This window comes from Phocoena phocoena, chromosome 1 (genome assembly GCF_963924675.1).
Source record: "Phocoena phocoena chromosome 1, mPhoPho1.1, whole genome shotgun sequence".
Lineage (NCBI taxonomy): Eukaryota > Metazoa > Chordata > Mammalia > Artiodactyla > Phocoenidae > Phocoena > Phocoena phocoena.
In genome coordinates, this window is record NC_089219.1 from 109,517,249 (window position 1) to 109,570,945 (window position 53,697).

Sequence of the window (53,697 nt, forward strand, 5' to 3'; positions counted from 1 at the left end):
GAGACAGAAGGCGCCGGGCTCGCACCGGCGGCAGCTAAAGTCTGCCTGGTAACAGAATCTGATTGGTCAATAGGGGAGGGAAAATCCAAAGTTGGTCTTATTTGAGTCAAGAGGGGGAAGTCCGGGTTAGGTTTCGGTTAAAACTGGGGTCGGTTGGGACTGCCGGTCCCAAGAGGTTCTTCTCTTAAAGGGACCGCAGGACGAAAGACCGGGTGCTCGCCTCCTTCTGGAGCTTTCTTTGCTTTTGCTTTCTCTTTCCGTGTTTCAGTTTTGCCTTCGGTCGTCAGAGCTACAGGAAGAAAAGATTCAATGGATGATAAAATAACTAGAAAATTATAGGTAGTAGTGATGGAAGTTCGCTGTAAGCTCACATTATCCCCTTTTGATGAAAAACAAGTTGAACCATTCCCCCCAGCCCTCACCAGCCAACACGCATGAAGATACTCACAAGAAACCTGCAAACACGGGCTCACATTCCTCATTGATGGAGGCCGCCAAACCTCAGTAGCCGTACCACGTTAAGCTAAAGTGCCCGTAGTGTTCCTAGGTTTCCCGAGTGTACTTTATCTCCTTCCAAAGAGTTGCTAATGCCTTTGCATCCCCAAAGTTCTGCAGTCAGTGAACATTGGAATTCTGACTAACTTCCCCAGGGGGGTGCTGGATGCCCACATGAATTTTTTCTCCTCAGAGAACATTGTACTGAAAGGTCAAGGGTTCTTCACTCTCTTAGTTAAGGCTTTTTAAGGTCATGAATCAGATGAAAGCAATGAACCCTCTGCCATGAAAAATGCAGGAACAGACCAAGCGGTGCATCTAATTTCAGAGGTCACAGGCTCAAGGGTAACCACCCTTTGAATGGAGTACAGTATTTTGTTTTGCACAGCAGATATGTTACACCCAAAACTATCAGTATATTTATAGTCCTGACTTATAGTTCTCCAGTCTCATCGTCATTGTGCTTTTGTAAAGAGGACAGCAGTGTTGCCTGATTTCATGACCATCGCCCTTTGCAGCTTCCATTTCCCTACTACCAGCTTCTGTGGGTAGCGGGGGAACCCAGAGCATTGCAGAGTTGGGGAAATAAGGATATACTGGCAGGAAGGTTTTCTAATAACAGCTAAAATTTATTTGTTAACTGTGTGCCAGATACCAGACCAAATGTTAAACACCTCGGTTTGAAGTAGGAACTATTATTGCCTCCATTTTATAGACAAGGAAACAGATTTGGAGAGGTGAAGGGACTTGTCCACAGTTACATTGTTAATTAGTGCTGGAATCAGGATCCAAAGTCAGACAGTCTGCCTTCGGAGCTCATTCTCTCTCTCTTTTTTTAAAATAAATTTATTTACTTTATTTATTTATTTTTGGCTGCGTTGGGTCTTCTTTGCTGCCAGCTGCTGTGCGCGGGCTTTCTCTAGTTGCGTTGAGTCGGGGCTACTCTTTGTTGTGGTGCGCGGGCTTCTTATTGTGGTGGCTTCTCTTGTTGCAGAGCACGGGCTTTAGGGGCACGGGCTTCAGTAATTGCAGCACGTGGGCTCAGTAGTTGTGGCTCGTGGGCTCTAGAGCGCAGGCTCAGTAGTTGTGGCACATGGGCTTAGTTGTTCCATGGCATGTGGGATCTCCCCAGACCAGGGCTCGAACCCGTGTCCCCTGCATTGGCAGGTGGATTCTTAACTGCTGCACCACAAGGGAAGTCCCAGAGCCCATTCTCTTGAACACTGCTCTAGACTGCATAGATTTGCAGGTGCTCAGATACAAATATGGGTATAGACTGATGGAAAGATACCCCAAACACCACTGTTTGGTATGAAGGGGAATATAGAGCACTTTAACTGGAAAAAGAATTTGGGGTAAATTATGCTGGCTTAGGAATTTGCAGGTGGCAGAGAATAAGTGGAAGCTTTAGCAAAGGGAGAAAAAGTATCACAGCTATGTAAGGGAGATTATTTTGACAGCACTGTAGAAAGGTGAGGTTGAGTGGGGAGGCTGGGGAGGTTAGAGATGGGAAAAACAGGCAACTGACTATTCATTTATGCCAGGTGTTATGCTAAGAGCTGGGGATACAAAGCTGAATAACGTACAATGGTCCTTGCCCTGAGAAGTAACAATAAAAATTGTCTGATAAGCATCATCATAAGAGCAAATATTTATATAGAGCTTAACATGTGCTGAGGATTGTTCTAAGGGCCTCACATATGTTACATTTTTATCTTGTAGCAACTCTATCAGACAGGATAATCATCTGATAGATTATCCCCATTTTACAGATAAGGAGACTGAGGCATTGAGAGATTAATAATTTGCCCAAGTTTACACAGTTAGGGATGGAGTTAGGATCTGAACTGGGCTGCCTGGATTCAGAATTTGTTCTTAGGTGCTATTATACATTGCCTACTAATATATATTTTTAAAATTTATTTATTTATTTGTTTTTGACTGCATTGGGTCTTTGTTGCTGTGCATAGGCTTTCTCTAGCTGCGACGAGTGGGGGCTACTCTTCTGTCGATATGTTCAAATCAGTATCAGCAAGGTCCACACATTGCATTGCATTTGGTTTTGGTTGATGTTTCTTAAATCTTTCTAATCTATACGCTCTCTCTCTCTCTCTCTCAATTTATTTGTTGAGGAAACTGGTCATTTGCTCTATAGAATTTCCCACATTCTGCATTTTTATGATTTCACCTTTATAGTGTTTTTAGGTTTTTAAAACTTGTTCTTCTGTCTCCTGTATTTCCTGTAAACTGATTGTGAGCTCTGCAGGCTTCATCAGATTAATTTTGGCTTTTTGGCAAGAATACTTCATAGGTGGTGCTGTGTACTTCCTATTGCGTCACAGGAGGAACTCTTTTCGTGACGTAAAGATTGAATAGTGTATTCAGGTTTGGTCGCCTGATCTATCCATTATGAAGCACCATTTCAGTCTTTCATTGAATGGTTTTAGCAGCCACTGATGATCATTGCCTGGATCCAATTGTCATTAGAGGTTACAAATTGGTACTATACAAATTCTGTCACTCCTTCTGAATTTACTAGCTGAAATTCTTTGTTGTTGTTGTTTGGTTGGTTGGTTGTTTTTTTCGTTTTGTGTTTGCGTCAGGTTGGGGGGGCTTTGGGGTTGTGGGCATCGATTTAGGGGCAGTGGTTGATGTCCCGGGGAGTGACAGGACATGGAATCCAGCTCCCACAGGCTCTCACACATTGGGGGAGCTAATGCCTACCCCTCCACACAGGGCCGGATCCCCGGGGCCTAACCACCTGGGGTGCTGGCGTGGTGACTCACCAGAACCATGCATTCCTGTCTACTAGCTGAAATTTTGTAAAGGACGTTTCCTCATCAACTATTTGCTTGTCCCAAGGCAAATTCTTTCTGAAGAAGTTTGGTTATTGAAAAGGACAGGGTAGAAACCTAGGACAGACTTCTGTTAAGACCCAGTAAATCCCAAGGCTCCCTGTAACTTAATCATCTGTTATAGTCACTTATTCATTAAGGCACACTATGTGCTACTATCCAAGCTGGGTATTGGGAGGAAGCAGGGATTTTCAATATAATGTGACATATGTTCATGCTGAGGTAAAGTGTAGGAGGCCCCTAACCTGGAGCTGTCAGGGAAGAAGGGCTTTCCCAGGGAAATGGCAACCTGGCCCAGATGGCAGGTAAAGCAGTGGGAGGGAATTGGACTCAAGTTGAGGTAGATGTTTCAGGGAGCATGTTTAAAGGCCTCAAAGGGAAAGAAAGTGTAATACATTCTTGGGGGAGGCCTGGCCATCTCGGGGGTCTTAGACTACTCCAGTGTTTAAAACAAAGACACCTTTGCGGAAGACTGAAAAGAATGTAGATTAATACCTGAATGTTACTTGGTACTGTCTTGGGTAGAAGTCAATAGAATTACTGCTTGGGGGCTTCCCTGGTGGTGCAGTGGTTAAGAATCTGCCTGCCAATGCAGGGGACATGGGTTCAAGCCCTGGTCCGGGAAGATCCCACATGCCATGGAGCAACTAAGCCTGTGCTCCACAACTACGGAGCCTGTGTTCTAAGGCCCACGAGCCACAACTACTGAGCCCACGTGCCACAACTACTGGAGCCCGCGCGCCTAGAGCCCACGCTCCGAAACAAGAGAAGCCACCGCAATGAGAAGTCTGCGCACCGCAGCGAAGAGTAGCCCCTGCTCACCGCAACTAGAGGAAAGCCCGCGTGCAGCAACGAAGACCCAACGCAGCCAAAAATAAATAAATAAAAATTAAAAAAGAATTATCTTAGAATCACTGCTTGGCTGCTGTCTCTTAGGTTCCTGAAACTTCCATCCCATTCCTCTTATAAACAACTAAAGGCTTACTGCAGAGAAAGGAGGCATCTCTGATTTGGGCAAGGTTCTAAAACACTGTCCAGGTGAGGAAACAAGAATGCCAGGGCCTAGTGTGTTGGGGTGGCTACCTTGATGTTCCCAGCCCTCCTGCCCCGTCGTGTTCCTGTCTTCCAGGTAGGAGGTGACACACCTAACCTCCTCAGAGCAGTGTGTTCAACTGATGGCACCATCTACGTCAGGGGCCTAAGGTATCTCCTGTGTGTGAGGGGGCGCATTACATTCTCCTGGGGGAGGTGGGTGAGATTTTAGGTTCATTAAAAGAGAGCACGAATTAAAAAACAGAAAAAAGTTTAGGAACACTGATTGACAGCTTCCTTCCTGTCAACTTTCCTTGTGACGACCACCTCCACAATCTTCAGGTTCTGTCTGGCCATAAAAGTGAGATTCTGGCACCCTTAGCATCGTGCTGTGATCCCTGGTATGAGCTAGTCATCAAAACCATCCCACACCCTGGTCCTCTTCAGGACTTTCCCGTGCAAGATACAGAGGGCCGGCAGAGGAGGAGTCATAGGCCCGGTGCCCCCAAAGACAAGGGGATCTCAGGAAAAGGTTCACCAGTTTATTTCTTAGTGAAATAATTTCCAAGAGCTCAGTGAGCAGCTCGCAGCAGTGGTGGGTAGCTAGAGACACGGCTCATTTCGTTTCAACGGCCTGAGTTTGGCTTTGGGAGGACAAGCTGCCGCGGGTCGGTGACTGAGAGAGCAGAGCGAAGCCGGGTCCCTCCAGAAGTGAGGGCGCAGGATGTGGAGTGGGGCTTTAGAAGGAGTGGACTTCAGAGCCAGATGTCAGAGCTGCAGTCGCCCCCAGGGTAGCGGAGCTCATGGGCCAGGGCTGGGCCGAGGGGCTCCTTCCCAAAGTCTACCAGGAAGTTGGGGTTCAACTCCAGCCCTCCCTTTACTGTGTCTACATCGATCTGCAGCATCACAGAGCCTTCCCTGGTAGAAACAGGAGGGAGAAGAAAGAGGTCAGAGGGGGCCCGTCCCCTTCCCCCAAGAATTAGGTAAGTGTGAGGGCGGGGAGAGGGGTTCCTGAGGAGGGCGCAGAGTCTGGAAGCGGAGCCAAGGAGTCTTCAGAAAGCCAAACCCCTCTGGGAGGGGAGGGCTGGGAGGGGAGCCCAGGCTGTCCACTTCTCACCTGATGAGATCAGGGTAAAACTGCTTGTCCCAGGCACTGTACAGCGACGTGGTGACGTACAGACGCTTCCCATCCAGGCTAAGCTGGATCATCTGAGGGCCTCCGGCCACTTGTTTCCCCTTGGGAAAACCAGGGGTCAGACCCCAGGGTTACATACAGATACTAGGCGGGAATCAGTGGCACCACCCAAACCCCAAGGACATGCTCAGCCGCTGCCCAGCCCCCTCCCCCATACTTCTCCAGCACAGATCTGAGGGGCCCATGAGCACGCAGAGAGATCCTCACCTTGACCACCAGGGGCTCTGGCTGGGATTTTAGCTCCTGGTCCTCCAGCACCTGCACGGGGCCTCCCTTAACAATGCTGCCCCCGAGGAAGAGCTGGGTGGGGAGGTGCACAGCATAAAGGAGGACAGTGGTGGGAGGTTAGGACATTGCAGGAAGAGAGCCTCACTCCCTCACGTTCCCCGCGTCTAGCCACAATTCCCCGTGGTCCTGGCCTGAACCATCCCTCAGCCCCCATCTTTGCTTTTCCTGCACCTCCCTTATCATGCCCCAGCCAGTTCATACCCTCCACCTCATGCCCAGACTTCTACCTCCTCCCTCCTTTCCTCTCCATCCTGCTAGGACCCACCTGTCCCGTGAGGCGGGGCCTCTGCGGGTCAGAGATGTCATACTGCCGCAGATCCCCGTGCAGCCAGTTGCTGAAGTAGAGGAAGCGGTCGTCCAGGGACAGCAGGATGTCAGTGATCAGGCCTGGGTGGGGGGTTGCAGTTCAGAGGCACCTTAAGATTCTTGTTCCCCAGCCTGAGAATCAACCTTCCGATTCCCACACTCCCCTGAGCACTCACCTGGCATTTCAGGCAGCATCCAGCCCTTCACTTTCTTGGGGGGCACCTGGATCACCTTCTCCACTGACCAAGTACCTCCCTGCGTTGGGGTCAAGAGGCAGAGAGGTGAGCCTGTCAGAGCTGGGCAATGAGTGTCAGATCTGGGTCTCCCCAGGGCATACTGTCTACAGGGAGAGAGTAGATGCAGGGCCTTCTTGCCACTAGGGTCTAACCCCCATGCAGACCCCTTAAGGCAGGGATCATGCCTGCTTCACCACTGTATTCCCAGCACCTAACACAGTGCCTGACTCACTAAATATTTTTTGAATGAATGAATAAATAAATATAGCCAGTTAGGGCTCAGGGAGAAATTAGCCTAGGACTGAGAGGAGACAGGCAGGGCAGGTGGCCTTGTTTTTTATTCCTGGGAAGTCTGGGTTGGTGGAGCCAGGCAGAGGAGGCCTGGGTCACTCCTAGGGAGAAGGGAGCGTCACGGCTATGGAAGCTGGGCAGAGCGCTGACAGGACTGCCAGGAGGAGAGGGCTAGGGTGCACGTCACCTCATTCTTATAGAAGCGCTGTATGTTGGAGCTGAGGGCACAGCCCACGAAGCCCTGATCAGCGGCCGGGTTGTGCAGGAAGCGGACCTCCAGGGGGATGAGGCCGTCCTGTAGAGTCAGGGTCTGCACCATCTCATGGCGCTGCCAGTCCCACACATGTAAGTGGTTCCCATACAGCCCTGGGGTGGGGATGCGGCCGGAAGATGGAATCAGGATCAGGGCGGGAGGGCATGGGCCAAGGCTGGGGCACAGCACAGGGGAGAAGGTTGAAACATGGGTTGGATTGTCAGAAGGACACTTGAGTAGTCAGAGCACTCAGCACATCCTGTATCATCACCCCAAGAGTCTGGGGTCCACAAGAGGGAAGTAAGAGGGCTGGAGAGTAGGGGTGTGGAATAGAGAGCAGGGGTTCGTGTGACCAGGCTCCTGCCAGCCCACGGGGAGTGGGGGATTCTCACCCGCCTCAACATCAGCGGGGTTGAAGCCATCTCGTAAGACGTTGGGAGCTGCCCATTCAGTGCTGACCATGACATTGTGTCGAGGCTGGTACCAGAAGTCATAGCCCATAGGCGCGGCACCTCCAGGCCGCTCCCACGTGCCCTTCACCTCAAACGTCTCTCCATCCAGCAGCACAAAACCCCCTGAGCAGGGAAGGAAGTAGGGTGGTAGGTAGAGTTGGTGGAGGTGCGACCCGCACCCAGCCCTCACCCCCAAGGCCTGTCCAAGAGGCTCCAAGCCCATTGCCTGGTGCCCCTCCTCCCACTGAGTTTGCCTGATCCTTAAATTCAGGAGCTGAATTTGGATACCTGTCCAAAGGGTCCCACCCAGAGGGCAGGGTAAGAAGTGGGGACTTACTCTGGTGCCCCTACCTCCCATCAAGTTCATCTCTCTCCCAGACCACAGGGTAAATTTTTCCTCCCTTGAGCCAAGATCTTCTGGGACTCTATACCCTGTGCTTCCTTTGCCTAGCCTCCTACTTTCAGGGTAGGGTTCCTGCCAGAGTCTAGACTCCATTCTGCTCACTCACTCCATTTTTTTTTAGAGAGAAAATTATATTTATCTGTAATTCCACATGAATGCCCACTATGTTTTTCCCCAGCTGAACATGTCATGACACCTTGCCACTTCTCTGCAAATGTAAATAGATGTCTACTCCTAAGTGTTCTTAAATCTAGGAATGTCATGCATCCCATCTCCTGGAAAAAGCACTTAAATAGAGTCTAACGCAGTAACCTTAACTGGATGACCTTAACTGATATCTCACTCCAAGCCCTTGGATGGGGAGTTCTGGTGAAATATGTAAGGCTGGGAGAGAAGCAGCACAGCATGGTGATTAGGACGTAGATTCTGGAGCCATGTTGCTGGGTTTGAGTTCCAGCTCTGTGACTTAACAGCTGGCTGACTTTGGGTAAATTACTTAGCCAGTCTGTGCCCCGGCTTCCTAATCTGTAACACAGGGATCACAGTAGCATCTATCTCATAGGTTGTGTCTGGCACATAGTAGACATTTTATGTGAAAGCTCTGATCATACCATAAATGAGAAAGTAGCTGTGACAATTAAGGATCTCAAGGACTGTGAGATTTGCTCATGAACTCAAGAAGGCCAATATTAAATGCACGTGTTTTCTGGGGCCATGTCTGTACTTGCTCACATTTCCCATGGCAGACAGTTCTGACTATAACTTGTAAGTGAATTCATCATTTAAGGTTCACCTTCATAAAAATAATGGAAACAACTGACGTTACTTGACTATAGTTTAAATATTGGATGAGATCCTGCCCTCTGGTTCTCCCTGGAAGGTCATTCCATCCCTCCCTCAGTTTGGGATCTGCTTCCCTCACAGATGTGCCTACAGTGCTGGCAGGTACCTTTGCCATTGCCCTTGGGGTCTCCCAAGGAACTGATCATCACGTCCCCACTGGCCAGGCAGTGGGTGGTGTGGAGGTAGCCCAGGTCACACTTGGCATGGATGTCCTTGGGCTCAACAACCTGGAGAGGGTAAGGAAAGGCATCAGAATCTTACAGGGCCAGGAGTCCCCACTCCTCACTCCTCCCCTCCCACACTTCTATCTACTGACCCTACCCTCTTTTCCTCTGAAACACAGACACAATTTTCCCCGCAGGAATATGGCAAAGACTGAGTCTGCAGCGCAGCAGGGGCGTCACAGAGACTGATAACTCCCCAGCAGAAAACATGGACTTCTCTCACCTTGCCTGTCTTGAGGGCACTCACAGCCCTTTGAGACCATAAGCTCCTCCCAGGCTGGGAGGATGCCAGTGTCAACTTTGTATCACCAGCGTCCAGCAGTGAGCGCCTGGCACAAAGAAGGCACTCAACAAAGTGTTGAAAGGAAGGATCAGAGGCTCCCGCCTAAGGAAAGCCCTGGGCTCCTAACTGGCTGGGGCAGAAATGGCTCCTTCTCCAGCTCGGAGTGAAAAACGAGAGCCTCCTTCCTCCCCTGTGGTGCCCCTGGGTGATGATGACCCAGCACACCTGGTAACTCTCCTCCAAAGTCTAGCCCCACTCGCTGCTGTTGAGCCCCAACCCTGCACAAGAGCTGGAGGGAGCTGCTTTAGGGGCGGCTTCCTTGCCCACAGGCTGCCCTGGGTGGTGGGCACATTAGGGGCCCAGAGCCGGCTAGGGCAGAAGACGTGCCTTGTGCAGCCTCGGAGCGTGGGGCTCGGTGCCCACGTCCACCACATAAATTCGGGAGGAGATGAGACTGGGCAGCAGCAGCTTGGTGCGCGACTTGGTGCTGTCCCCGAAGCAGCTGCTGCAGGTGTTCCATCCTGAGTGATGCAGCTCGTCCTTCAGGTGGGGCATGGGCAGCCGGTGGATGACCTAGGATAGGAGAGTGGGCAGGGGTGGTGCTCACCCAGACCACACCTCTGCGCGCTTACGGAGAAGGGGCCCTCTGGACCCATTTCATCCTGGTAGCACAGCACAGACTTCATTTTCAGCACTGCCCTTGCCCATGGGTGGGGGGGTGCCCTTGTGTAGTGAACAGCCTGAACAACCATACCCAGGGAGGGTGAAGAAAGATGGAGCAGGGAAAGGGCACTGCCAGGGCCAGGGCTAGAGGAGGGGTCTGAGGGTCCTCTGGTGCCCAAGCCCCACCTCACCTGGCAGTACTGGGGAGACTTGGGGTCAACGTCCACAGTGGCCAGATAATCCGGGGCCTCAGTGTTCGTGTTTCGGTAGATACAGGGCAGGTAGACAATCTCCTCCCTGGGTCCTAGAGGGTAGAAAGCAGGTGGTGGGGTGGGCAGGGTGGAGACGAGGGCCGGGGCAAGGCAGGGTGTGTGTCAGCAGTGGAATCGGTAGCAGGCACTGGCTTGCCTACTCCTGGGGGTGCTGGCTCTCAGTCTTCCCACACTTACCTTTCATGGCCTCCAGAGGTGAAGGGTAGCCAGGTCCACATTTCCCACATTTCGTAGCTGTGGAAACAATGGGGCATGCTGGCTGCACCGCGCTCTGGAGGATGAAGGCTCCCTCCTCACATGCTGCAACCCGAGCCCCCCAAACCCCCGGCTGCCACTGGCCAAGGCAGAGGCACTGTCTCAGGTCCCCTCCAGACCCTCAAAACCCTGATGAGTACGTGGGTATGGCGGGAAGAGCTGCAGAGCTATGACCTGAAGGTGCACAGACCCTTGAGCAGGACCCAGGGGAGGCAGGAGAAGGGTGAGTGCAGGGGAGGCAGTGTGGTGCAGTGGTTATGACATTGACTTGGGTCCCAATCCCAGCTGGTCACTGACTAGCCACGGGAGCTTAGGCAAATCACCTAACCCCCCTGGCCTCAGTTTCCACATCATCTGTAAGAAGAAGGTAATAAGAAGACCACAAAGGGCTTTTATGAGAAAGAAACAAGAAGCTGCAGACAAGTGTACAGCTTTGTACTTGCCTGGTAGGAGCCCGTAAACCCTGGCTGCTCTTAAGGAATAGCCATCAGGGAGTGACGGTGGTGCCTGTTCAGCTCCTTTCACTGAAAGGTATCTAAATCAGGAGCTGGAACACTTCCTGCTTCCCTCCCCTCTGGGTCCTGACCCCAGGCTGCTGGCCAGAGCCTGGGTTATATAACCAAGGGTCTGGTAAGGGATAGGAGGCTGAAGTTCAAGGCTGCAGGACGGATACTAACTGAATGTCCTTAGACCAGTTTCTACCCGTGGGTGGGCCCCATCCACTTACTTTATCTGTAAAGCAAGTTGTTTGGCCCAACCCTGGAAAGCTCAGAGGCCCACCCACCAGAGCTGTAGGAAGTGGCCCTCCTTGTCCCCTGAAGTCTGGCAAGAGAAGCCAGTACGTGGATGTACGGGACCAAAGTCAGGAACCATAGTCAGTCGCTGAGAAGGAGGGCTGCCACCAGGCATTAAGCATCAGGATTTGGGGCCTAACCGGGAGGAAAGGCTGAGGAATAAACAGAGGGAGCTGTAGGCCAAAAGAAATCCTGGAGTGGAGTTCACAGGACTTGACACTGCCTCCCTGCCTGGTCCCATGGCCAGTCCGGCTACTGCCCCAGAATCGAGCCTCCACTGGTGTCTGGGCTCAGGCACTCAGCCAGGGAGCCAGGTCCCCCTACTTGCAGCAGCCAAGTGACTTAGGAGGCTGAGAGGCAGCAACAGCATTTTTGAGTCCAGAAGCGTGGTGTCAAGGTCCAGGTGTGACATCTACTCTCTCTATTTTCTCCCCTTTGTTCACCTAAAAGGGGTAATAATATCTTACCTTCTTCTCTAAGTGGCTATGAAGGCCAAATAAGACAAAGTATTCAGAAGTACTTTTATTAAGTGAGAGGTGTTGTATAAATATGGGTAGCGCTGTGCCAGAAATCCCAGGCAGTGCCTGCTGCCCAGAGAGGGCTGGGGCTGGGATGGGACACGGTGAGGTCCAGTCCAAAGGAATTAAGGAGACTTGTCCTGCTATACAACCAAGCTGTGTCAGGGCTTGGTACAGGAGGTGAGGCGGAGGGGAAGGAGATTCAAAACTCCGAGACATCAAGACAGAGATGCAAAATCTGCAAAACCAGAGACTGAGAGAGAAGTAAAGGTATGAAAGAGGTGTGTGAAGGAGGTACTGCCCCTCAGCACCATCTCCCCGTCCCAGACCCTAACTGCCGTATCCCGCACAGCATTTCTGAGAGTCAGGGTCAGGCCCTGCGTGCCACTCGGGCCACACTGAGCAACAGTCCTCTTTCTGGGGGAACATTCCCCCTGTCTTAAGCATCTCAAGCAAGATCTCTGAACACCTTTGGGTTTGAGATGAGCCCAGGGAAAGCTCATTGGGTTTTCCCAAGGCCAGGCTGGTTTGTTGGGCATTCTGCCAGAAAAGACCCAGATCCACAGGGGGCAAGGACCTCAGTACTCCCAGCCAGACCCAGACTCTTCCTCAGCCTGACATCCAGGAGTCCATGGATGGGGGAGTTGGAGAACTTGGCGGACTGAGAGGGTGGGACGCACTGAAACAGCCCCTCTCCCACCTCGAGAGAGGGAGGCTCCCTGATTTCCCTCCCAAAGTGATTGGTGGGGCAGGGTAGCTAAAGAGCAACCTGGTCACAGAGGCCTGGGTTCCCTACTCCCTGCAGTAAGAAGTTGGCTTAGGGCTGAAATCAGGGCTGTCTGTCTCCTATGGTAACAGACAGAGAGATAGAGCTCCTCCTAAGTACCCCTATCCTTATTTTCTCAGCTGCAGAAAGGCTCCCTGGCCGCAGGCTGCAGCTGGGGAGCGGCGGGGTGGGGGGAAGTCCAAAGTCACCCTTCCCAGCAGTCCCTCTGCCTTTCTTCCCAGACGCCTCCAGCACTTCGGCTAAGCTGGGAAATGCATGGGTGGGGGTGGGGCGGGGCCGGTGGAGCGGAGCCTGGCGCTCCCTCTCCTAACCAGCTCCCCCTCCAGGTTTTCTGTCACTTTCTGCGGGGCGGGCCATTGGTGGTCAGCGACGGTTGTCAGAAGCCCCCCTCCTTACCCATACTGCTTGCTGGTGCGCTTTGCTCCCGACGGGTCTGCCAGGAGTGGGCAGAGACGGAGGGCTGTGCTGGTGTCCGAGGCAGGCTATGCGGGGAAGGGGCAAAGGGACGGAATTTATACCACCAACTGGGGGTGGGCGGGGAAGGGGGAGGGCCCGGCCGCCGCCCGGAGTGGATGATGGATAGCTCCCGGGCAGGGCGCTCTCAAATGGCTTGGGCGGCCGTGTTTGAGTTATTGGCTGTGTGCTTGTATGTGTGTACAAGTGTGTGTACGCAGGCGCCTGTGCATGTGCAGATATATGCTGTGCCTGCGCACGTTTCTCTTCAGTGGAGTGGGTGCCTGGGTATGTGCGTTTGTGTGTGCTTGCTCCTGTGTACCTGGGTGTTTCCTGTGTGTGTACTTTTATGCATGTGCCTGCATGAGTGTGTATCTGTGTCTGTGTGAGGGTGCTTGTGTGTAAAAACCTGTGCTTGTGTATGTATGTGTGCCTGTGCAAGTCGGTGTGTTCCTGAGTGCATGCCTGCCAGAATATTTATGCCTGTGAGGGCATGTGCATGTGTGCCTGTGTGCGTGTGTGTGTGTGTGTGTGTGTGTGTGTGTGTTTGCGTGAGCGTGTATGTGCCAAGTTCCTGGGTCTCTAAATGCTCATCTCTGTACTTGGACCTGTCTCTTGGCATTTAGGGGCACCAAGGGCTGTGGGCTCATTTGCTCCTGCATCCACAGCCAGGGTCAGCCCTCTCCTAAGACTGCCTTCTTATTCCAGACAACCATGTTCCCCAAGGACTGCTCACCCATGTCTTCCTGCCAGGGCAGGGTCATGTGTCCAGGTTCCACTTTCTCCAGACCCATCCTTTTGAGCTTTGAAGTGGAAGGAAAGTTGGCAGTGCCATTATTACCCTCTACTACCCTTATAAACCTCAGAAGGTGAAAGTGCAGTGCCTCCCCCTCTTCTCCCAGCCTGGTGCCTCAGTCCCTAGCTGACCCTGACAAGCCATAAAACTCAGGTTCTCCATCTATCCAGGAAAGAGTCCTCCACCTGGAGGATTCCATGACTGCTGAGCCTGCTCATATAGTGTCCCAGCCTCTCAGGCAAATGACAGCTACTTGCTGAAGAGCTGAGTCAGGGTTGAGGCCTGATCCCTTTAACTTTCTCTGGGGCTGCCGTCATCCAGGGAGCGAGGGTTTAGAGAGCTGGACAAGGGGACCCACACAAATTGCTCTCCATCTTGAAGCCGAGGGTCCCCTTTTTCCTCAAAGTTGGCCACCTGACCAGGGTAACCCCTGCCCCACTCTTCTAGGAGCCTGCTGGCTCTGGTCCACAGAAGCCACTTTCATCTCCTTGGATGAAAGCTCTGGGGTGGAGTTTTTATTGGATAGTGAAAGGAACAAACTTTGAGCTTGAGATCGCCTGTAGAAAAGAGCCACGAGGTTTCCAAACCAGAGTGGAGGGTAGGAGAGCAAACCTGGGCTTCAGTGTGATGGGTTTCTGTCCTCCTGGTCCCCATGAATGAGGGATCATTTGCCCACAAAGGAAGATGCCCTGTGGCTGCCCAGGGCAGGGGTCCTCCCTTATCCCCTCATCCCCAGTGTCACTCAACCCCTCCTGGCTCTTTCCTTCTTCTACACCCTCGCCATTGTACTGTCAGCCAGGCAGCTATCAGAGTGAGCCTCGTGGGTGCAGCTGCCCCACAGGGGTGGCCCCTGAGGGCTGCTTCTTTGCCTGTCTCCAATCACCCTACCTAATCCCTCTGGCCCTCCTCCTCCTGAGGTCTCCATCCTACCTCCTCTCTACTCTTCTGCTTTTTGGCTTCAGGTAGCCCAACATGCAAGATCTGAAAGAGAAAGAAACCCCATCCCCACCGTCTTATCAAAAGTTCTTAAGTCCAGGGCTTCCCTGTTGGTGCAGCGGTTGGGAATCCGCCTGCCAATGCGGGGGACACGGGTTCGATCCCTGGTCCGGGAAGATCCCACATGCTGCAGAGCAACTAAGCCTGGGCGCTACAGCTGCTGAGCCTGCGCTCTGGGGCCCGCAGGCCACAGCTACTGAGCCTATGCACCACAGCTGCTGAAGCCTGCGCGCCTGGAGCCCATGCTCCGCGGCAGGAGAGGCCAGCGCAATGAGAAGCCCATCGGCACAACTAGAGAAAGCCTGCACGCAGCAACAAAGACCCAATGCAGCCAAAAATAAATTAAAAAAAAAAAAAAAAAAGTTCTTAAGTCCAAAGAAGTTGTTATTTCAGAGCTGTTCCAGACTCTGTCACTGACTGCAAGTTCTTTCATGCCCTGTGGCTCTGATCTGGCAGGTCTCTGCAGCTCCTCTTTGGCACCCCTAACCTCCTGCTGTGGCTTTCTTCCAGAATTCTTACTCCAGAGCCTGCAGGGTGCTTGGGGAAAGCTGTCCCAATCCAGGCTGCAGGTGGAGGGAGTCCAGGGTCAGGGTTCAGGCTGATGACTGAGAAGCGTCCATGGTATACTTGCTTCTTTTGACATGAACAGGGCTTGGGCTTCCACCGTGAATGGCACCCCCATCAGCATGGGGTCTCCTGAGCATCCCTAATGCTGCTTCTCAGGAATTTCAGGGCTGCCCTTCCCTAGCCAGAGGCCAACTAGAGTTGGGCGAGTTGGACTTCAGCTCAGATCTGCTAACCAGGGAGGCCCTGCATGGTGCCCCGACGCCGGGCATCCCCCAGCCTGAAGCAAGGTGCTTGGGAAGGCTGGCGGGGTGGGTGTGGCCCACGTTCCTTCTGTTCCTTTCAAGCCCTAGAGAAACACAGTAACTATTAGAGGCAATAGGCTATCGAGTTGACAGTTGGACAGCCAGGCGATTATGTAACTGCTGCCTGAACTTTGGCTGGGCCTTCGCAAACAGGAAATGGGTTCTCATGGCCACGGTGGGTCCTGGAGCGTCAGCTGCACAGGGAGGGCGCAGGGCGCTTACGGTTCTCCCCTTTTCTTCCACCCTCAGCCTCTTTAAACAGGCCCTGAGATCACTGATGGGGAAATGGGGAAGTGAGGGAAACCCAGCAAAGGGAAAGTAGAGGAGATGATGAAGTCAGAGTCTCTAAGAATAACTTGATGTGTCAAAAAAAAAAAAAAAAGAAAGAGAGAAAGAAAAAAAAAACCTTGGTGTTCTTCATCTCTAGCAAAACAAAAATGATAGGGAAGCAGTAAGTCCGCTCCAGAGTGATAATGGGGAGAAAGGAAAATTAACTTGTGAAACCACCTCCCGTGCACTAGCCCTTGCCTGCAGCACCCAGTCTTGTAAGTAAAGCAGCCTCCTTTCACTCACGAAGAAACTGAGGCTCAGAGAGGCCCAAGGCTTCTGACAGATGGCAGAGTAGGATTTCTACCCAGGTCCGCCTGACTCTGGAGCTCACAGCTTTTCTAATCAATCCTTGGCGTTTTTGCGTTTTGTTTTGCTTAGTTTGGTTTCAGGAGGAGGAGGGTGGGGAGCAGAAGAACAGAAGGAATGTGGAAAGCTCTGATGTTTTGTTTCTTGGAAACCTCAGAACAGAGAGACTTTTTCTCGGAAAGGGGGAGAGGAGTGAGGAAGCAGATGTCTACAGCTTGGAGCTGTGCGGTCTTGGTAGGGGGAGTGGTGGAGACCCCTCCTGTGCTCTGGGAAAGACTGGGAGCATATACATCTAAGTAGCAGCCGTGGTTACCTCTGGAGAGATGTGATGGAAGGAAGGTGATGATTTTCCATTTTTTCATTATATGCTTCTGGATTTTAAAAGATAAAAAGCATGGGGAGTTCCCTGGTGGTCCAGTGGTTAGGACTCTGTGCTTTCACTGTGGTGGCCCAGGGTTCAAGCCCTGATCAGGGAACTAAGGTCCCACAAGTTGTGTGGTATGGCCAAAAAAAAAAAAAAAAAAAAAAAAGCATATATTACTTCTGTAACCAAACCCCAAATAAAGGTATTAAAACAAAACAAAACATATATATATTGAGAGAGAGAGAGAGAGAGAGGGAAAGAAAGAAAGGAAGGAAGGAAAGAAAGAAGGAAGGAAGGGAGGAAGGAAGAGAGGAAGAAAAGAAAACAGGATGGAAGATCAGTGCAGTGCAGTCAGGGCCACAGTGGGAGCCCAGGCTAGGGAGAAGGACTGGCCCTGGGCCCTTCACCCAGCAGCTGTCCCACCAACCTCTCTGCCCTCTCCTTTGAAGACACACATGTGCATGGTCATTCATTCATTCAATCTCCACAAACATTTCTGGAGCCCTGTTTTGGTAGACAAAATGGTGAACAAGACAAAGTTTCTGCCATCAAAGAGATGACATTCTAAGGGAGACAGCCAATAATCAAGTAAATGTATAAATAAATAAGATTGTTTCATATAAGTGCTATTAGAAGGAAGGAAGATAGTGCAGGGGTGACCGAGAGTACAACATTCGAAAGGGTTGTCTGGTATATACAGGTACAGGTTTGTGTGCAAACGAACAGCATAAACAAACTAAGAACCCAGGAACACACAAACGTATACAAAAACGCCCATAGCACATAAGGTAGCAGCCTGTGGCGGCCTGAAGCAGAACTGGCTGGACAAATTGAAGTTTTGGCCTGCTCAGGATTTCTGAGCCCTGGGCTGCTCATTTCTCCTTGTTTTAATAGACCAACTCCATGCCCTCAGAGGAAGAGAGTAGCGTTTACTGAGAACCAGTTACCAGGCGTCACTGGTGTCAGGCTGGGCACTGCACTCTAGCAAGCAAATGGCTCAGGCACGGCCCACAGTACACCTGGAGAGGCAAGTAGCTTTTTTCTTCATCTCACCTTAAGGAAACAAAGTTTTACTAATTCATCCAGCTGCCCACGCTCATCTCACAGCACCTCCCCATCTCTGAACAGTGCTGAATTCAGAGCCTGTTGCTCAGAGCAGCAACGAAGTTCAGAGAAGAGAAATAAAGAAAAAACAACAATGCCCTCTGCCAGGGCTTTCCACAAAGGGTATAATTTGAGAGAGCTTCCTCCCCACCTCGAATCCACTCAGAAATATCCTCCCTTCTGGCCTGCTGCTGATGCCTGAAACTTCACCACCAGCAGTTTATGTCTTTCTGTTATGTGATGGCCTCTTCTCACCTCTGAGCTGCAGGGATTACCCCTGGGGTGTTAAGCCGCTAGGATTTTAGCAGTGTGGTCAGATGCATGCCTCCCAGTGGGCAGTGCTGAGGAGTGGCTACTGGTCTACCGGCAAGAGCAAGGGAGATGCTAAAGAGGGGAAAGAAAGTGCTTTAAAAGCAACCGTTACCTTAACTATTTTATCCCTATCTCTTGATAGAGAAGACAAGAATAGAAAGTGAGATAGAGAGATCTCTCTCTCTCTCATTCTGGAAAATTTCAATAAATACAAAAGTAGAGTGAATAGTATAACGAACCCACAGGTACAGCATACACCTTCAATAAAGATCAGCTCATAACCCATCTTGTTTCAACTATACCTCCAAGCCTTCCTCTACCTTGGATTTTTTTTGCAGCAAACTCTAGACATTATATTATTTCTTGAATTAATATTTCAGTATGCATCCCTTCAAGATAAGAATTCTTTTTTAAAAACCACAATACCATAATCACAGCTAAACAAATTAATATATCTTCACTATTATCAAATATTAAATCAGTGTTCAAATTTCCCCCATTGTCTCGTAAGTTTTCGTTTTACAGCTTATTTGCATCAAGATCTAGATGGTCCATAACTGTCCATTGACTTTCTCAATAAATCTCTTAGCGGCTTCCTGGGTGGCACAGTGGTTGAGAATCCACCTGCCAATGCAGGGGACACAGGTTCGAGCCTGGTCCGGGAAGATCCCACACGCTGCAGAGCAACTAAGTCCATGCACCACAACTACTGAGCTCACGTGCCACAACTACTGAAGCCCGCGAGCCTAGAGCCTGTGCTCTGCAACAAGAGAAGCCACCGCAATGAGAAGCCCGTGCACCACAACAAAGAGTAGCCCCTGCTCGCCGCAACTAGAGAAAGCCCCCATGCAGCAATGAAGACCCAACGCAGCCAAAAATAAATAAATAAAATACATTTTAAAAATGCTTAAAAAAATAAATCTCTTAAATCTTTATAACCTAATCTCTTTAACCTCTGCCTACTGAAGACTTGATTTTCTGTTTAAATGAAGAGTCTGACTAGAACAGCTATTATGTGTCTTGTAATACATCTAATCTACAAGAAGAAAAGGTGAAGTGGGTTTGAAAACCAGTTATGTAGTCTAGAAAAGGTAACGTTGGTTACAGGGACACAGGTGAAAGTTTGCCATCACACTCCGCCCTCCCCTACAGCCTTCCTCCCATGCCAGGACTGGCTCCAGAAGAGCTGAGACAAGAGCCATAAAGCCATTGCTTTAATGCAATCATCTCCACCTTTACAGAGGCCCACTTGGCTGGCACACTTTCAGTTAAGAGCCTGGGAAGAAAGAATTGCATCATTCTTGGTTAATGGCCCAAATTAAGCCATCAACCCCCCTAATCAAGCCTTCATTTTGGACACGTTACAGTACTGTAAATAAAATATCCAAAGGAAAATAAAAGCCCTTCCATTTGAGGCTGGAAGGACCTTTGGTCCCTGGAGTCATATTCCTGAGTCACAGTTTCTCTACGAAGACTCAGGGCAGGCAGGAACAAATCCTCTCCTTCCCTTGGGAGCCCAGGGCCTCTGCTTTCTCACCTTGGCACCAAGATGCTGACTGGGAAGAAAGTAGGGGATACTTCTCCCAGTGTCCCAGAAAGACAGGAGTCCCAAGGTTTGAGGAGACGTCCTCAGTTCTACTTGGAATCAGAGGGAGGCCCGGGAAAACGTCTCCATGCATATCCTGGATTCTCTGTCTTCCATACACCATATCTAACCTGCTGTTTCCACTAGGATCTCCCCAAGGTCACAGCCATGTGTAGAAATACTAATAATTGCTATTTGGGAAATGAATACTGTGAGAGTTCCTGTCTTAGCTTGTCAAAAGTCAACCAAAGTTTAAAAGGCAAAGTTTAAACTGAAAAACAATGATTGCTCTCAAGATCCAAAATCTCCAACAAATCAATTGGAAAAAGACAGTGCAACAGAAAAATGTGCCAAGAATATGAAAATGAAAGATAAATGGCTTTATAAACATAAAAAGAGTTACCCAATCTCATTAGTAATCAGAGAAATGCTTGTTAAAACCACAATATGACATGATTTTCAAAAATAAAAAGACTGATAATATTCAGGGTTGGAAGGAGTGTGGGGAAAAGGTCATGCTTGTATTTTATTGGCAAAAGTATAAAATGGTGAACATTTTAAGAAGGCAATTTAGCAATACCTAGCAACATTTTAAAGGGAAATCCATTTTAATGATCTACTCTGTGGAAAGACAAGTATGCAATATAGACAAGGACACAAATATGTGAATAGAATGTTCATTGCAACATTGTTTGTAATAGCAAGAAGTTGGAAACAATCAGTAGGGGAAATGGTTAAATACATTATGTAACATCGATAATATGGAACACCAAGCAGTCATAATGTACAGTTTTGTATATACTGATATGGAAGGATATCCAAGGAATATGGTCAAGGGGTAAAAAACAATATAATCTCATTTAATTAAAACTATATATTAAATTAAACCATTTAATTAATTGTCTAAATTAATTTAATTTATATTAAACTAGTTTAAAGTATATATGTTTAACTTATATCTATGTATATTTATATGTTCATAAAAAAGGATTTGTAGAGATAAATCATCCTTTATTATACCAAACATACCAAATGTAACTGACAGTGGTTACCTCTGAGGACTTGGATTACAGGGAGCAATTTTTATTTTTCACATTATATATCAATCACGGTTTTTAATTTTTTAAAATAAATTTATGTATGTATTTATTTATTTTTGGCTGCATTGGGTCTTCGTTTCTGCGTGCAGGCTTTCTCTAGTTGTGGCGAGCGGGGGCCACTCTTCATTGTGGTGCGTGGGCTTCTCATTGCGGTGGCTCCTCTTGTTGTGGAGCACAGGCTCTAGGCGTGCGGGCTTCAGTAGTTGTGGCACGTGGGCTCAGTAGTTGTGGTTCGCGGGCTTAGTTGCTCCGCGGCATGTGGGATCTTCCCGAACCAGGGCTTGAACTCCAGTCCCCAGCACTGGCAGGCGGATTCTCAACCACTGTGCCACCAAGGAAGTCCCTATTTTAATTTTTTTAATTAAATTTTTTTTATTTGGCTGCATCACACAGCTTGTGGGATCTTAGTTTCCCGACCAGGGATTGAACCTGCACCCTTGGCAGTGAAAGTGCCAAGTCCTAACCACTGGACTGCCAGTTATGGAGTTTTAAAAGTTTTATAGTAAGCTTGAAATACATACATAATTTAAAAATTGAAATAATGAAAGAATACAATAACACAGTTTCTTATTAGAAGAGCAAAACTTTTAAAGGTTAAAATCCAGTATTGGTGAGACAGGAGGAAAAGGGCGTGCTCATTCAGGATTGGTGAGAGTACCAGTTGGTGCCTTATTAACAAAATGCAATTTGTCACTACCTATCAAAAGTTAAACTGTGTGTACCGTTTTACCTAGGAATTCCACTTTCAGGATGTAGTCTAGAGACATACCTGGACAAATAGGCAAGACACAGGTAATAATGATAATAACAACAACAGCCATCACTTATTAAATGCTTAATAAGCCCTTGGTGCTGTTTTAAGGACTTAAAGACAAAGAAAGAGACATGAACCACATGCCTCATATAAAAGCTTACCTGTGCCAGGTACTTCTCTAAGCTCTTTACATGCTCTGTGTGTGTTTTATTTATTTATTTTTAAAAATTTATTTATTTGGGGCTGCATTGGGTCTTCGTGGCTGTGCGCGGGATTCTCACTGAGGTGGCTTCTCTTTGTTGCTGAGCACCGGCTCTAGGCGCACGGGCTTCAGTAGTTGTGGCTCAGGGACTCAGTTGCTCCACGGCATGTGGCATCTTCCCGGACCAGGGCTTGAACCCGTGTCCCCTGCATTGGTAGGTGGATTCTTAACCACTGTGCCACCAGAGAAGCCCTGCTCTGTGCGTTTAATCCTCACAACAACCCTGTGAAATGAGCACTCTCATGTCCACTTGACAGATAAGGGAGTTACACATACCAAAGGGAAGTAACTTGACAAAGTCATACGGCTAGTGAGCGGCAGAGCCCAGGAAGTGAACCCAGGCAGTTGGCGTTAGACTCTGTGCCTGTGACTCCTACACTATAATAATGTAGTAAATCATATAATCTTCATAGCTCCTTGGGATAGGTTGTTTTTGTGTTTTATTGTTTGGGTCTGGCCAGCACATACATCTCTTTTTAAGTTTGGTGGGAGACAGAACCCACCAACCACTTCAGGAACCAAAAGGCCAGATACTCACTGTCCCAGGTCCCCTTGCACCTGGGAGCAAGCATGTGACTCGGTCTTGGACAGCCAGCTGTGCCGAAGGAGGACCATGGCACAGAGAAATAGGGACAGTGGGGAGTGTGCTTTGGTTGATGCGGGGGGCACGCAAGTGTTTGGGTAGATAGCATGCTACAGACGCTCCTAGAGTCCCATGATGCTGGTGGTACCAGGGCTGCACTTGAAATTTGAGAGGCAGAAACAGCGTTCTGAGAATGGGGTCTCAGACAAGGAAAGGCTCTCCGGCTGCTCCTGGCTGCAGTTCAGGCACATCTGTCACTGGGGCGTTATGACTCAGGGGATCCAGTGGTGCTTGACATACTGGGGTGATCTTAGAGACTGTGGCAAGCAAGTCCCAGAAGGAGAGTCCCCAGGGTGGCACAAAGCGGTGGTGAGGTCCAGCCAACTTCAGCAAGTAACAGTTCTTCTCTTGATAAATAGCTTCTTGTGAGTTTCTGGATCTCAGTAGAAACCAAACATAGGGCCAAGCCCCTTATGAACTGAGGATTATCTGATCCACCCAGCCCAGGGTCTCACAAGCCCTGGTGCTTCTCGTCTTCAAATAGAGCTGGCTGGAGCCTGATAGTACCCTGAAGGCAGAAAGGAGCCACAGAATGCCCTGGTGTGCCTTCTAGCTTGCCATATCTTGCTAAATAACCTCTCCTCCCTCAGTCCACTCCAGTGGCTTCAGGAGAAGTTAGGCATGAAGACACTGGAAACAAAAAAAAAATTCCAGGGGACTTCCCTGGTGGTCCAGTGGTTAAGAATCTGACTTCCGATGCAGGGGACACGGGTTCAATCCCTGGTCGGGGAGTTAAGATCCCACATGCCGCGGGGCAACTAAGCCCGTGCGCCGCAACTACTGAGCCTGTGGCTCTAGAGCTCGAGCGCCACAACTAGAGAGAAGCCTGCGTGCCACAACGAAGATGCTGTGTGCCGCAACTATGACCCAATGCAGCCAAATAAATAAATAAATATTACCAAAAAAAAATTCCAGCTTGGATTGCAGGAGACTGGCTCTGCACCATACACCATCACCAGCCAGAAGTGGCTTATTAATAAGAGATTAACAGCAAGAATTCTAAATAGATAAACAAGGTACTACTGTATAGCACAGGGAACTGTATTCAATATCTTGTAATAACCTATAATGGAAAAGAATATATATATGTATATATTTATTTATTTATTTGTATGTAAAACTGAATCACTTTGTTGTATACCTGAAACTAACACAACATTGTAAATTAACTATACTTCAATTTTTTAAAATGGTTAAAAAAACCCACCACAGTTAAAAAAAAAAGATTAATAGCAAGAATTCTAGAACCAGACCGCCTGTATTTGAATTCTGGTTCCACTAGTTCCTAGCTATATGAATTTGGGCAAGTGTTTTTTTTTGTTTTGTTTTTTTGCGGTACGTGCGCTTCTCACTGTTGTGGCCTCTCCTGTTGCGGAGCACAGGCTCCGGATGCGCAGGCTCAGCGGCCATAGCTCACGGGCCCAGCTGCTCTGCGGCATGTGGGATCTTCCCTGACCGGGGCGCGAGCCCGTGTCCCGTGCATCGGCAGGCGGACTCTCAACCACTGCGCCACCAGGGAAGCCCTGGGCAAGTGTTTTAATCCCTCTGAACCTCTGTTTCCTTATCTGTAAAAGAGAGATAATAAAAATACCTAACCTCATAGGTTGCTTTAAAAATTAAATAACTTAATGTATGTAAAACTCTTCGAATAGTATATGCACTAAGTGTTCCTGTTATTATTGTGGTAACAAAGCGCTTCTGAGAAAAAGTTCTAGAGATCTATTGCACAACAACGTGAATATACTTAACACTATTGAACTGTACATTTAAAAATGATTAAGACAGTAAATTTAATGTTATAGGTTTTTTACCACAATTTAAAAATGTTTTAACCCTTAGGAAAGCAGAAGTTTTTAACATGGAATTTTTTTTTTGATGGAGCTTTATTTATTTATTTATTCATTTATTTATTTTGGCTGAGCCACGTGGCTTGCGGGATCTTATTTCCCTGACTAAGGATGGGACCCGGATCCCCAGCAGTGGAAGTGCGGAGACAACCACCAACCGCCAAGGAATTCCCCGGAATTTTATAAGATATTTACTTTCAAATCTAGAGACTCAGTGGTCCTTTTCTTAAATTGTACATAATTAACAAATGCCTCTTCATTGAAAAAAAATAATAAAGCCCTTCTGAGAGATGATCCTGGAAGTTAATGGAGAAAGAAAATCCTCCAATGGGTAAAATTTCAAGTAGAATACATCATTGGCTTTTTTGGGAGAAGACACAGAGGATCTATACTGATTCATGTGCAAGGTCAGTGATTTGGCTGGGTGGACAAACTTAGATGGAACAAAATCAGAGGGTTGGGGAAAAGAGGTTTGGGAAGAAGTCTTGTGAATGGACCTCTTAGGAGGGCCCCAGAACACAAGAATATTTGTGTCTAGTAGAGCCACTCAGATGGGTCAGGTGAACCCGCTTTATGGGTGTCATTCTGTTTCTCCCTGAGACATTCTATGAACCAAACAGCTGTGGTGGCAAGGACACAGGCTGTATGTGGCCTTCACAGGATGGACCGCCTCTTACCAAGTCAGACCTAGTGGGGGCTACTGCTGAAGGTCAGCTTGGCCCACAAAAGCTACCAATTCAGCCCACCTACTTGATGAAGGGTGCTTGTGTTAGCTCTCCTCCAACAAGGAAGGGGCAGAAATTTGTTCTCTCTAGAAGGCAATTATACATTTTAAGCCTTGGATTTATTTTCCCTACTCCCATACATCTGCCCACCCCCTACCATCTGTGGACATTCCAGATGCCTCATACGCTATCGTGGCTCCCCACACGCGTGGCTTCTGACCAAGATCTCACTGTACAGTGAAAGGGTGTTGACAGTGTCTAGCACGTGAAGTGCTCTGCAAGTATTAGTGTAACCAAAAGTGGGGTCCAGCTGCTCAGTGCTCAAAAGTCCATAAAGAGACAAGTTGGTGGAAAGGAAAGTTTGCTTTATTTTGGAAGCTGGCAACCGGGGGCGGGGCGGGGGCGGTAGGGCGGATTCCCCCTTCCCCTCCCCTCCCCTTCCCTTCCCTCCCCCCCACCCCCACTGACAATCAGTGGGCAAGAGCTTTTATAGATGTAGGGAGGGGCTACATGCAGAAACAGCACAGTCAGCTCTGACAGTCATCTTGAAATTGGTCATGCGGTGGTCTGACCAGCGTCGTCTTGATTTTTTTTTTTTTTTGCTGTATGCGGGCCTCACTGTTGTGGCCTCTCCTGTTGCGGAGCACAGGCTCCGGACGCGCAGGCTCAGCGGCCATGGCTCACAGGCCCAGCCGCTCCGTGGCATGTGGGATCTTCCCGGACCGGGGCACGAACCCGTGTCCCCTACATCGGCAGGCAAACTCTCAACCACTGCGCCACCAGGGAAGCCCCGTCGTCTTGATTTTAAAAAATATATTTATTATTTATTGTTGTGGCTGTGCCTGGTCTTAGTTACAGCATGTGGGATCTTCGTTGCAGCATGCATGTGGGATCTAGTTCCTGGACCAGGGATCGAACCCGGGCTCCCTGCATTGGGAGAGTGGAGTCTTTACCCACTGGACCACCAGGGAAGTCCCTAGATTGTCTTAAGTACAGTTAATCTTCAGTTCCAGGGTTGGTTTGTTCCCATTTCCTTGAGGCCAATTCCTGGAACTGTGGCACCTTATGTCATGGCTTCAGTCTGGTCATCATGTAGTTAACTTCTTCCACCTGCTGGGGGTCTTAGTATCTAAAAGACAGCTCACAGGATATGGCTCTGAATGTTATCTACAGCCTTTGAGAAGGAACTAAAGGTCCTTGACTTTGCTTACGGACTAAACTATTATTGTTTTGTCCTGTTTGACTGCTTTTCTTTGCTTCTGCATTTTCTCACTTCTCTGATTAAACTTATTCTTTGGCTAAAGATTTTCTACAGACAAGAGGCAGGTGGAGGACATGGTGGAGAAGGACCATAGGGTCCTCCTCCATTTCATTAGCTCATCTAATCTTCACAGAAACCATATTAAGCTAAATACCATTATTATCTCCATTTTACAGATAAGGAAACTGAGTTACAGAGAAGTTTTATAAATGGCTCAAAGTCACAGTAGGTAAGTGAGTGGTGAGGCCAATATATGAATCCAAACAGTTTGGCTCCAGAGTCCATGTTCTTTACCCTGGAAGGCCCATGGGAGTCATGAGTCTTATGTACTCCATCCCTCAGAAGCAGTTGGCTTTGTAGAGACTGAGTTATGGCAAAACCCTCTGAGAATGGAGTGCTGACCACAGAGTGGAGTGCAGTGTATGCTCTGAACCAGCAGCAATTCTATGGCACCATTTCTTTCTCAGCCAGGATACATGGTGGCCCCAGGAAGAGGGAGATAGAGGTGGGAGTAGGGTCTCTAACTACTACACCTAATAACCCATTCACAACATTTTTGCGTGTAGCCCCATGACTCTGGGCTTTGCTGGTTTAGAGGTTTGGTATCCCAAGGAGGTTTGCTTCCACAAAGAGGAGACACCAATAGGCCAATTGCACTGGAACGTGAGACAGATACCTGGCCATTTGGGGCTTTTTAAGCCATTGAGTAAACAGGCAAAGAAGGGGAATAAGACGTTAGCTGGGATGATTGATCCTGATGATTTAGAGAAAATAAGGTTACTGTTACACAGCAGGGTCAGAGAGGAGGATGTGTGCAACCCAGCGGCACCCCAGGGATATCATATACCATCATGTCCAATGGTTAAAGTTAACAGAAGACTAAACCAGCAGAAACAAGATAACAGCTAGTTATCCTCCAGGAGTGAAGGTTTAAGTCACTCCATGAGAAAAGAACCCAACCATCTTAAGTCCTGGCTGTATAACATAGCGGTTTAGAGCCTGAGCTCGGGTACCAGACTACATGGATTTAAATCTGAGTGCTAACACATGCTGGCTGTGTATCTGTGTCTACTTTAGTTTCTACACCTGTAACATGGGGATAATAATAGTTCATATCTCAAACGGTTATTTTGAGAATTAACACTTATAAAACACATAGAACAGGGTCTGGCATGTAGTAAACACTCTATAAATGTTAGCTATTATTAAGACAAAGGAATGAGAAGCAACAGAGGAAAGTCATAAATACCAGTGACAGCCTCAGGCTCAGTTGCAAAAATGAGAACAGTACAGGAATGTTTATACCAGTTTTATTTGTAATAGCCAAAAACTAGTCAGAAACAATCCAGATGTTCGGCAGTATGTGATTAAATAAACTGTGGTGCATCCACACCATGGTAGATTGCAGCAGTAAGAAGAAATGAACTATTGCACAGAGAAAGAAACCATCAAAATGAAAAGGTAACCTACGGAATGGGAGAAGATACTTGTAAATCAACTATCTGATAAGAGGTTAATGTCCAAAATTTATAAAGAGCTCATACAACTTAACTGCAAAAACCCAAACAATCTCATTAATAAATGGGCAAAGAATCTGAATAGACATTTTTCCAAAGAAGACATACAGATGGCCAACAGGCACATGAAAAGGTGCTCAGCATCACTCATCACCAGGGAAATGCAAATCAAAAGCACGAAGAGGGCTTCCCTGGTGACGCAGTGGTTGGGGATCCGCCTGCTGATGTGGGGGACGCGGGTTCGTGCCCCGGTCCGGGGGGATCCCGTGCTCCGCGGCGGCGAGAGGCCTGCGTACAGCCAAAAAAAAAAAAAAAAAAGCACAAAGAAGCGCCGGTGGGGCACAGCTACAAGTGGAGGCAAGCACCACGGTCCCGGGCGGGCAGCCCTCAGCCATGGCTCGCGGCCTCCAGCTCCTGCTCCTGAGCTGCGCCTGCAGCGTGGCGCCCCCTGCCCGGGAGGTGAAGGTGACCTGTTTGGAGGATGTGGACTTGCCTTGCACTGCCGGCTGAGACCTGCAAGTTCCCTACGCGTTCTCCTGGGCCAAGCTTACAGATGGCTGTGTAGAGAGGATGGAGGTGTCCCAGGAAGACCTGTGGTACTCTCAGTAGAGGGGCTCTTCAGCGGCCCCCAGGGAAAGGCCGTATTCCCTGAGGATCCGAAACACTACTAGCTACAACTCGGGGACCTGCAGGTACTCTCTGGGAGATCCAGAAAGGCAGAGGAAGTTAAGTGGGACCGTGATCTTGAAAGTGACAGGATGCTCTAAGGGACGCAAACAAGAGACTTTTAAGAAATACAGAGCTGACACCGTGGGGCCAAGGACACTGGCAGCAGAAGTCCTGGGAAGTACTCCTTGGCATGAGCCTTCCCAGAGTCTGTCATTAGCCCCACCAAAGAGCCCAGGTAGACTCCAGTGTTGAGTTGCCTCAGGCAAAACAACCAACAGGGAGGGAACCCAGCCCCACCCATCAACAGTCAGGCAGATCAGAGCTCTGGTGAGCTCTGCCCACCAGAGCAACAGTCAGCTCTACACACCACCAGTCCCTCCCATCAGGAAACTTACACAAGCCTCTTAGATAGCTTCATCCACCAGAGGGCAGACAGCAGAAGCAAGAAGAACTACAATCCTGCAGCCGGTGGAACAAAAACCACATTCACAGAAAGACAGACAAGATGAAAAGGTAGAGGGCTATGTACCAGATGAAGGAACAAGATAAAAGCCCAGAAAAACAACTAAATGAAGTGGAGATAGGAGACCTTCCAGAAAAAGAATTCAGAATAATGATAGTGAAGATGATCCAGGACCTTGGAAAAAGAAAGGAGGCAAAGATCGAGAAGATGCAAGAAATGTTTAACAAAGACCTAGAAGAATTAAAGAAAAAACAAACAGAGATGAACAATACAATAACTGAAATGAAAACTACACTAGAAGGAATCAATAGCAGAATAACTGAGGCAGAAGAATGGATAAGTGATCTGGTAGACAGAATGGTGGAATTCACTGCTATGGAACAGAATAAAGAAAAAAGAATGAAAAGAAATGAAGACAGCCTAAGAAATCTCTGGGACAACATTAAATGCAACAACATTCACATTATAGGGGTCACAGAAGGAGAACACAGAGAGAAAGGACCAGAGAAAATATTTGAAGAGATTATAGTCGAAAACTTCCCTAACATGGGAAAGGAAATAGCCACCCAAGTCCAGGAAGCGCAGTCAGTCCCATACAGGATAAACCCAAGGAGAAACACGCCGAGACACATAGTAAACAAATTGGCAAAAATTAAAGACAAAGAAAAATTATTGAAAGCAGCAAGGGAAAAATGGAAAATAACATGCAAGGGAACTCCCATAAGGTTAACAGCTGATTTCTCAGCAGAAACTCTATAAGCCAGAAGGGAGTGGCATGATATACTTAAAGTGATGAAAGGGAAGAACCTACAACCAAGATTACTCTACCCGGCAAGGATCTTATTTAGATTCGATGGAGAAATCAAAAGCTTTATAGACAAGCAAAAGCTAAGAGAATTCAGCACCACCAAACCAGCTCTACAACAAATGCTAAAGGAACTTCTCGAAGTGGGAAACACAAGAGAAGAAAATACTCTAACCAAAAGACACAGGCTTTCTGAATGGATACAAAAACAAGACCAATATATATGCTGTCTACAAAAGACCCACTTCAGACCTAGGGACACATACAGACTGAAAGTGAGGGGATGGAAAAAGATATTCCATGCAAATGGAAATCAAAAGAAAGCTGGAGTAGCTATACTCATATCAGATAAAATAGACTTTAAAATAAAGACTGTTACAAGAGACAAGGAAGGACACTACAAAATGATCAAGGGATTAATCCAAGAAGAAGATATAACAATTATAAATATATATGCACCCAACATAGGAGCACCTCAATACATAAGGCAACTGCTAACAGCTATAAAAGAGGAAATAGACAGTAACGCAATAATAGTGGGGGACTTTAACACCTCACTTACACCAATGGACAGATCCTCCAAAATGAAAATAAATAAGGAAACAGAAGCTTAAATGACACAATAGGCCAGATAGATTTAATTGATATTTACAGGATATTCCATCCAAAAACAGCAGATTACACTTTCTTCTCAAGTGCGTGTGGAAAATTCTCCAGGACATATCCATCTTGGGTCACAAATCAAGCCTCAGTAAATTTAAGAAAATTGAAATCATATCAAGCAGCTCTTCTGACCACAACGCTATGAGATTATAAATGAATTACAGGGAAAAAAATGTAAAAAACACAAACACATGGAGGCTAAATAATACATTACTAAACAACCAAGAGATCACTGAAGAAATCAAAGAGGAAATCAAAAAATACCTAGAGACAAATGACAACGAAAACACGACAATCCAAAGCCTATGGGATGCAGCAAAAGCAGTTCTAAAAGGGAAGTTTATAGCTATACAAGCCTACCTCAAGAAACAAGAAAAATCTCAGGTAAACAATCTAACCTTACACCTAAAGGAACTAGAGAGAGAAGAACAAACAAAACCCAAAGTTAGCAGAAGGAAAGAAATCATAAAGATCAGAGCAGAAATAAAGGAAATAGAAACAAAGAAAACAATAGCAAAGATCAATAAAACTAAAAGCTGGTTCTTTGAGAAGATAAACAAAATTGATAAACCATTAGCCAGACTCATCAAAAAAAGAGGGAGAGGACTCAAATCAATAAAATTAGAAATGAAAAAGGAGAAGTTACAACAGACTCTGCAGAAATACAAAGCATCCTAAGAAACTACTACAATCAACTCTATGCCAATAAAATGGACAACCTGGAAGAAATGGAAAACTCTTAGAAAGGTATAGCCTCCCAAGACTGAACCAGGAAGAAACAGAAAATATGAACAGACAAATCACAAGTAATGAAATTGAAACTGTGATTAAAAATCTTCCAACAAACAAAAACCCAGGACCAGATGGCTTCACAGGTGAAGTCTATCAAACATTTAGAGAAGAGCTAACATCTATCCTTCTCAAACTCTTCCAAAATATAGCAGAGGGAGGAACACTCTCAAACTCATTCTACGAGGCCACCATCACCCTGATACCAAAACCAGACAAGGATGTCACAAAGAAAGAAAACTACAGGCCAATATCACTGATGAACATAGATGCAAAAATCCTCAACAAAATACTAGCAAACAGAATCCAACAGCACATTAAAAGGATCATACACCATGATCAAGTGGGGTTTATTCCAGGAATGCAAGGATTCTTCAATATATGCAAATCTATCAATGTGATAAACCATATTAACAAACTGAAGGAGAAAAACCATATGATCATCTCAATAGATGCAGAGAAAGCTTTCAACAAAATTCAACACCCATTTATGATAAAAACCCTGCAGAAAGTAGGCATAGAGGGACATTTCCTCAACACAATAAAGGCCATATATGACAAACCCACAGCCAACATCATCCTCAATGGTGAAAAACTGAAAGCATTTCCACTAAGATCAGGAACAAGACAAGGTTGCCCACTCTCACCACTATTATTCAACATAGTTTTGGAAGTTTTAGCCACAGCAATCAGAGAAGAAAAGGAAATAAAAGGAATCCAAGTCAGAAAAGAAGTAAAGCTGTCACTGTTTGCAGATTACATGATACTATACATAGAGAATCTTAAAGATGCTACCAGAAAACTACTAGAGCTAATCAATGAATTTGGTAAAGTAGCAGGATACAAAATTAATGCACAGAAATCTCTGGCATTCCTATACACTAATGATGAAAAACCTGAAAGTGAAATCAAGAAAACACTCCCATTTACCATTGCAACAAAAAGAATAAAATATCTAGGAATAAACCTACCTAGGGAGACAAAAGACCTGTATGCAGAAAATTATAAGACACTGATGAAAGAAATTAAAGATGATACAAATAGATGGAGAGATATACCATGTTCTTGGATTGGAAGAATCAACATTGTGAAAATGACTCTACTACCCAAAGCAATCTACAGCTTCAATGCAATCCCTATCAAACTACCACTGGCATTTTTCACAGAACTAGAACAAAAAATTTCACAATTTGTATGGAAACACAAAAGACCCCGAATAGCAAAAGCAATCTTGAGAACGAAAAATGGAGCTGGAGGAATCAGGCTCCCTGACTTCAGACTATACTACAAAGCTACAGTAATCAAGATAGTATGGTACTGGCACAAAAACAGAAATATAGATCAATGGAACAAGATAGAAAGCCCAGAGATAAACCCACACACATATGGTCACCTTATCTTTGATAAAGAAGGCAGGAATGTACAGTGGAGAAAGGACAGCCTCTTCAATAAGTGGTGCTGGGAAAACTGGACAGGTACATGTAAAAGTATGAGATTAGAATACTCCCTAACACCATACAGAAAAATACACTTAAAATGGATTAAATCCCTAAATGTAAGGCCAGAAACTATCAAACTCTTAGAGGAAAACATAGGCAGAACACTCTATGACATAAATCACAGCAAGATCCTTTTTGACCCACCTCCTAGAGAAATGGAAATAAAAACAAAAATAAACAAATGGGACCTAATGAAACTTCAAAGCTTTTGTACAGCAAAGGAAACCATAAACAAGACAAAAAGACAACCCTCAGAATGGGAGAAAATATTTGCAAATGAAGCAACTGACAAAGGATTCATCTCCAAAATTTACAAGCAGCTCATGCAGCTCAATAACAAAAAAAAAAAACAACCCAATCCAAAAATGGGCAGAAGACCTAAATAGACATTTCTCCAAAGAAGATATACAGACTGCCAACAAACACATGAAAGAATGCTCAACATCATTAATCATTAGAGAAATGCAAATCAAAACTACAATGAGATATCATCTCACACCAGTCAGAATGACCATCATTAAATATCTAGAAACAATAAATGCTGGAGAGTGTGTGGAGAAAAGGGAACACTCTTGCACTGCTGGTGGGAATGTGAATTGGTACAGCCACTATGGAGAACAGTATGGAGGTTCCTTAAAAAACAAAAAATAGAACTACCATATGACCCAGCAATCCCACTACTGGACATATACCCAGAGAAAACCATAATTCAAAAAGAGTCATGTACCAAAATGTTCATTGCAGCTCTATTTACAATAGCCAGGAGATGGAAACAATCTAAGTGTCCATCATCAGATGAATGGATAAAGAAGATGTGTGTGGCACATATATACAATGGAATATTACCCAGCCATAAAAAGAAACGAAATTGAGCTATTTGTAATGAGGTGGATGGACCTAGAGTCTGTCAGACAGAGTGAAGTAAGTCAGAAAGAGAAAGACAAATACCGTATGCTAACACATATATATGGAATTTAAGAAAAAAATAATGTCATGAAGAACCTAGGGGTAAGACAGGAATAAAGACACAGATCTACTAGAGAATGGACTTGAGGATATGGGGAGGGGGAAGCGTAAGCTGTGACAAAGCGAGAGAGAGGCATGGACATACATACATTACCAAACGTAAAATAGCTAGTGGGAAGCAGCCGCATAGCACAGGGAGATCATCTCGGTGCTTTGTGACCACCTAGAGGGGTGGGATAGGGAGGGTGGGAGGGAGGGAGACTCAAGAGGGAAGAGATATGGGAACATATGTATATGTATAACTGATTCACTTTGTTATAAAGCAGAAACTAGCACACCATTGTAAAGCAATTACACTCCAATAAAGATGTAAAAAACAAAAAAAGAAAGGAGGTGGGCTGAAGTTTTCCCCTTTGCTCTCCAAAATCTTTGCTTTCTTTTAGATGATTTTATAAAACAGCTTTATTGAGATGTAATTCACATACCATAAAATTAATCCATTTAAAGTGTACAGAGCCCGCAAGTCGCAGCCTGCTCACCTTACACCCGCCCACCCTACTGGATCCCAGAATTTCTGTGATCGTATTTGAATAAGTCACTTGGAGAGAGCCCGTAGCTCCATTGCACCATGTGTGGCATTTGGGCCCTCTTTGGCAGCGATGACTGCCTTTCTGTTCAGTGTCTGAGTGCTATGAAGATTGCGCACAGAGGTCCAGATGCATTTCTTTTTGAGAATGTCAGTGGATACACCAACTGCTGCTTTGGATTTCACTGGTTTGTGGTGGTTGATCAGCTGTTTGGAATGCAGCCAATTTGAGTGAAGTAATATCCTTACTTGTGGCTCTGTTACAACAGTGAAATCTACAGCCACAAGGAGCTGCAACACCATTTTGAATTTGAATACCAGACCAAAGTGGATGGTGAGATAATCTTTCATCTTTATGACAAATGAGGAATTGAGCAAACAGTTTGTATGGGGTATTTGCATTTATTTTACTGGATACTGTCAATAAGAAAGTGTTCTTGGGTAGAGATACCTATGGAGTCAGACCTTTGTTTAAAGCCGGGACAGAAGATGGACTTTTGGCCATGTGTTCAGAAGCTAAAGGTCTCATTACCTTGAAGCACTCTATGACTCCTTTTTAAAAAGTGGAGCCTTTTCTCCCAGGACACTATGAAGTTTTCGATTTAAAGCCAAATGGCAAAGTAGCATCAGTGGAAATGTTTAACTATCATCGCTGTAGAGATGAGCCTCTGCATGGCCTGTGTGACAGCGTGGAGAAACTCTTCCCAGGTTTTGAGATAGAAACTGTGAAGAACAACCTACGAATCCTTTTTGACAATGCCATTAAGAAACATTTGATAATGGACAGAAGGATTGGCTGCCTTTTATCAGGTGGCTTGGTTTCCAGTTTGGTTGCTGCCATCCTGTAGAAGCAGCTAAAAGAGGCCCAAGTACAGTATCCTCTCCAGACATTTGCGATTGGCATGGAAGACAGTCCCGATTTACTAGCTGCTAGAAAGGTGGCAAATCATTGCGAGCGAACACCATGAAGTCCTCTTTAACTCTGAGGAAGGCATTCAGGTCCTGGATGAAGTCCTATTTTCCTTGATATTACATTAAGGAAATACTACATTTCCTTGCCATTTCCTTGATATTATGGTATTACAACAGTCCGTGCTTCAGTAGGTATGTACTTAATTTCGAAGTACATTCGGAAGAACACGGATAGCGTGGTGATCTTCTCTGGAGAAGGTCCAGATGAACTTACACAGGGTTACATATCCGAGGAGGAGAGTGAGCGGCTTCTGAAGGGACTCTATTTGTTTGATGTTCTCTTAGCAGATCGAACTACTGCTGCCCATGGCCTTGAACTGAGAGTCCCCTTCCTGGATCATCGATTTTCTTCCTGTTACTTGTCTCTGCCACCAGATATGGGAATCCCCGAGAACGGGATAGAAAAACATCTCCTGAGAGAGACGTTTGAGGACTCCAGTCTGATACCTAAAGAGATCCTCTGGTGACCAAAAGAAGCCTTCAGTGATGGAATAACCTCAGTTAAGAATTCCTGGTTTAGGATTTTACAGGAATACATTGACCATCAGGTTGATGATGCAGCGATGGCAAGTGCAGCCCAAAACTTCCCGTCAGTACTCCCAAAACGAAAGAAGGCTATTACTACCGTCAGATCTTTGAACGCCACTACCCGATCTGCGCCGACTGGCTGCCTCATTACTGGATGCCCAGGTGGACTAGCGCCTTCCGCCCGCACTCTGACCCATTACAAGGCCGCTGCCAAAGCTTAGGTACTCCCTGAGCCGTGGAGTGAAAGTAAATATTTCTTCTCATTATGAAGGGTAGGGGGCTTGGGGGCAGGATGGGTCAACTGCCCAGGCTTGCTTGGGTGTGAAAACATAAAAGTCTTAAATCTGAAAGAAAGAAATAAATAAAGTGTACAGTTCAGTGGTTTTTAGTATATTCACAGGCAATGCAATCAACACAATTTAATTTTAGAATATTTTCATAATCTCAAAAAGAAAATGATATCCATTAGCAGCCACTTTCCATTCTCCACCCCCAGCCCTAGGCAACCACTCATCTATAGATTTGTTTTTTCTGGACATTTTACATAAATGGAACCATATAATATGTGGCCTTCTTTGTCTGGCTTATTTCACTTTGCATGATGATTTCAAGGTCCACCCACGTTGTAGCATGCATTAGTACTTCATTATATTTCATGGCCAAATAATATTCCATTGTTTGGCTATACCACATTTTGTTTATCCTTTCATCAGTTGATTGACATATGGGTTGTTTCCACTTTTTAGCGATTATGAATAATGCTACTATGAACATCTGTGAACTAGTTTTCCTATGGACATATGTTTTCATTTCTCTTGAGTATATATACGTAGGAATGGTGAGATATATTTTTGTTTGATTGAGGAGGGGGTTTCTTTCTCTTTCATGTTGGAGTCTTTCCTCAAATATCTAGTGATCCCTGGTGATCCTGTTTATATTTAAATCAGAATTTTCAGCACGTCCATCTCAGCCCAGCCTTTCAAGGTAGCCGTTGCCTCCAAATTCTAAGATTTTTAGGATAAGACATTCTTGCTTTACCATTTTAAAACCAAAAGTCTTATGTACACCTTAAAAATTAATTACAGAAGCAATAATTATACATATTCTTTTTAAAAAATTACAGTAAAGCAAAAATCTCATTATAACTTCTTCCAACTCTATTTTCCTCTCCAGGGACCAAGTTATTCCCCTCACTCCAGCAAAGCATACTTTCTGCTTTAATTCCATTTTGATTCGCAGATTTTCTTGATCTTTTTTGTTTGTTTTTGTTTTTGACTGTGCCACGTGGCTTGTGTGATCTTAATTCCCCACCAGGGATTGAACCCTTGCCCCCTGCAGTGGAAGCGTGGAGTCCTAACCACTGGACCACCAGGGAATTTCCAAATCTTTTATTGCTTGGACATTTTTCAGATATTCCTTGAATTTTGCCCTGGAGTGTCATTATAAATAAGATTATGTAACAGTCACTTTCAACCGCCATCATGAGCCCATTAGCCCATTATATATACATGCCTAGTGTATTTCGTGTGTTTAAATTAACATTCGTATCATTCTTTGGTTTGCCCTTTTCACACAACAATGTGATATATGTTAGGTTCTTTCTCTTTAGCCACCTTGTAGTGTTTATTTGTAATAAATACATTGTATTTAATTTATTCATTTCCCCTTTGATGGGCATTTAGATGGTTTCCAATTCTTTGCTATTACAAATAATGCTTCAATAAACATCCTTGAAACTGTTTCCTTGTGCATATGTGTGATTGTTTATAGGTCATACAGTCAGTTAGCATGTATATTTTTCAATTTTATTAGATGCTATCAAGTTGTTTTCAAAGTGCCTGCTTCAACGTACACTCCCATCAGCAGTCTATACAATTACCTTCCCCCATACCTTCCCCAACAGTTGATATTGCCAAATAATTCATTTCTGATCATCTTATTGGTGAAAAAATAGTATCTCCATATTTTAACTTGTGTTTTGTTAAGTGAGGATCTTTTATATTTTAATTTATCATTTGGATGTCTTTCCTATACATTGTTATTTATATTATTTCCTCATTTTCTTAGGATTGGTTATGTTTTTCCTATTGATATGTAAAAGTGTTCTGAATTATAGTGTATTTGTTTCCCTGTCACTTATATTTTACTTTGTAATAGTATCTTGGGTCATAAATTTTTTTTTAATTTTGATATCAAATTTATTAATCATTTCCTTTACCAGTTTGAATCATGTTTTAGGAATTTATTTACTATCATAAAATATTCTCCCAAAATTAATGTATATATTTAATGTAATTTCAATTTCAATTAGATTCAATTAGAATCCCAATATGATTTGGTGGGCTTTTTAAAAGTTTTAAAAAATCATTTATTTATTTATTTTTGGCTGCGTTGGGTCTTCATTGTTGTGTGGGCTTTCTCTAGTTGCGGCGAGTGGGGGCTACTCTTTTTTGTGGTGTGCAGGCTTCTCATTGCTGTGGCTTCTCATTGCGGAGCACGGGCTCTAGGCGCATGGGCTTCAGTAGTTGTGGCACATGGGCTTAGTTGCTCCGCAGCATGTGGGTTATTCCCGGACCAGGGCTCGAACCTGTTTCCCCTGCATTGGCAGGCGGATTCTTAACCACTGCACCACCAGGGAAGTCCTGGTGTTTTGCTTTTTTTTTTTTAATTGGATAAAATGATCCTAAAGAAAGAATAAACAGGGAATTCCCTGGCAGTACAGTGGTTAGGACTCAGCGGTTTCACTGTCAGGGCCGGGTTCAATCCATGGTTGGGAACTAAGATCCTGCAAGCCACACGGCGTGGCCAGAAAGAAAGAAAGAATACTCCAAGCAGACAATGGATTAATATCCATAATATATCAAAAGCTCTTATAACTTAATTCAATATAATAATGAACAAACAATATGAACAAACAATGCAGAGAGGAGAAAATTTTCTGCCAAGAAATAATGAAAAGATGCTTAAATTCACCATTTGCCCAGGAAATGCAATTTAAAGTAACAATGAGATATCACACTCCACCTTGTCAGACGCGCAAAAAATGTAAAAGAGCTATTACAGCTATCGCTGGCTGGGATTTGGAGAAAGGATATGTATATTTGTTTGTTTGTTTTTGCGGTACGCAGCCCTCTCATTGTGGCCTCGCCCGTTGCGGAGCACAGGTTCCGGATGCGCAGGCTCAGCTGCCATGGCTCATGGGCCCAGCCGCTCCGCGGCATGTGGGATCTTCCGGGACCGGGGCACGAACCCATGTCCCCTGCATCGGCACACGGACTCTCAACCACTGCGCCACCAGGGAAGCCCAAGAAAGGATATTTTTATCTTTAACTTTTGACAAAAGGTAACAAACTCAGAGATTTATATACTGAAAAAATCTTTTGTCTATAAATATTTCCTTACAGGCCTCTCATTACACCATTTTGTCTGGATTTATGTTTTACTTTAATTTTCATTTAGTTCTCATAATAATTCTATTCCTCAATATTCTTATGCTCTTCTGAATGGCATTCTATATTTCATTACATTTTAAGAGCATGTCCATTTACTCTCTTTGATTTTCTATATAGGCAATCATTTTGCCTCTACACAATTTTTTCTTCTTTCTCAATTCCTATTCTTTTCTTTTTCCTTCCTCCCTCCCTCTCTCCCTCTGTTTTATTTATGAGGCTATTCTTCGTTGCGGTGCGCGGGCTTCTCATTGCGGTGGCTTCTCTTGTTGTGGAGCACAGGCTCTAGGTGGGCGGGCTTCAGTAGTTGTGGCACACGGGCTCAGTAATTGTGGCTCATGGGCTTTAGAGTGCAGGCTCGGTAGTTGTAGCGCATGGGCTTAGCTGCTCCACGGCATGTGGGATCTTCCTGGACCAGGGCTCGAACCCGTGTCTCCTGCATTGGCAGGCGGATTCCTAACACTGTGCCACCAGGGAAGTCCCAAACCTTTTTATTTTTCAGTTTTTTATTCTTTTAAATTAATTTTTAAAGGGGTATAGTTGATTTACAATGCTGTGCTAGTTTCTGCTGTACAGCAAACTGAATCAGTTATACATATACATATATCCACTCTTTTAGATTCTATTCCCATATAGGTCATTTCAGAGTATTGAGTAGAGTTCCCTGTGCTAAACAGTATGTTCTTATTGCTGTAGTTATCTATTTTATATATAGTAGTGTGTATATGTCAATCCCAATCTCCCAATTTATCCCTCCCCCACCCCTTACCCCCTTGGTAACCGTAAGTTTATTTTCTACATCTGTTACTATATTTTGTAAATAGGTTCATTTGTACCATTTTTTTAGATTCCACATATAAGTGATATCATATGATATTTGTCTTTCTCTGTCAGACTTACTTCACTCTGTATGACAATCTCTAGGTCCATCCATGTCGCTGCAAATGGCATTATTTCTTTCCTTTTTGCGGCTGAGTAATATTCCACTGTATGTATGTATATATATATATATATATATATATATATACCACATCTTCTTTATCCATTCCTCCATCGATGGACATTTAAGTTGCTTCCATGTTCTGGCTATTGTAAATAATGCTGCAATGAACATTGGGGCACATATATCTTTTCGAATTATGGTTTTCTCCGGATATATGCCCAGGAGTGGGATTGCTGGATCACATGGTAGCTCTATTTTTAGTTTTTTAAGGAACCTCCACACTGTTCTCTATAGTGGCTGTACCAATTTACCTTCCAACCAACAGTGTAGGAGGGCGCCCTTTTCTCCACATACTCTCCAGCATTCATTGTTTGCAGATTTTTTGGCAATGGCCATTCTGACTGGTATGAGGTAATACCAGTCAGTTTGGATTTGCATTTCTCTGATAATTAGTGATGTTGAGCATCTTTTCATGTGCCTCTTGGCCATCTGTGTCTTCATTGGAGAAATGTCTATTTAGATCTTCTGCCCATTTTTTGATTGGGTTGCTTGTTTTTTTGATGTTGAGCTGCATGAGCTGTTTGTATATTTTGGAGATTAATCTCTTGCTGGTTGCTTCATTTGCAAATATTTTCTTCTATTCTGTGGGTTGTCTTTTCATTTTGTTTATGGTTTCCTTTGCTGTGCAAAAGCTTTTAAGTTTAATTAGGTCCTATTTGTTTATTTTTGTTTTTATTTTCATTACTCTAGTTGGTGGGAATCTTTTAAAATAACCCCTTAGAGTTGAGGCCCACAAAGTTGGTGACCTCTGCCCCTTGCTTGCTACCTTGCTCTCTATGTCTTGCTTGTTTGTGATGTGGGACAGAGAAATGACCTTTCCCTGGTTCATTGTGCATTCCCCTGTCCCCCCGCCCGCCCGTTTCTGGGAACTGTAAGTAATGTATTGCGACTCCCTTTGTGTGAGTGGACTGAGACGGTGCCTTCAATCAAAACGACCCCAGGGTTTTACTTCCCCAAACTGTGAGCACGGATGCTGAAGGAGCTACCTGTTAACCTATGTGGGTGGCTTGTGCCTCTTCATTCAGCAGGTCATAGTCTGCATAGTCTTAATTTAATACACAAGTTATGGGCCCCCCAACACAAAGAACAGAGGCAATAGAACTGGATGTGCAAATAGTTGGTTTTTCTTCTGGCTTTTCAGTTGGCTTTTCATCATTCCAGGAGATGAGCTTTCACAGCATGAGGGGTCCTCTGAATGGGATGGGTCAGGCCGGGTGGTTTGGGGAGAGCATGTGTTGTGAACATCTGCTTGCTCTTTTAAATTTAGGACTCTTAAATACAGTGAATCTATGAGTATGAATAAAAAATACTTCAATAAGTGGGATATTTTAATCATGTCTATTGCACTGGTCATTGCTACTCTCAAAAGCTTGTGTACCTTTATTTTTATCAGTCACTTTATTCTCTTATAAATTTTTATAGTTTTTAATTGATTAGGATTTCTAGAAGTACAATCATATTTGAAAGTATAAATAATTTTATCTCTTCTTTTCAAATATTTATGCCACTCTTTCCACTTTATTGTCTCATTGCTTCAGCTATAAGCTCCACAAAGGCAATTTTTTTTTTTTTTTTTTTTTTTTTTATGCGTTACGCGGGCCTCTCACTGTTGTGGCCTCTCCCGTTGCGGAGGACAGGCTCCGGACGCGCAGGCTCAGCGGCCATGGCTCACGGGCCCAGCCGCTCCGCGGCATGTGGGATCTTCCCAGACCGGGGCACGAACCCGTGTCCCCTGCATCGGCAGGCGGACTCTCAACCACTGCGCCACCAGGGAAGCCCAAGGCAAGAATTTTATTCACTACTCTATAGACTGTTTGCCTAAAACAGTTCATAGCAAACACTCAATAAACATTTGTTGAATGAATAAATAAATCACGTACAATCTTCAAAATAACGTTGAATATTTATGCTAACAGTAGACTTCCCTCTTTAGTTCTTTTTTTTTTTTTTTTGCCACGCCCTGCAGCATTTGGGATCTTAGTTCCCAGACCAGGGATTAAACCGGCGCCCCCTGCAGTAGAAGTGTGGAATCTTAACCACTGGACTGCCAGGGAAGTCCCCTGGTCTAGTTCTTAATTTGAATACTTCAGCAGTTAATGTGTTTGTTGCTGGTTTTTGGCAAATAGACACTGTTATGTTTACGATTTCTATTTCTATTCCTATTTTGCATAGAGTTTTATTAGGAATGGCGGCTGATTTTCACACAGTGCTACTTTGGGAGTATCTATTGATACAATCTTACGGGTTCTCTCCCTTATTTTATTGATATAGTGAATTAATGTTGACATAATTAGTAAAAAGCATTAAACTTAAAGTCCATGGTCTATATAAGGAAAAAGATGAACTCTTACTTTAAAGATCAAGAAATGACTGTATTTCTAGAAGGGAAAATTTAATATAAAAATGTCAATCCTTCTCAACTGTTTATTTTCCATTAAGAACCCCAATGAGGGATGTGGCCAGGATGGCAGAGTACGAAGACCCTGAGCTCACCTCCTCCCACAAGCACATCAAAACTGCAACATTTACAGAGCAACTATCCATGAAAGTGACCTCAGGACTAGCGGAAAAGATCTTCTACAGCTAAAAATATAAGGAAGGAACCACAAAGAGACAGGAAGGGTAGAGAGGTGGAGATGGGGGTATAGTCAAGGCCCATACCCCTGTGTGGGCAACCCACAAACAGGAGGATAATTATAATGGCAGAGGTTTTCCCTAAGAAGCAAGGGGTCCAGGCCCCACGTTGGACTCCCCAGGCCAGGGGGTCCTGCATCAGGAAGACAAGTCCCCAGAACATTTGGCTTTGAAGACCAGCAGGGCTTGGTTTTGGGAGAGCCAGAGGGATGTAGTAAATAGACCCCACTCTTAAAGGGCACACACAAAATCTCACATACTCCAAGACCCAGGGCAGAAGCAGTGATTTGAGAGGGTCAGACCCACTTGCTGATCTCAGAGAGCCTCCCAGAGAGGCAGGAGGCAACTGAAATTCACCCTAGGGACACAGATGTTGGCAGCAGCTGTTTTGGGGAGTGCATCCCACCACAAGGACACTGGTGGTGGTAAGGACCATTTTGGAATCTTCCCTCCAGCTTATTAGTGCCGGCCCTGGCCCTGCCCACCAGCCAGTTGGCACCCATCCTGGGATGTCCCAGGCCAAGCAGTTAGCTGAATGAGGACACAGTCCCACTCACCAGCAGGCTAGTTGCGCTAGGACCCCCTGAGTCCCCAGCTGCCTGGGGACCTGGCCCCACATACCAGGGGGCCCAGGACCCAGACCTTCCCACTAGTGTACCAGCATTAGCCCTGGGGCCCTTGCAGTTAGCCATCAGACCCAGCCCTGGGACCTGGCCTCACCCACCAGCAGGCCATCACCAGCTCCAGGTCACTCCAGACCCTGCAGCCAACCATGTCAGGAATTGGCCCTTCCCACCAGCAGGCCGACAACAGTCCCTGAACCTCCCTCCATGCTACAATCCTGCCCATCAGCAGTCTGACACTAGCTCTGAAACCCCCGGGCCTGTAGCCAATCACACCAGGACCTGGCTCCACCCACTAGTGGGCTGGCACCAGGACTGGGATTCCCCTGGCCATGTAGCCAGCTGCAGCCAGGACCTGGCCCCAACCACCAGCAGTTGGCAGCCTCCACACAAGGCAGGGCCTGGCAACCAACCAGACCAGGGACCAGCCATGTCTACCAATGCACCCAAAGTAGTCAGCCAGACACAATCTAGAGAGCACATGTAGAGAGCATGTGCAGCACATGTAGAGAGCAACCCTAAAGCATATAGCTCTGGGGACCAGAACAGAGTGTGCTGCTGGGCCCCAAAGGAGATTTCCTACATAAGGTCACTTCTTCAAGATTGGGAAACATAAACAACCTACCAAACACATAGAAATTAAAACAGTAAGTTAGGCAAAATGAGGCAACAATGGAATGTGTTCCAAATGAAGGAATAAGAAGAAACGCCAGAAGAAAAACTAAGTTAAGTGGAGATAAGCAATCTACCAATAAAGAGTTTAAGGCAATACTCATAAAGATTCTCAAAGAACTCAGGAGAAGAATGGATGAACAGAGTAAGAAGTTAGAAGTTTTTAACAAAGAGTTAGAAAATATAAAGAAGAACCAAACAGAGCTGAAGAATACAATAACTGAAATAAAAAATAACACTAGAAGGAATCAATGGTAGATTAAATGATACAGAGGAACAGATCAGCAAACTGGAAGATAGAGTAGTGGAAATCATTCAAGATGATCAGAAAAAAAGAAAAAAGAATTTTCAAAAATGAAGACAGTTTAAGAGACCTCTGGGAAAACATCAAGCATACTAACATTCACATTATAAAAGTCCCAGAAGGAGAAGAGAGAAAGAAACATACAGAGAACATACCTGAAGACATAATAGCTGAAAACTTCCCTAACTTGGGAGAGGAAACAGACATCCAGGTCCAGGAAGCACAGAGAATCCCAAATAAGATCAACCCAAAGAGGACCACACCAAGACACACTGTAATTAAAATAGCCAAAATTAAAGATAAAGAAGGAATATTAAAAACAGCAAGGGAGGGGAATTCCCTGGTGGTCCAGTGGCTAAGTCTCTGCGCTTCTAATGCTGGGGGCTCAGGTTCGATCCCTGGTCAGGGAACTAGATCCCACATGCCTCAACTGAAAATCCCCCACGTGGCAACAAAGATCCCACTTGCTGCAACTAAGACCCAGCACAGCCAAATAAATTAAATTAAATTAAAAAAAAAAAAAAAAAAAAAAAAAACAGCAAGGGAGGACTTCCCTGGTGGTGCAGTGGTTAAGAATCCGCCTGCCAATGCAGGGGACACATGGGTTTGATCCCTGGTCCGGGAAGATCCCACATGCCGTGGAGCAACTAAGCCTGTGCGTCACAACTACTGAGCTTGTGCTCTAGAGCCTGTGAGCCACAACTACTGAAGCCCGCGTGCCTATAGCCCGTGCTCTGCAACAGAGAAGCCAGAGCAATGAGAAGCCTGCACACTGCAATGAAGAGTAGCTCCTGCTTGCCGCAGCTAGAGAAAGCCTGCACGCAGCAACGAAGACCCAATGCAGCCCCCAAATAAATAAATATATTTTAAAAAATAATAAATAAATTAATTTTTAAAAAAAGCAAGGGAAAAACAACAAGTTATATACAAGGGAAATCCCATAAGGCTATCAGTTGACTTTTCAGCAGAAACTCTGCAGGCCAGAAGGGAGGGGCATGATATAATTAAAGTGATGAAAAGGAAAAAACCTACAACCAGGAATACACTACCCAAAGGCTTTCATTCAAATTTGAAGGCAAGCTCAAGTTTTACAGATAAGCAAAAGCTAAAAGAGTTTGGCACCATGAAATCAGCTTTACAGAAAATGTTAAAGGGTAGTTTAATAATAGTTCATTTTAGGGAAATATTTTTTCTTCAAAGATAAAGTAAATGTCAAATGATACAAATATGTCTTTCCAAAATTAATAATCTCCCTCTCCTCTCCAATCCCACTGGCCCAGGTAAACAATGTTAGCAATTTGGTAGATGTATTTCCATGTATTTCCTCCCAGCCACTCTGTGGCATGTGGGATCTTCCCGGACCGGGGCACGAACCCGTGTCCCCTGCATTGGCAGGTAGACTCTCAACCACTGCGCCACCAGGGAAGCCCTTAAATTTTGTTTTTAACATCTAAAGTCAACTTTATTGATGTATAATTTACATACACTAAAATTCACTAACGGGTGAATTTGTTTTCTACTGTACACTTTTCTGTATTTGTACATCATAAAAACAAAGCACAGGATTCTGGAACAATGATGATTACATAGTTTTTGAATCTCACCCAATTCTCATAAAAACAGAACAACTAGACAGCAAAGCCAAAATCCCATCAACAGCATTGCCAACAATTACAAAATGACATGACAAGGTATCCCCATGAATCCGAAAACAAGTGAGTGGGGACAAACCACCAACAGTTAAAAGACCGGCGTGCTGTCAGCATTTGTGTGGGAGAGAGCAGAGCGAAACACTGGGGCCTCTGACACACCTGAGAACAGCAGACCCCAAAAGAGCCAACAGATATTCACAGGAAAGGACAACAGGGTAATTTGAAAACAGCAGTTCAAACAGAGCAGGCCTTTGCCCAGTCCAATAGCTGACACATGCAAGGAGTCCATGGTAAGGTCTGAAGAGGCTGGAGTAGTCTAAGTCCCAGGAACTCTCCAACTGACCAGCAAGGCTCCTGCTAGAACAGGGTTCCACAGTGAGGAGAAACTGATGGAAGTAGAATAAAAATTAATTAAAACAGGACAACAGAGCCACACGAAGAGAAGGAAGCTCTGGATGAAAGTGGAGAAGAAGAACAAAGCTAGGAAATCTTGAGAGAGCAACTGGTCATGTTTTTGAAAATTACACAAAAAGAACAGCAGAGGGAGCTCTGTGAAGTTAGAAAAGCTATCCTGAACCTTGCCTCCTAAAAGTTCAGGAAAACAAATGTTTCTAAAAGAAAAGAGGGTCAAAGGATCGAGGGCAAATCCCACACAGTTATTACAAAAATAAAGAGAATAAGAAGCAGAATAACATCTCTACTGACAATGAAAGCACGCCAGACAGTCATGTCCACAAGCAAAACAGACTGTAATCCACCATTTCAAAATGAGCTGAAAGATACTGTGAAAATAATGTAAGAAATAAAAGAACAACAGAAGTCAGAATTTGAAAATGCAGCTATTAGGTGACTAAACTCGGGAAAGAACTGGAAATAAAAGAAAAAATCTGGGACTTCCCTGGTGGTCCAGTAGTTTAGAATCCCCCTTCCAATGCAGGGGATGCGGGTTCAATCTCTGGTTGGGTAACTAAGATCCCACATGCCGTGGAGCAACTAAGCCTGCATGCTGCAACTACTGAGCCTGTGCACCACAACTAGATAGAAGCCCAAGAAGCCCGTGTGCCGTATGAAGAGCCTGAACACCACAACTAAGACACGACGCAGCCCAAAATAAATATTTTTAAGAAAGGAAAAAAATCTCTTCAGAAATGAAGACTAAATTAAAAGGAATATAAGACTAAGTAAATATAATAGATAATGCCTTAAGAGAAATAGAAGGTAAAATTTTTTTAAGTTGAAAATAAATGAAGGGATATAGAGAATACATACTAAAAGCTAAAATCAAGGAAAAAAAATTAAACCACTACATATTGAAATAACACACTGCATATATAAGATTATGAACTCAGAATGACCAACATAGTCCTGTTCTAGTAAAATTATTCAACTTTAAGGAAAAAATTATTATTTCATCATGTAGGCCAAAAGAGCAAGTGACCTAGAAAAGGGGGAAAATTATATTGTCATTAGACTGACAGGAACGATTTATGTCAGAGAAATTAGGGCAACATAACTAAGACATACTTAAGGCAAAAAAATGTAAGCTAAGGGTTTTTTTTTGGTTTGTTTTTTGGCCACACCACAAGGCATGAGGGACCTCCTGACCATGGATTGAACCTGTGCCCCCTGCAGTGGAAGCGTGGAGTCTTAACCACTGGACCGCCAGGGAAGTCCCAAGGCTAAGGGTTTTATACCCAGCAAAATTGACTTGGGGTGTGGAGAAAAGGGAATCCTCTTGCACTGTTGGTGGGAATGTAAATTGATACAGCCACTATGGAGGTTCCTTAAAAAACTAAAAATAGAATTACCATATGACCCAGCAATCCCACTACTGGGTATGTACCCAGAGAAAACCATAATTCAAAAAGACACATGCACCTCAATGTTCATTGCAGCACTATTTACAATAGCCAGGTCATGGAAGCAACCTAAATGCCCATCGACAGACGAATGGATAAAGGAGATGCGGTACATATATGCAATGGCATGTTACTCAGCCAAAAAAGGAATGAAATTGGGTCATTTGTAGAGACGTGGATGGACTTAGAGACTGTCATACAGACTGAAGTTAAGTCAGAAAGAGAAAAACAAATATCGTATATTAACGCATATATGTGGAATCTAGAAAAAATGGTACAGATGAACCGGTTTGCAAGGCAGAAATGGAGACACAGATGTAGAGACCAAATGTATGGACACCAAGGGGGTAAAGCCAGGGGTGGTGGGGGTGTTGGGGTGGGATGAATTGGGATATTGGGATTGACATGTATACACTAATATGTATAAAACAGATAGCTAATAAGAACCTGCTGTATTAAAAAATAATAATAAAATAAAATTTAAAAAAAATTGACTTGGAAGTTTGAAGGGCAAACACAACTGTTACCAGTATTCAATAACTAAGAGAATGTGGATTCCATGAGCCCTCCCTGAAGGATCTAGAAAAAAACTTTACAAACAAAATGATTAGAGCAACATCAACATAAGGATTGGTGGTAAGCCAGAGATAGATAGATAGATAGATAGATAGATAGATAGAGATATAAATATATGTATAACTTGTAGAACTAAGAATAAATATATCTGTATGTTTTCCTTTTCCTCTAACCCTTCCTTTTGTGAACAATTTAGTCCAAAGCCATTAAGTGGGACCAAGGAAGGGAGGCAAAGGTGTGAAGCAGAAAATGGTGCAGAGCCACAGTGGCCCAGCATGAGATGTGAGGAAGACGTCTAAGCAGGGAGGTGGCAGTGACAGTGACCTGATGTAGGTTGTTGGAGCCACAGTAGGATAAAGGGGGTGTGTACTTGGAGAGATGGTCCATAGTAAGGTCGGGTACAGAGAAAATCTTCATGAGGGGATGGTGCAGTAGGATGTTGGAGCTGGAGCAGAGTGAGGAGGGCATTGGCGAAGGGATGGAGTTGGTGGCAGTGATGGGAGATTGGTTATGCATAAGGGAATTGATTTACATATATAGAGAGGATAATGGGAGCCAGGTTTCTCACTTTCACTTTCAGAAAAGGGAATAACAAATATGGAAAGGGAGAAAGTTAGAATATGTTATGTCCAGTAGTATTGAATTGAAATTGGAGATACTGGTGTAAACTTGTAGTTTTCAGTGGATAGATAGATAGATAACTAATAAGTTATCTACTATCTACTAATAAATAGATAGATAGATATAGAAATAAATATTGATGTAAATGTATGTGCATAGCTCTCTCCACTGAGAGGTATCGGGGACAGCAATATCTCAGTAATGAGCTCACCTAGGGACTAAATCTTGGTTTCTAAATACCAGTCTCAGGAATTCCCTGGCAGTCCAGCAGTTAGAACTCTGTGCTCTCACTGCCAAGGGCCCAAGTTCGATTCCTGGTTGGGGAACTAAAATCCCACAAGCTGCTCGGCCAAAAACAAACAAACAAACAAAAAAACAAAAAAAGGAATAAATACCAGTTTCCACTAAAAGGAATCAAGGCCCTTTGGAGAAATGACTGATTCCAGGGCTGGTGCAGAGAAAGTATGAGCCTGGAACATCCTGTTTTGCCAAAAAGTAACGATGTGCTCAAATAATGATGGGGACGTGTTAAAAGGACCCAGAAGCCAGTTTTCTTTAAAATTGATTTTTATTGGAGTATAGTTGATTTACAATGCTGTTAGAAGCCAGTTTGAAAAGGCTCTCACTGGCCAAATCTGGAATAATTTGAGCATCAGAATGAATGTTTAAATCTATGAGTTCATAAAAATACAAAAAATGCTAACTGGTCACATTTAGATAATGATGGGGCAAAATCATTTTAAAAGTCTTTAAAGAGAAAGAATAAAGCATTTATCTGACCTTTCTTATATGAGCTTAACACTGGGTAACCAAAAAAGTAGATTAGAAAAGTGTCCCCTTATGGAAATATTCACGTTAATGAATGAAAACGAAGTTATAGAATTAGAATATCATTATTGTGCAATACCAAATGAATTAACTGAACAGAAGCAATTGCTAACATCACAAGAAAAAGAGACAACCAGACACAATGGGCCTCCTGGTGAAAAAACACACCACCACTTACCGTCTTGCCAAAGGCATCAAACCTGAGTCTGAACAGACCTCTGGATTGAGCTGTCCACGTGCAGGAACTGCAGAGGACTGAGGAACATGTTGAACTAAACTATTAGTATGCAATCAGCAAAACCCAGACTGTGGGCAGAAAGTAGGGTATACAGATCAAACATCCTGGGGTCTTTAACAGATACACTGTTATGAAAAGAAAGGGCTAGAGGAGGAAATCTGTAGATTAAAAAACTCAAAATACATATAAAATCAAATAAATGGGAAATCTAAAGTATAGTGTCCAGGGAAGCACACTTGGATGATGAAACTATAAAGAAATCCAAGGGGATAATTATCATAAAAGTCAGGATAGTGGCTATTTTCTAGGAGAGGGAAACAATTGTGATTGGAACTGGGCTAGCTGGAGAAGTTCCATTTCTTGATTTAGATGGTCGTTTCAAGGGTGTTGGCCTTAAAGTAATTCAAGTCATGTATTTGTTTTATGTGATTTTCTATATGTGTGCTTTATTTTTCAGTTATAAAGGTAAAAAAAAACAGATCATGGACTTCTGATTCCAGATGTGGTAGGCTGATAATGGCTTCTCAAGATATATCCACAGCCTAATCCCTGGAACCTGTGAATGTTACCTTTTTTGAAAAATAAGAATAAAGGTTTTTATTTGGAAAAAGGGTTTTTTTTTTCTCCTCCAGATGTGATTAAACTAAGGATCTTTAAATGAAGAGACTATAATGCATTACGTGGGTGGGCCCTAAATGTAACCACAAGTGTCCTTATAAGAGAAAAGCAGAGGGGGATTTGACCAAGAGGAGAAGGTGAGAAGAAGATGGAGAGAGATTGGAATTATGTACCCACATGCCAAAGAACACCAAATAATGCCAGAAGCTAGAAGAGGCAAGGAATGAATCCCCCTCCAGACCCTCCAGAGGGAGTGTGGCCCTGAGGTTGCCTTGCTTTCAGATTCTGGCCTCTAGAATTGTGAGAGAATAAATTTCTGTTGTTTTAAGCCACTAAGATTGTGGTTATTTGCTATAGCACCCACAGGAAACCAATACACCAATAAACCAATACAGGTAAGCTGTAGGTCATGGCAGGTCAGTCTTCCTCCTGCAATAAGAAGCTAGAAAAACTACAAAAACCATGTTTTTTAAAGGCAACAAGGGGATGTCAAAGGAATGAGGACTAGATCAAGTAAAATTCCAGAGACAGGAGAATGTTTCTGAAGTGAGCTGAGCACAGGCTGAAGATAAGGCCTAACCTAGACAGAATGCCTCTGCTTGGGGAAAAGAAATCACCAAAGACTTTGGTGGTCATGCAATGCTGGAGTGATGAGTTAAAATTTTAAAGGGCCTCTAATGATGGCTAGTTTTATCTATGGAAAATTTGCGGAACTCCTGGAATGTTCATGAGGCTGGAGAGTTGGGTTAAAAGCTTCTAAAAGGCACAATGAACCTCCCACAGTCTGGCATTATTGATTAGGAAGTGAAGACCTGCTGAGGCAGGGAAAGGAGAAGAGCCTCAACTACTCAACTGGTCTCCTCCTCAAGATATTTGCCAGATTTTGAGACTCCCTGGAACAGGAGCCTGCAGAGCTGGCTCAATCTTCTTCAGCACTTCAGAGCTAAGGAGATGAATACCTGCCCATCTTTCAGTCAAAAGATTGTGAGGAACATGCCTGAAGAATATGGATGAACCAGACTGAAACAGCAACCCAACCCTGAGACAGCCTAATCCTTGACTGGATTGAGGTGAATCAGTCCCTCACCCTATCTGCCTAATAGGAAAAAGTGAGAACCCTCTCTAGTGGAAGAGAACATGATATGGAGCCTTCCGTAGTTATTCATAATTTCTGGCAAACAGTAAAAAATCATGAGACTTGTAAAGAGAAAAAAAAATATGACCAAAATGAAAAGAAAAAAAATATAAAAAGACTCATAGATGATCCAGATACTAAAATTAGCATACAAGAATGTAAAAATAACAATGATTAACATGTTAAAGAAAATAGCAAAAATTATGGACATATAAATGAAAATGAATTTAAACAGAAAATTGGAATCTATAAAAAACTCAAATGGGGCTTCCCTGGTGGCACAGTGGTTGAGATTCCGCCTGCTGATGCAGGAGACATGGGTTCGTGCCCCGGTCCAGGAAGATCCCATATGCCGCGGAGCGGCTGGGCCTGTGAGCCATGACCGCTAAGCCTGCGTGTCCAGAGCCTGTGCTCTGCAACGGGAGAGGCCACAACAGTGAGAGGCCCGCATACCACAAAAAAACCCCCCCAAAACTCAAATGGACATTCTAGAACTGAAAAACAAACAAAAAGCCAAAATCTGAAATGTAAGGGTTTAACAGCTGATTGGGCACAGAATTAGAGAACTGGAAGATAGGTCAGTAGAAAACACCCAAACTGAAACACAGAGATAAAATAGAATGGAAAACAAAAAGAAAGTAAGAAGCATAGGAGACATGCTCAAATATTTAGCACATGTTTAACTGGAATCTTAAAAAAGAGGAGAGAATATTGGGAAAAAGCAATATTTAAAGAGATAATGGCTGAGAATTTTCCAAAACTGATGAAAGATATCAAACCACAGATTCAAGAAGCTCAGCAAACCCAAGCAGGATAGATACAAATAAAACCATCGCTAGGCATATCCTAGCCACGTTGTGTCTCTGATGTGGAACATCAGAGACACTGTTGGGTATCTTAAAAGAAGTCAGAAGAAAAAAGCCCCATTATCTTCAAAGAAACAACAGTATGACTAACAGATGACTTCTCAACAAAAACAATGGAAGCCAGAAGAAAATGAAATAACATATTTAAAGTTCCAAAAGAAAATAACTGTCAATTTAGAATTCTATACCAAAAGGAAAAAAATGCCATAAAATATAAAATTTAAAGATATCTTTACCAAAACAATCTTGAAAAAGAAGAATAATGTCTTGTACAGTCTGATTTCAAAACTTACTACAAAGCTACAGTAATCAAAACAGTGTGGCGCTGTCATAAAGACAGACATATAGACTATGTGGAATAAAATAGAGAACCCAGAAATAAACCCTCACATATGATCAATGATTTCAACAAGGGTGCCAAGACCATTCAATGAGGAAAAGACAGTCTTTTCAACAAACGATGTTGAGAAAACTGGATACCTATGTGTATAAGAATGAAGTTAGACCCTTACCTTACACCATAGACAAAATTTAACTCAAAATGGCTAAGAGATCTAAACATAAGGACTAAAAGTACAAAACTCTTAGAGGAAAACATAGTGGAAACGCTTCTTAACATTGCATTTGGTAATGATTTCTTGGATATGACATCAAAAGTATGGATATGATATCAAAAGTATGGGCAACAAAAAAAGATAAACAGGACCACATCTGAATCTGAATCTTCTGTGCATCAAGGGACACTGTTGAAAGACAATCTGTTTCTGCTTTTGTGGAACTTTTGCTTTAGCAAGTCAGTCTTTAGACAAGTGTGACACATCCTGCAAGAGAGATATTGCAGAACTGAATTATAGAGGATGTAAAATTACAAAAATCCTCAGGGAATACCCACAGGGTAGTGCAGCCATGGACAAGCTAGACACATTTTCTTTCTCATCTTTCTGTTACAGCCCCCTGGAGCCAGGCTCTGAGCAGGTCAAGAAATGATCCTTAACTCTTTTGGAGTTGAA

General features: G+C 44.7%; 1 protein-coding gene and 1 pseudogene across 1 annotated transcript; one reads left to right on the forward strand and one right to left on the reverse strand.

Annotated features, from left to right (window-relative positions):
- Positions 1-4,908: 4,908 nt before the first annotated feature.
- On the reverse strand, positions 4,909-12,912 carry SELENBP1 (selenium binding protein 1). The gene is made up of 12 exons (XM_065876919.1): positions 12,842-12,912; positions 10,269-10,325; positions 10,011-10,123; positions 9,544-9,729; positions 8,756-8,876; positions 7,344-7,526; positions 6,886-7,064; positions 6,348-6,426; positions 6,131-6,252; positions 5,785-5,877; positions 5,500-5,618; positions 4,909-5,300 (listed from the first exon to the last, which is right to left on the reverse strand). Exons 1-12 carry the CDS (start codon positions 12,843-12,845, stop codon positions 5,138-5,140), a joined length of 1,419 nt encoding a protein of 472 aa, XP_065732991.1. The 5' UTR covers positions 12,846-12,912; the 3' UTR covers positions 4,909-5,137.
- Positions 12,913-34,151: 21,239 nt separating this feature from the next.
- LOC136129857 (asparagine synthetase [glutamine-hydrolyzing]-like) lies at positions 34,152-35,830 on the forward strand (annotated as a pseudogene).
- Positions 35,831-53,697: the final 17,867 nt, after the last annotated feature.

Coding starts and splice junctions, on each gene's coding strand:
- SELENBP1 (XM_065876919.1), bottom strand. Junction 7,065..7,343: donor CCCCGCTGATGTTGAGGCGG/GTGAGAATCCCC, acceptor TCCCCACCCCAG/GGCTGTATGGGAACCACTTA. Junction 5,301..5,499: donor TTTTACCCTGATCTCATCAG/GTGAGAAGTGGA, acceptor TGTTTCTACCAG/GGAAGGCTCTGTGATGCTGC.